The sequence below is a fragment of the Pinus tabuliformis genome, chromosome 7 (genome assembly GCF_031772625.1).
Source record: "Pinus tabuliformis cultivar Carrire ecotype Pingquan chromosome 7, CPIR1, whole genome shotgun sequence".
NCBI lineage: Eukaryota > Viridiplantae > Streptophyta > Pinopsida > Pinales > Pinaceae > Pinus > Pinus tabuliformis.
This window is the reverse complement of record NC_142293.1, coordinates 1,842,573,763-1,842,645,851: the sequence shown is the minus strand read 5'-3', so window position 1 is coordinate 1,842,645,851 and position 72,089 is coordinate 1,842,573,763. Positions and strand designations below refer to the sequence as shown.

General features: G+C 37.7%; 1 long non-coding RNA gene and 2 pseudogenes across 1 annotated transcript; all 3 read right to left on the bottom strand.

Annotated features, from left to right (window-relative positions):
* Positions 1 to 22,083: 22,083 nt before the first annotated feature.
* LOC149255792 (uncharacterized) lies at positions 22,084 to 22,687 on the bottom strand. Its single transcript, XR_016266415.1, has 2 exons — positions 22,641 to 22,687; positions 22,084 to 22,300 (listed from the first exon to the last, which is right to left on the bottom strand). It is a non-coding gene; the product is annotated as an uncharacterized LOC149255792 (long non-coding RNA).
* A 7,842-nt stretch (positions 22,688 to 30,529) lies between these two features.
* Positions 30,530 to 36,883, bottom strand: LOC149255791 (galactomannan galactosyltransferase 1-like; annotated as a pseudogene).
* Positions 36,884 to 37,050: 167 nt separating this feature from the next.
* On the bottom strand, positions 37,051 to 38,083 carry LOC149255790 (galactomannan galactosyltransferase 1 pseudogene; annotated as a pseudogene).
* Positions 38,084 to 72,089: the final 34,006 nt, after the last annotated feature.

The window sequence follows — 72,089 nt, the reverse complement described above, 5'->3', positions numbered from 1 at the left end:
TTACTTCACCAAGTTGGGTATTAGTTCAGGATATCATCAAATCAGAATGAAGACTAAAGGCATTCCAAAAACAATATTTAGAACTCATGAGGGTCATTATGAATTTTTGGTCATGCCTTTTGGCCTTACTAATGCACCTTCTACATTTCAAGGTTTGATGAATTCCATTTTCAAACCCTTCCTTAGAAAATTTGTGTTAGTATTTGTTGATGATATACTAATCTACAGTAAGTCTTCGAAGGATCATGTCCAACATGTTGACATGGTGCTCAAACTATTGGAGGAGAAACAATTATATGCAAAAATCTCTAAATGTTTCTTTGGAGTACAAGAGGTGGAATATTTGGGTCATATTGTATCTCATGAAGGTGTTAAGGTAGACCCTAGCAAAATTAAAACCATTAAGGAATGGAAAATCCCCACATCCATAAAGCATCTACGAGGGTTTCTCATGTTGATAAGGTATTAGTGCAATTTTGTTAAGAATTATGGGAGAGTAGTAGCACCTCTAACAACATTATTGAAGAAAGATGCATTCTCATGGACTCCAAAAGCAACAAAGGCCTTTGAACATCTCAAAGAGGTAATGTGCCAAGCACGAGTCTTAGCTACACCAGACTTCACAGAAGCCTTTACTGTGGAATGTGATGCCTTAGGAAATGGAATTGGTGCTCTTTTAATGCAAGAAGAAAGACCCATTGCTTTCGAAAGTCATCCAATCAAAGGAAAGTATTTACACAAAGCTATTTATGAGAAAGAAATGCTAGCAATACTACATGCACTTAAGAAATGGCGACCCTACCTAATGGGAAGATACTTCAAGGTAAAAACAGATCATGATAGTCTTAAATACTTTTTAGAACAAATATTATCTTCAGAAGAGTAGCAAAAATGGGTCATAAAGATGTTGGGTTATGACTTTGAAATCATCTACAAAAAAGGGAAGAAAAATGTTGTGGTAGATGCACTCTCAAAAAAGGATGAGGATGTGGAAGCATTTATTTGCGCCATTTCAATTATCCAACCAGATTGGATAAACACAGCAAGGGATGAATGGAAGAATGATGAGGAAGTGTGGGCACTCATTCAAAAGATATAATAAGATCCCAATACATATGATACATTTAGCTGGAAAAATGATTCGTTATGGTACAAGGATCGGTTATACCTATGTAAGAATTCCCAACTCAAACAAAATATTCTTAGGGAATTGCACACCTCTCCCTTAGGAGGGCACTTAGGATTTCTAAAAACCTACTACAGGGTTAAGAAGGATTTTTTTTGGGATGGCCTTAAATAAGATATTCAAAAGTTTGTGGTAGAATGTTTGGTTTTCCAACAAAATAAAGTTGAAACAATTAAGACCCCAGGACTATTACAACCTTTATTGATTCCAAGCCAACGTTGGGAGGAGGTTTCAATGGATTTTATCATAGGTTTACCCAAGTCCGAAGGAAAGAGTGTTATCATGGTGGTAGTTGACAGACTTACCAAGTATGCACATTTTTGTGCATTATCTCATCCATTTAAAGCAAGTGCAGTTTATACTGCATTTATGGAAACAATTCAAAAGCTACATGGAAACCGAAAGATTATTCTAAGCGACAGAGATCCCATTTTCACTGGAAATTTTTTGACAGAATTATTTTCTTGTCTTGGTACTCAATTAGCTCATAACTCATCTTATCATCCTCAATCTGATGGGTAAACTGAGATAGTAAACAAATGTTTGGAAGGATATCTTCGTTGCTTTGTATATGATAAATAGACACAATGGGTCAAATGGTTTCATCTGGCTCAATGGTAGTATAACATTTACTTCCATGCTGAAACAAAAATGACCCCATTTATGGCACTTTATGGATATCATCCACCATCCATCACATCATATTTAAGAGAAAATTCTAAGGTTCAAGCAGTGGAAGATCACATCGAGCATCAACAACAAGTTCTCCAACTCTTAAAGGATAACCTCACCTTGGCGCAGAATAAAATGAAACAACAGGGAGATCAACATCATAGCGAAAGAAGTTTTGATGTAGGTGATTGGGTATTCCTACGACTACTACCATATAAACAAATGTCCCTCAAGCAAGCTAAGAAGGATAATAAATGATCACCAAAGTATTATGGTCTGTACAAGGTGTTGCAAAAGATAGGTACTATGGCATACAAATTGGAGCTTCCTACAACTTCCTAAGTGCACCCAGTTTTCCATGTTTCATAGTTAAAGAAGGTTATAGGTGACAAGATTCCAGTTTAAACAATATTCCCAGAACTTGATGAGGAAGGAAAAATCATATTGGAACCTGAAGAATTCAAAGGAACAAGAACTCGACAGCTATGAAATCGATCAATTTCAAAGTATCTCATCAAGTGGAAGAACTTACCCGTTGAACATTCCACATGGGAGGATGAGAATTTTATACACAAGCATCCAGAACTACTCAAGCGTTGAGGACAACACTTTTTTGAAGGAGAGGGGCATGTCCAGTCGCTATAATACTAGTCATTCCCCCATTACTATTGTCATTGTATCCATTATTGTTATTATTGTGCCCCATAGAATCACACTACTGTTATTTTTGTGCCTTTATATTATTATTGTTAGGTCAGCTTGGTTATATTGTGACCCCTTAGACTCCTATATAGAAATGAGGATTTGTCATTGTATCCCTTATTGTTATTATTGTGCTCCATAGAATCACATTATTGTTATTTTTGTGCCTTTATATTATTATTGTTAGGTCAGCTTGGTTATATTGTGACCCCTTCGACTCCTATATATTGAAATGAGGTTTTGTCGTTTGTATCATCCAAGAATTTTTCATTTGCGTAATGTATAGGAGGTTGCCCCCTCAAAGAGGCTAAATTCTAAGGCGTTGATCTATCTTTTCTATCTTTTTGTGAGCTGGTTTCATAACATTGTTCAATGATACGAGAATATGATAATTTAATACTAAGATATTAGCAATAGAATACTTTACTACGACATACAGACATATGCACAATGAACATTTTATTTATAACTAAGATAAAGTGAAAAGATAATATGGACATATGCATTATTTATAATGAAAATATTACCAATAATATTATCAATAAAAGATTTTGCTGCAAAGTGCATAAATTCACAGTTAAAATATTTTTCCACACAATGGACTTCTTGTCCATTTCCACACAAAACATAAACAAAAAAATGTTTGGAAATATGAAGATAAGCATTATTAACCCAAAAACATCTACCATAATGACTAAAATAAATCTACCACGACAATTAAATAAAAAATATAGAAAATTCATTCCCTAAAGTAAGATAGATATTATTAAAGAGAAATGTTAAAAAAAAATATTTTTCAAAGGTATCTTATTATTAAATTTAGTTATTTCAATGCATAGCTTCCAATGCAACTCACAAATATAACCCATTAATCAAGATATATTTCGTAATACATCACAAGCATTTTGACTGCACTGCACTTACAACAATGTAAATAAAATTTGTAAAGCCAATTTAAATGTAATTTAAGTGAAGTTTTCAAGAGCTATGTTAAATTAAATAAGTGTGTTTGGTGAAAGCTATGGATAGGAAGAATGTGTAGAGGAAGCATGTGCAAAAGAAGTTGTTTGAAGCAAGCGTGTGCAAAGAAAGTTGTGTAGAGGAAGTGTGTGCAGAAGACACTATACCGAGATGAATTTCGTTGTGCGAGGTGTGGATGTGCAGAGGTAGGAATGACGAAAGATTGAAAATATGATTGCGAGAATGAAGCATTTTCAATAGATGACAAAATGTGGACCCCACACTGCCTTAGTTTAATTAATTGGTGGTAGAAGTAGGGACTACAACAAGTAGCTTCATGCAAAGAGAATTAATCAAATAACATCAAATCTGGATTATGTTTTAATACTATAATATTAACAATAAAATCCTTTTGTCTTCGAATCTAATATTGTATCTTCAATGGTGTATAACAATACTACAAAAATACATAAGCTCTATAATACTGAAAACTTTTAAATCGATTCACCTTTGTGAGTTTCTTGTTTTCATTTAACATTTTTATAGTTAGTTCAAATTTGTTTTGTAAAGTATGTACATATGATGGCTCATGGTGTGGAGAAGTGTAGTGCTGATGGGGACAGGACGGGTTGCCCGAACTATCTCTTAATACCCCAGGATACTCCAAACAACAAACACAACTCTATTTTCCTTAATCGTGGGATCCATAAATTTTATTTAAAATATGCAGTCAAAATTATAATATGGAGATTTCCTTCACAAATTCCAAGAGAGGAATTTCTCACACCTTGTAATCCTTTCCTACCCCTCATTCAACCCATGTTCTCTTCCATCCACGAAAAGATACAATTGATAGGCAAAAATAAGATGTCAAAAGCCCATATGAAACCCTAAAAATAATTGATGTGCATTCAAAAACTTTTAGGCACTACAAAATATATTTGTAGCGCTTCCAAACAATTTTTTTTTCAACTTCTAGGGAGGTAAAATGATGCAAATTATTCTAGAATCAATTCTCTGCGGCCTTCGGTGGATCCTTGACATAGTAATGACTTCACTAACCTTTCTTCACGAGGATTGCAAAACTAACTCGAATTGGAAAATCAAAGTAATGGTTTGGACTCTATTAAAACAAAACAAAGTTCTTTATTTTGGCTCATGGGTTTCATATCATAGATCCCACACACTTACTACCCAGAGTGTACAGGAACCTCTGTATCAACTCTCCCATAAGATTTGAACCAAAACATAAAAGAATTGTGAAAAAAACCACATAACGGTTGCCTCTACCATATTCATATTTCTAATGTGAATTGAGTCAACAAGGGCAAACTTCAATAATTTGAATCTTACTTAGCAATATAGACCCATACCAACGTTGATTCCAAAAGCCCAAGTGTTGGTACAATCTCAAGCTTAAAGCATTAAGAATTTAAAGAATCCACAAATTGTAGAAATCGACACACACAGAAATAACTACAACACAATGTCTCATTTTTTATAGGAATGTAACATTTCTGAATTGGTCACAACACACTCAAAATCTTAAATAAATGCATACACAGTTCATAAGAAGACAACAATGACAACAACACTTCCTCACCTGACCTTTGACCCATACTGACATGTATATATCTATATCTATATCTATATATATATATATATATATATATATATATATATATATATATATATATATATATATATATATATTCACCCCCAAAATACATTTAAATCAAGGCATTGATTTGGCATATAGACTTGTAGACCTTCCATATTTAGATTTGGCTTTACAAATGTACATCGACAATCCTCATTAACAATATGCATAGAAAGAGACAAATAAGCATGAAGGAATATAGAAAAAATTTCTCATTAATCACATATCAAATTTAGACATAAACTAAGCTGGCCAGAATATACATTGTGGGCATATGTAGCCCAGACCCTCAACCTCTCCCTCTTCTCCTAGCACTGAATCTTCTCGTCTCTATTGTGGCACTTTTGCTTCTACTATACACACCCTAATCTTCTCAACCACTCATTTCTTTATAAGGAAAGCTAACATGGGTAACCAAGAGTCATAAGTGATGGCCCATTTCCCCTTATCACAAATAAGGGAAAGTGAAGCTACATTTACATTAGGAAATATGTCCTCTAAATTAAGAAAATCATTTCCTAATTTAAATATTTACAAATTCTTAAAATTTCTCCCCACATCACCATGTGATGATCCCATCACATTGGAAGGCTCCAACCTAGTCTTCATCAAACTTTGTGCTCCACATATGCACTTGCATCAGACTCCCAAGGTACAAAAAATATATGACCTCCTGATCATATGCATCTATCCTTCTCATGAGCTGCAACATGCCTCTTCAGTAACAAGTCTCCATGTTACTACATGATACCTCACCAAACTTTCTCCTCATTTTGGGCTTTTGGCATCTTCATGGTTCTCTTTTCCATAACCCTATGACCACTCCTTGCTCCAGGCTGCTGCAAATCTCCTCACCTTAATAAAATGTCATATGCACAGTGAAACAAATATCTTACGAGATCCTTAACACAAATTATACCTTCTTCTACTACATTCATTGTGAACTCTGAACTTTACTTGCTACCGAACTATTCAAATTTTCCAATACATTTAGATTTTGAGAAGCATATGTTGTCTCTTCATCCAACCAACTATACCTTCCTTCTTTGATTTTTTCAAGTTCATCTTCTAATTCAGTCCTTGGCTGAAATTTACTATCTTCATGCTACTCATCAAATCTTCATTTTCTTCATCACGTGTGTTCATAACCCTTAGGTTGTTATTCCATCGCTATAAATCCACTCCCTTGAGCTTTTGTGCAACTGAGAATTTAAATCTGTCTTAGCTTTATCTATAAAAATTCCATTTCACTCTCTTCGAGAAACTTCATCTGTAACCATGGTCTTCCTCATCTTTCTATAACAGTCCTCTCATCATCTCTAATTGTAATTTAATTTCAATTACTTCTCTATCAAGTTTTTCCTAACTTGGTCTGTTATGGCTTCTTTATGAACTTTTACTGTGACTCTGAGTAGTCACAAATTTCTTTCTTTTATGAGCTTCTCCATACTCACTATGAGTTGCATACAACCACTGCAATAAGCTAACTTCACCAACCTATTTTTAAATACCATACCAAGCTCTTTGAAGCCTAGTCTTCTCCCAATATTTTAGCTAAATCCTTCCTCTAGAATCTTCATCTCAGCATTCTCTACTCTTCTAGCTTTTGCATGAAATTTAATCAAATTATTCCTTTGAGAACTCTAATGTTCTTCTTTCACTTTCAACTCAAGGTTCCTTGCCATCATACTCAACTGCAAACATCCATCACTACTACTTGTAATAAAAAATTAATCCACAATTGGCTAAAAATAAATACCTTTACCTCTTGGTTCAATCTTCACACAATTATTGCTACATAATTCTTCTTAGTGTTGTCATCTCTTTATTTTTGTGGGCCTTCTTTTTCAACACCATTCTTCCTGCTCATAAGTCCCGTCATCTTCACCTTCTTGTAGCTACTGTTTCGCATGAGTTAGTTATGTCCTCAACCGAACCATCTCCTTCTCAAACTGTTCATCACTCACTTCTTTAGCACTTTTCTTCTTCTCCTTGTCACTTTCCTCTGAACCCATGTTATCATCTTCATCTCTTCCTCATTATGGATTCTCCTTGTCTACTAGTGAGCTACAACTAGCCCTTCTTCTCTTTGTAACAAGTTTGTTACTTGTTCTCTATACCAAGTCATCGTCGTGATATCTTCTCTTCTATAGGTTCTTTGCAAAAGAACCTCTTCTTGAGCACTCTTGCTTCGCTTTCAATTTTTTAGGTTGTTTCATCTTCAACCACTTACTCTTCTTAGTTTTGTTGTTGGGTTCTGTCCCCATTTTTCATACAAGAACCTTTATTGCTACTTCTTCTTTGACATAACTTACTTGTTATGAAAGCTTCTACCAATTTAGTCCAACAAAAATAATTCTTTTAATGACCCAGTTAGCACAAACACCAGATTCATTTTTATAAGATCTATGCCAATATCTCATCTTCCACTACTTGTTGAACCAATTCCTCTCCAACCAATGCATTTTTTCTTTTTTCAAGAGCTTGTTAACTCTTCACTCCCCTAGAATTACCTCACTGCTATAAGGTTCCTTTTCTCTTCAGCCCCTTTTCACTATCACATTGTCCTGTAATTCTGCATTACTTCTTCCAAGGTCCCTTATGCTTTTTCCACTAAAGCCTCTTCGAGCTAACTTCTTTCTCCTTGCACATCCTTAACTTCTTGATATCCTACATTGACTATACCTACACACATTCTGTTTTCATGAAAGAATTATAATTTTGCATATTTCTACATCCATGACTTCCTAATCCTCCTTCTAATAACCTACATATTCTTACCTGAAAATACATCAAAGTATCCTCTACTACGAACTGTCAAAATAAAGAAATTTTTCTAGGTATGATACCACTCGATGGGTATAAGTTGGGTTTCCCCAAATATTTCCCAATACCCGAGAATACTCCAACCCACAAACACAACTCTATTTTCCTTAATTTCAGGAATTCATAAATTTTATTTAAAATGTGTAGTCAAAATCAGAATATGGAGATTTCATTCAAAAATTCCAAGAGAGGAATTTCTCACATCTTCTAGTCCTTTCTTACCCCTCATTCAACTCACATCTGCTTCCATCCACCAAAAGATACAATGGGTAGGCCAAAACGGGTTGTTAAACAGTCATACACAATCCTGAAAAATGATTGTTATAGGCATTATGAAATAATTTCGTAGCATGGTCAAAAACCTATAGGCGTTATGAAATATTTTCATAGTGCTTCGTGAAAAGCATCTTTTCAAATTCCAGGGAGGTGAAATGACTCATTTTTTTCTAGAATCGATTCTTGAGAGCCTTGGGTGAAAACTTGACATAGTAATGACTTCACTCACCTTTCTTCATGGGGATTGCAAAACTTACTCGAATTGGACAATCATAGTAATGGTTTGGACTCCATTAAACCAAAAGAAAGTTCTTTGTTTTGGCAGGTGGGATTTGCATCATAGAACCCACTACTTACTACCCAGAGCATACAAGCACCTCTGTAATAACTCTCCCATGGGATTTGAACCAGCACATAAAAGAACTGTGAAAAAAACTACGCAACGGTTGCAATTACCATATTCATATTTCTAATGTGAATTGACTCGACAAGAGAAGGCTTCTATAATTCAAATCTTCCTTAGTAATATGGACCCTTAGCACTGTTGATTTCGAAAGCCCAAGTGTTGGTAAAACCTCAAGATTAAAGCATTAAGCATTTAGATAATCCACAAATTGCAGAAATCGACACACACACAAATAACTATAATGCAATGTTTCATTTCTAACACACATGTAACATTTATGAATTGGTCACAAGACACTTACAATCTTAACTAAATGCATACACAGCTCATAAGCATACAATGATGACAACAACAATTCCTTACATGACCTCTAAATCATATATATATATATATATATATATATATATATATATATATATATATATATATATATATATATATATATATATATATATATATATATATATAGATATAGATATAGATATATATATAGATATAGATATATCTATATATCTATATCTATCTATCTATATCTATATATATATATATATATATATATATATATATATATATATATATATATATATATATATATTCCACCCCAAAATACATTTAAACCAAGGCATCAATTTGGCATACAGGCTTGTATCCCTACCACATTCAGATTTGACTTTACAAATGTAGAGAGACAATCATCAATAACAGTATGCGGACAAAGAGACAAAAAAGCACAAAGGAATATAACCAAACTTGCTAATTAATCAAATATCAAATTCCGACATACACTAAGCTCACTAGAATATACATTGTGGACATGTGCAGCCCTGGGCCTCAGGCTGGGCCTCTTCTCCTAGCACTGGAGCTTCTCCTCTCTATTGTTGCACTTTTTTCTCTACTCTACACACCCTAATCTTCTCAACCACTCATTTATTTATAAGGAAATCTAACATGGGTAACCAAGAGTAACAAGTGATGGTGAGTACCCCTTTGCATAAATAAGCGAATCTGAAGCTACATTTACATTAGGAAATATTTCCTCTAAATAACAAAACTCATTTCCTAATGTAAAAATTTACAAACGTTTAAAATTTCTCCTCACATCACCATGTGACCATCCCATCACATTGGCAAGCTATCACCTAGTCTTCATCGAACTTTGTGCTCCATCTACGCACTTGCATCAAGTGCTCTGCACTTCCACACAATGAGTTTCTTCCACAGTGTATTACGAATTGTTGTTACATTAATTTTATCTATTTTAATGAGTCGTTAAACTTTAGTAATAAATAGTTTCATTTCATGTTATTTTACTTAAAACACATAATATGAACAAGAGGAAAAATGGTTACTAGCTATACAGAAGCAGAAGAAGATGTGTGAACATGGCTTTTTTTTGTGCGTGTGTGAGGGCGACGATAATGACATATTGCAAGTGCGGAAATCATTCTCGAATAAGGATGAAATGTGGACTTAATAACGAATAAACAACAAAATGACTAGCTATGATGAAGTGAAAGAAGATATGTGAAGATGGGTTTCATTGTGTGTGTGGAGAGGCATCAATAACGAAATATTGTAAATGCAAAAAACATTCTTGAACAAGGATGAAATGCAGACCCCACACTCATGATAAAATGGTTATGAAACACTTCATCAATTAATTAGCTATAGAGGTAGGAACTATGTTGCATCACAACTATTCCCTTGTTGAACATGCAATTCTAGTCATTGTTGTGAACTCAAAGGTAAAAACACGTTCCTTTCACTAATTTTGATAGATTATGTGTGTAAATATCGGATTAGGGAATCCAAATTCCTTCTTTTCATCATTGTAGTTTCAATATGTTAAAAAACAAATAATAGTTCATAACATCATTTTTATTCGGTTTGGTAATAAATTATATCAATCCAAAAAAACTATAAATGTTATATATCTCCTCAATATATATTATTTTAAATGTATTTTTATTTTATATTTATCAAGTATTAAAAATGCTAAAATTCTTCAAAGTGTAAACTTTTTTTCAAGTTTTAAGCTTAAAAAAATATGTGTACATTAAGGTTCTAATCTATCTTAACACTTGATAAATTCAAAGATAAATCCAAAATTTTTATATTTATTTTCTTTCTCACATGTTTATATTACACTATAACATCTCTTCTATACTAATAAATGGAGTGTCTCTTGGATCAATTTATATTTTATATAGTGAAAAATTCAAGGATGTGATAATTTATATAAAGTTTATAAAGGGATGAGAATATTGCACTCATTTCCATTTTAAGGTAGGCCAATCATTCAATATTTTTCATAGAAAGTATATCAACTCTAGGAATAATTACTTATTAAAGAAGTTAGGATTTTTTTTTTTAATTAAGTTACTTACATTGAAAAAATCTCTAGGATTGTCTTTCTTGTGCTCGGTAAATATTATCACTATTAATTTTCTTGATGTTCTTATCATTTTTGTTACATGGTTACCCATGGGATGACTAATATTTGCATGCAGGACTTCAGTTAGAACTCAAGTGAGTTGAGTTTAGTGGACTAGAGGTGCAGTTGATGGAGTTGTGTTCAGTTTAGCTTTGTTAAAGTGGTTGTATTTAGTCTAACTGATCAATAGACTAGAGATGAGTTGAGTGAATTAGTTATTAATTAATTCACAAGTTATTAACTCATAATGCAACTATAGAATACATCAGTTAACTCAGTTGCATGTCAGTGCATGTTCAGTTCAGCAGGGACAGGTGTTAGAGGATCAGATTGCTATCAGTTGTGACTATAGCTGTGCATGATGATTTGCACAATCAGAGGGATTGAGTATGCCAATGAATTGGCCAATATCAAGAATTGTAGCCTGTGCTCACGTCCAACAGAGTGTGAGTGATTATTTGCAGGTCAAATACGAGTTTGGTAAGCCATTCTCATCAGTTCTTGAGCAGGTATTGAGCTGGAGAGGCAGGCAAGCAGTGGAATAGATTTGGAGATCAAATCTGAGCTGTATTGCGTGTAACAGGTGGAGCTGGTACTGGATTGCTTGTTATAAGCATTGTACTTTGTAAAGTTACATGATTCAATCAATATAATATACAGATAGTGTGGGGATTTTTTAGCGAGATGCTTTCCCCGGGATACATACTGTGTTAATGAGTTTGATTGATGCTGCTATGTGCACCTGTGAATGTTTCTGCTTCTGTAAATTGATGATCAACGTAGAGGAGATTATGTATTATACATGTTCCGCTTATAATTGTATGATCAGGATAATCTCTGTGAATATGTGTTAAATTATTCAAAATTTCTACATGGTATCGGAGCTGCTTGATTTGTAGAAGAGATTTCTACAGGATATCAAAGCGAGTATTGATCATCGGATCTATTATTCAGAAAGTGTTTACATTTTATTTCTTCAGGCAGAGTCTGTAATCGGGCCAGGTAGCCTCTAGGTTCATCCTTCTTTAGGAAGGTGAGGTATCCGGTGAATGCCCAGACAGTCAATCTCTGTACAATAAATACTTTGTTCTCACGAATTCTCGATCGGAAGCAGTTGAGTTTTGAGCTGGTGGAATTCGAATTTAATTCCAAAGCAAGAGATAGAACTCATAAACATTCAGTGTGAGAATGGAAGCAGTATGCCCCAGTATCTCACGAAGTTCACCTAATGCCAGGATGAGCTGGGAAGTGTGGGGGTGACTGTCGGATGAGGATGGTGAGTCTAGCACTCCTTGAACTTCCTAAGAGTTGGCATAGCTACCAGGACTCGGTGAATGGAAGGGAGAAACTACGAGGATGGGAGAGACTTTGGTCGGATCTTGTGTAGGAGGAGATTAGACGGAGCACCAGAGACAGTTCTTCATCCATGCATGATGAGGAGAATTGTGCCTTAGCGAGTAAGGCGAAGAAGGGGAAGGGGAAGGTTTCTCTTTCTGAATCCAGTACTTCGAGTGATGGGAAGAAGGTTGACAAGTCGAAGGTGAGATGCTTTCGTTGTCATGAGATTGGTTCACGGGTCAGGAACCTGTATGCTCTTGAGGTTCAAGATGCGTGCAAAGCCTTGAGCAGCAAGGAAACTGATGGAGACTTAGTGGTTGAGAGGGAGCGTATATTACCTCTCAACATGCAGAGCCAGAAGAAGTCTAAGACGATTGTGGAGGAGCCACGATTGGTGCAGCAACTTCAGGAGGTTGTGGAGGAGCCAGAACAGGGGAAGCTGAGAGGAGATCGAGTAGAGACATCTACTCATCCAGAGACCTCCAGTAGGGGGAAACTTCGAGCCAGGTGAGCTAAGGGATCGCATGCAGCCATACCTCCAGGTAGGAGGTGGGGTGATGTGGATTGATTGCCCCAGGAGGAGGGGCAGGATCCTTGAGGTACCCAACCTCTTGGATGAGACCTTGCTACGGGAGCCCCGATGTGTAGTAGCAGGAACTGATTGATTGGGTAGAGATAGATGCGGATGGAGCGGCAGAGAGAGCGACAGTGCAGGGAATCCCAGGACAGCGCATAGCTAGGAGGCTGCAACAATGCGAGAGGCACAAGTGTTTTGCACAGTGCTAGGTGGCACAGAGAGGTGTGCAATGGTGCGAGATGCATGGAGATGTTGCAGTAGCGCAGATGTCAGAGAGGGAGCACTTGTCAGCAGTAGGTAGAGCTTCAGCATTAGAGGATGTTTCTAGCCCAACAGGGAGGTCAGTTGGAAGGTGCAGTGTGGATGCAATGCTGGGAGATAGAACTAGCAGCAGCACAGATGCAGTCAGAGATCAAAGTGACAGAGGCTATAGCAGTTAGATACTGAAGAGCATAGAGATGCAGAGTTTTCAATCGACAGAGGCAATAGCAGTCAGAGACATTGATGACAGAGCAAGTGGACCGGCCAGATGTGTTGCATGGAGAACATTCCAGAGTTACAAGATTGAGTTTGAGAGGAAGCCTTTCTTGTTGAGAGGGAGTGTTGAAAAGTGTGCAACAAGAAATGCTTGTTGAGAATGCAACAAGATGATGGAGCTTAGTGAAAAGAGTCGCCTTCACTAAGTGGGCCCGCAGGCAAATTATGGCGCAAGTTCTATTTTTTATCACAGTGTGGATAATCATAGTGTGGATGATGACAGTGTGGGTGATCACAGTATGAGTGATCACAGTGTGGGTGACCACAGTGTGAGTGATCACAGTGTGAGTGATCAAAGTCTATTTTTAGACTCGCTGTCAAAAATAGAAAAGTCAAATATTATTGTCTCATAATAATATTTGGACTATAAACTTGATCTTATTCTCTTGGATCACTTCAGTTTGAGCTACAGAGGTGGTACATGCAGATCCCAGAAGGAAATACGTGGTTACCTATGGGATGACTAATATTTGCATGTAGGACTTCAGTTAGAACTCAAGTGAGTTGAGTTTAGTGGACTAGAGGTGCAGTTGATGGAGTTGTGTTCAGTTTAGCTTTGTTAAACTGGTTGTATTTAGTCTAACTGATCAATAGACTAGAGATGAGTTGAGTGAATTAGTTATTAATTAATTCACAAGTTATTAACTCATAATGCAACTATAGAATACATCAGTTAACTCAGTTGCATGTCAGTGCATGTTCAGTTCAACATGGACAGGTGTTAGAGGATCATATTGCTATCAGTTGTGACTATAGCTTTGCATGATGATTTTCACAATCAGAGGGATTGAGTATGCCAATGAATTGGCCAATATCAAGAATTGTAGCCTGTGCTCACGTCCAACAGAGTGTGAGTGATTATTTACAGGTCAAATACGAGTTTGGTAAGCCATTCTCATCAGTTCTTGAGCAGGTATTGAGCTGGAGAGGCAGGCAAGCAGTGGAATAGATTTGGAGATCAAATCTGAGCTGTATTGTGTGTAACAGGTGGAGTTGGTACTAGATTGCTTGTTATAAGCATTGTACTTTGTAATGTTACATGATTCAATCAATATAATATACAGATAGTGTGGGGTTTTTTTAGCGAGATGCTTTCCCTGGGATACATACTGTGTTAATGAGTTTCATTGATGCTTCTATGTGCACCTGTGAATGTTTCTGCTTCTGTAAATTGATGATCAACGTAGAGGAGATTATGTATTATACATGTTCCGCTTATAATTGTATGATCAGGATAATCTCTGTGAATATGTGTTAAATTATTCAAAATTTCTACATATTATACACCCATAAACATTTCCATGAATAATATTAGGAAATAATTAAATTTCAAAATATACCCCAATGCAACTCCCAATTGAAGTGCTAATGAAAATATTTTTTATTCAAGTAAAATCAATAATGTTTGTCGAATAAAATCAATGCAATGCAAGACTACAACAAAAATATCAAATCTAGATTAATGTTCATAAAATAAAAAAATTCACTAGTTGAAAAAAATCATGTAAAACTAGCTAAATGAAAGCTTATAATTTAAGAAAATGCATGTAATTACAAATAATATAATATATTCTGACAAGAAATAAAAAACAATTACTTAAAAGATATATATTAATATCTTCTTTAACCCAAATATACATAGTTTTCTCATGAATTAACACAAAAAATGACATTATACAAAACAAAAGAAACACATGCACTTTAAAAGTTGCAATACATATCCTTCAATACTCAACGTCAACCTAAAAAGTGCAATATTATACTAAAAATATTAAATTTCTAAATACATATCCTTCAATACTCAACATCAACCTAAAAAGTGCAATATTATATTAAAAATATTAAATTTCTAACTATGTGTTTGACTATTTAAATTGTCTCTAACCATTATACTATATAATATTTCTAATTTAAAGTCAATAATTAAAAAAATATAAATTAAAAAAAACATATATAACCACAATTTATAAAACTCATAATTTCAAAAAAAATATTGCAATAGAAAACTATATACTATATTATAATAAGAAATAAAAAAAGTTTGTTAACTATATATGTTTATGTGCAATATTATAAATAACAAAGGCAACGCATTTACTCTTCAAACTGCAATATATATTTCTCATTGTCTTATAAAAAAAAGTCACCAATACCCTCTCCTCTAAGTATTTTATATCTTATTATAAAAATCATCAACCTGCTAAGTTTAGCTTAAATAATCATTGTTTATTCAAATAAATGTAATGCAATGTTGAATAATTAATATAAATTCATTATTTCTTTCCCCTAAAATTATAAAAGATCTGCAAATAAAGAGGTGTTGTACATTTTAATATGGAGGAGATTTTGTTACCTATTTACACAACATGATGTTATATTAAAAATATTTACATTAAAATATTTAAAAATACTAATATGTTTTAAAATTAAAAAATATAAATAAAATAATTCAATCATACACTCATATATATATAATGTAATTGAAATGTTTTTTTGGTATAGAAAATCACTTTTCACGATCATTAAAAAAATATATAATTACTTTCATTTTATTAACAAATAACATTTTAAAAATTATTAATAATAAAATTATTTCAATGTTATTCCTAAGCAAGTTATTAAGTAAAATAAGTTAATATTAATTTTATAACAAAATAATTAAAAATAATTAAATAAAAAATATTATAAACAACTAAAAATAATTATTAACAATTATTTTTACACTCATAATTCCTTAACCAATTAAAAGTAAAAATTATATTATTCTTTTAATAGTTTCTTTCTACATCGAGTGTGAGCGAGACGTACAACTCCTTTATCTACTGACGGACTAAGTTCATTTAGAACGCTCCATTTTTGGATAGAGTTCCATTTTATAATTTTATTATTATTATTAAATTTATTATATACATTAATAACAACATATTATATAAACATATCCCATGCAATATTTTTTTTTATGTGGAGGCTTACAAAATTAGTTATAGAAGATGAATAATGGAATTTTGTATCTGATGATTCAAAATCTGCCAAAACTAATGTTGTAAAAGTTATATTGGAACATTATTAACATAGCTAAAGGCCTTCTCAATCTTTTGCAAAAACTCTCAAGAAAAACCCTTATGTCTTATAGGTAATTCAAAGATGAAATCTTTGTTAGCTTTGACTGTAGTTGAGTGAAATATATTTTAATCCCTTGAATGAACCCATAGACTCATGTATTACCTATACCTATAGTATCATAGCTTGAGGTCACAAGATTAAAACTCAATAGATTTAAGATCTTATTATAATCCAAATAAATATTCTCCTAATAATATTGGTTCCAAGATAAATATTCTATAAATCACTCATATTTGTTAATGCCCATGAAAGCATATGGTTATATGGATGGCAACTCAATGTGCAGTCTTCTTATATATTTGTATCTTACTCTGAAAATTATTTAGTGAGCAATAAGAACTTGGAATGGATTCATGTTGCTATAAGGGGGTGTTTTCATTATGTTATTGGTAAAAAAAAGTAGTAATGAGGTGTGAAAGAGCTATCTTACATGCTTAGGAATTTGAAGACCTCGGTGAGTATTGGCGAAGTGACCCAAGGTTTATAAATATGCGCCCAACAAAACCCCCACAAATACTACCATTTTCAAAGCATCCCTTACCAAACCTATGTTCATGGATTTATGGATTTGCATAAGCTTTGAAGGCTATGCAAAGGCATGGGAATTGGGAATACTTTTGGCTTAAAAAGTAACCCAAACCAACCAAGTGCAATTTTGATAGGAAGTTAAACACTATAACCATAAATACAAACTCTAGAAGAAATAACACTTCATTTCATTAATATCAAATGCTAAAATATGCTTACAAACATAATGAAAATAAGGTAGGTTATCTATGAAAAGAGATGTAGCGTATAAATGTCTATGAAATGTTTTACAATGAAGAATGAGGTTGAGACCTATTTATTATTGAGAACTAATGGAAAACACTAAACATCAAAAAAACTAAACCTAGCACATGAAGGCCAAAAACTATGGCGGGTAAATTTGGTGCATCAACTTCCGAAGTGTTCCTTAGAAAGATCTATGTGATGAATACAACTTCCAACTTGCCAAAAAACTTCCATTTCCCATGTTGGTGTTGCTTTTACCAAAAAAATGTAGTATCAAAATGGTTCGACGTGAAAAATGTCCAAAAATAATAACTTGTGCTACAATTAAGGAAAGTGAAAAACTGAAAGAGAAAGTGGCCGGGAAAATACTAAATTGAGGAAAGTGAAAAACTTAAAGAGAAAGTGGTGGGGTCCAAGTGCAATAGGCTAGTGGCCATGAACACCCCACCACTTGGAATAGGCTAGTGGCCACTAACATGCACATGGATCAAATTTCCACATAACATAATGTTAAATTGAAATATTTATATTAAAATATTTAAAATATACATATTTTTAGGTGAAAAATCATGGTGTTTGAATTTTGAAAACATTAGTCAATTGTACTAAGTATTAATTATAATGGTTTCCAAATTTCTTTTGCAAATAAATCAGTGCTTAATTGTAATTGTTTCAAAAAATGATTGAAACATGCATTAATTGTAACTATTTTTACTTAAATAGTCCAAAAAAATGGCTTAGGGAAATATTCTTTTTCATGGGAATAGGTGATACAATGCCAAGTAAGAATGTGATTTTTTTTTTTTTTTTTTTGAATGTATAAATAGATTTAGTACATTGAGAGAACACTAGAATTCTACACATTAAACAATTTAAACTCAAGACTTAAAATCTCAACTAAAATTTAATTAAAAATTAACCAGAAAAAAAATAGACTATGGTACAAAAAATTAATGAAAAAATTATCCGCCAAGTGACTTCTCAATTTATATCCTTGAAACTGGAACTTTTATGACATTAAAGGTCGAATAAGATATCAAATTATAAATTAATTTTTAAAAATTATAATAAAAAATAATCTCCTTCTTGTATTTGTAATCTTATATATATATATATATATATAAGAGTAAGATATAGTTGATATCTTTTATATATATATAAGAGTAAGATATAGTTGATAGTGAATCATAAGGGCACATGCAAACTCATTAATGGATTCAGCCAGGGCAAACAACCTGAACCTAAAATAAATAATTGCACCCTTAAATCACATTAAAAGCGAATTATGTAGACACTGTCACCCAACCTAAGATAATAATAGTCAGATTAAGAAGAGAGCCAACCCCATCAAACTGAGTTTTCATAAAAAAAAAAAAGTCTTCAACCATCAAAGGCAAGAAAGAGAAAAACACGCATATTGTACAGGAAACCGACGATCTGCTGGGGATGGAATCAATACCATTTTCAGGCCTCCAACTGTTGCCTGCAATGAACTGGTAAAAGCGTCCACTGCCTAAGACTTCCATGGACCCAATAATATTTCGTGGCTGTCAACTATTCCCCGCAGCAAACTTGTAAAAGTGTCCATTCTGGCGACTTCTCGATCATAACAACCTCTAAGCACCTCTGATACCCAAGCATTGATGGTGCCATCGGCGCGTATGATACGCTTGCCATAATAACTGGTTACTCCTCCATACAAACCCAAACTCATCCATCCAATATTCCATTTTATGTTCCTACAGACAACGACTCATCGCACTTCCCCATTCAACAACGTCTAACAACCTCTGATATCCAAGCATTGATGGTGCGATCGCCGCGTATGATACGCTTGCTATAACATGGGATTACTCCTGCAAACAAACCCAAACTATATATATTAATTTTTATATACATTAAAAATGAATTTAATAAGAGTACAATATAGTTGAGAATGAATGATCCATGCATTGATGGTGCAACCTGCGAGTATGATACGCTTCCCATAATATTTGATTACTCCTCCAAACAAACCCAAACTCGTCCATCCAATATTCCATTTTATGTCCCTACAGACAACGACTCATCACAGTCCCACGTTCCAAAACTGAAACGATAATGACTTCACCGCCTGCTCAACAAAGAAAATCCGACGTTGAACAGTGCAGGTTTACAATAGGTTTAGGGTTAGGGTTAATCGCTGACGATCTGTGTAAAAATAGGGTGGTCTGTTAAACACACATGGAAACAATAGAATAGGAAAGATAAATCAGTGAGTTCAATTTTTATTAACAATAGATGTACATTTATAGTACAATAGGTGACTCTTGGGATTCAGATCCCAAGGTCTCTTGGACTGCTTTGTCCATTCAACTTCCACGCTAACCTTTTAGGATTAGGTGTCCAACATTCCCCCCCTTAATCCGAAGGGTTATGTATGAGTCCAAGAAAAGAGCTGTAATACAAAATGTGCAAAGAATGCATGGCAGCACTAGGCTGATTGTGCTCTATGAAATGTTGGTATAAAGGGCGGTGGTTTAATGATGACCACCAACACTGGAACGCTTAGTGCAGTTCCCGGAACTCTTCCAAAACTGGCAAGAAACTGAAGTTTTCTGCTAGAGGAAGTGATCCTATTGTTTTAAAGAGGGAAACCTTCAACCATAAAAGGGAGGTCTCACCCCGCATAAAAGGTAAAACTTCAACCTGAAAAGGGAAGTCTCAACCTGTGATGGTTTAAGGATAACCAACAACTCTGGAATGCTTAATGCAATTCCTGGAACTCTTCCAAAACTGGCAAGAAGCTGGTGCCTTCTGCTAGAGGAAGTGTTCTCAATCTGTGATCACGGGCATCTTTGTCTCTGGCTGCAACTCTGAAACTGGTGTGGCAGGTTGTGGCTCAAGCTCGCTTGATGTGACTTTGAAGCTTGTAGATGACCATCATTTCCCCCCCTGTCAGATACAAGGTGAGAAGATGGAGAAAACTCAACTGCAAGACTGTTCAGTACTCTGGAACAAGTTCTGACATGTGTTTGGAATATCTTCTTGGCTGTTGATGCCCATTGCCAAGAAGCGATCCATCCAAGATGAATCTTTGTTCTTGCAGGACGTTTGTTTTTGAAGCACCTGTGTGAAGAATGGCTGGTTTTATGACAGTGCTCACATGGATGAAGATCAAAACAGTGATCTTTCAGATGGCCAACTCGATCACAGTGTTGGCATTTCTCAATCTGTTGTTGTTGTTGTTGTGGAAGAGGAGCAGATTCTGGAATAGCTGAAGCTGAACTGGCATGAGAAGCAGGTGAACTGTCATGAATGAATCCAGCACTCTGAAATTGAATGGGCTTGGCATAGTCTGGAATATGAAATGACAAGTCCTTGTCATATCCAAGACCAGTTCTGTGCTTGTTGTGGACAAGCTGTTCCCAAGGTCTGATGATGGGCTTGGGAAGTGCAGACTGAGTTTCTGCATCTGCATATGCTGCTTTATTTGAAGGAACTGTAACATTATTAACATGCTGCTGATGGGTGGTTGTCTCAATGTTCTGAACAAAAACAGGTTCAGAATGGTGTCTATGTAGCTCTTCTTGTTGTAGCTGTGATTCAAGCTGCAAAAAATCGATCTTTTCCTGTGCATTTTGTAGACATGTCTGAATTTCTGAGAGATATTCTTTGCTGATTTGTAATGTGTCATCAACAGTAGATAATATCAGAGTTTTAAGGAACTGTAATACTTCACTGGTTCTGGCCATTTTTTCTTCAATGTCTGATCAAAACTATTACTTAATGCAGAAAAGTAATATCTACTCACAGTACACAGCAATATCCTTTATAAATGTCAGCAAATGATTAGTGTGCAATATAAAAGATTACAATCAGTTCACCAAAATCTTTATGCAGCAGTGGAATCAGGAATCAATGCACTATAATGAGTTTTAAATACATTGCCACAATTGGGGCAGCAACAATTGCAAACTTGTTTGGATCCTTCAAATACTCCTTCACTCTTCAAATTATATCAACACTTCAGTATCAGCTAATGAGAAGAATATACAGCCACACAACTAGCAAAATTTTTTGGCCAAATAAAAGCTTCGTAGAAGAAGACTAACATCAAGAAAAAACATTTTGTTCATAGGATGCTTCTGGTGTAACTTTCAACTAGCTTTCAGGTTGACTTTGTGACTCTTTCTCAAGCTCCTTTTGAGACTCCTCTTCTTGAAGCTCCTTTTGAGATTGCTCTTCTTCAAGCTCTAATGTTATATGAAATTTTAATTCCTTTCCTGGTTCGAATGTCGCATCTAATTCTTCTGCAGATTCCTTCGTGGTTAAATCGCTTTTCACTTTCAAATTTTCCTTCTTAACATAGTCAGCTACAGTTGAACTAATTATTTCTTGAATTACAAATTTCCTAACTCTGGATTTCCCAAGAGTCTTTAATAGAACGAATGGTGGAACCTCCTTTTTGTCTTCGAAAACCAGGAACAGGTCCTGCCTCACTAGCTAATGTCTTAAGAATATGATCAAATGTCTTCTGTGTATCTTTACCTGTCACATCTACTCTTACCTACACCCAAAAATCATAAAACATGGATCTTTCCATCTTCACGAGATTCAACCGTAATCTGCCTATCATTAATTATCACACCACTCTCCTTTGACTCTTCCAAACCTGTATCTGATGCAGTCACAGGACTTGCAGTGCATAAATTACCTTTCGCATAGGACCAAAGAGAAATCCTTCCTTGAAATTGTTTCCATGCATTATAAACATGTAAGGAGATATTTTTCTTGTAGGTACAATGAACACTGACAGGGTAATTAACTGCTACTCTACAAGCGGCTACCTGTGAAATACGTAGAGGCTGCAAGAAAACAAAAAGAGTTCAATGATTTTCTTCATAAGAACCGTATGTGCATATCAATGGAATTAGTTACTGCTGTTTTGGGGGACCATGGGCAGCGGCCTCTTCAAGATTATGCGGTGGTAACAGCTGTAACAGAACTAGGAGCAGGAAAACCACGGTTTATTTCAATAGCTGATATAATTTCATTCTGTCGAAAATGGTGGTTGCCAACAAATAGTGTCTGGTTATACTCGACAAGGAAATCTGTGACATCTTCTTTTTTTTTCGCTGCATATGATGCGCTTTGCGAAGAAGGAACTGCTACTCTACAAGCGGCTACCTGTGAAATACGTAGAGGCTTCGGAGAACAGGGCCCGTAAGCAGCCTTATATATAAATGTCTGCAAATAATACGACTTTTTCTCTTTGATTTCTTCAGCTGTGGACGAGCTATCATGTTGTCTCGGGCATGACAACAGATCCTGTCATGCACAAGGATGAAACCCGCTCGTGAATGAAGGCGCCAATGGTGGCTGTGTATTCGAAGCGACAGAAATGGTTGAAGCTGTGGACTACGCAGGTATCCTCAATGTTTTTCATGCTCTGCTTGTCGCAGTGAGGAGACAAGAAGAGGTCACTGCCGCCGCCCCTTTTGAGTCCGGCCTATAAGACCACTGTACTCAAACCTCCACATTCTTTTTCGCGCCGCTTTCAATCTTCTCCACCCACGCTGCGTAAGGCGCACCACTGTATTTTCTACCGCGATGCTCAAAGGGACTTTGGTATGGCTGAATCCTGTAAGAAGGAATTTATCCTTCTGCTTTCGATTCCAAAAGAAAGAATACACAGCAGCCGCGTTGAATGCGTGTAGGTGTCTGCGGTTAACGGTATGGGATGTGAGTAGGCAAATGATTCTGTTCATAGCATTCCTGCAGTCGAGTTACCCATGAATCCAACAACGCTGGTCGCACAGGTGGAACTGACTTTCATGGGTGACTTCACCTTAAAACCGAGAGCAGATGAAGCACATAGTCAAGTAAACGGTTCAAGTTCACTCTCTTGGAGAAATGGAGAAAGGCTTGAATGCTCAAATGCAAGCCTAATGAGCCAAATATTCAGCAATTGTAGAATAGATTGGGTTGTGTAGCAGGCAATAGATACTGAAGACGAGTTAGAAAAAGATGAACGGGAAATGCAAAACCTTCCAGGAATTGCAATCAATTCAAGTGCAGAATCATGGAGAGCGGTAAGTTTTGAAAACTATGTAGTAATGCCAAATCAGAAGAATTATGCTAAATGAGCGGAAGCGGAATTGCAAAATCCGATTGGTGCATTCAGGCAAACGTTACATGCATCTCTGGGCAGCGACAGAGGCAGAGAACGTTTCAGGGAGATGCGTATGGCATAAATGAATTGCAAAATCCGATTCTGTTTGGTGCATTCAGGCAAACGTTACACTGGGCAGCGACAGAGGTGGTGCAGTGCACCATCATTTCAGTTTTAATGCTCTGGTTCTGAATGATACCAGCTGCGTCCTCCACAATTCTTTGTCAGGCAGCGTTCAATAAATCATCAATGCTTGCACTGATACACTTTGCTGGAGTTGTATGGCCGTCCAAAATCGCTACACACTGATTCAAATGAGAAATTATTCAGAATGCAGGTAATGTCAGACGGAGGTCTGATAAATGGGATATGACAGACCCCACACACTAACACAAGCGTCCACGGTTCAAAAGTATGTCAGGTTTTAAGCAATAGCAGTTTCAAGGGAATATGGCAGACAGAATTCGAATTTAACTGATGGACATCATTCCGAGAATATGAAACGTTTATGATCAGAGAAGCGCAAGAATCATAAATAGAATATGTCAGGGCAGCACAGGTGTGGATAATCAATGGAGGCCAGCATTATTCAAGGCAGCTCAGTCCAGTTGCTAAACCGTGAGAAAACTACATCACACATCATGGCTCTGATACCATGTTAAACACACATGGAAACAATAGAATAGGAAAGATAAATCAGTGAGTTCAATTTTTATTAACAATAGATGTACATTTATAGTACAATAGGTGACTCTTGGGATTCAGATCCCAAGGTCTCTTGGACTGCTTTGTCCATTCAACTTCCACGCTAACCCTTTAGGATTAGGTGTCCAACATGGTCCTTTACATTTATTTAGAAACCTGTCCTCAAAGGTCTCCCTCATCCCAATGCCATGGTAGATTCCCTATATTAGCAAGTCTTTTACGTAAATAGACGCCTACATAGGTATCATATATAATCAAATCAGTGGTTAGCTCATATTCGCCAAAATAAACCAAAAAACATAAAGATTGAAATCGATTTTGAACCCGCCAATTGATATATATACATAACATAAAAAGAGCTGAGCTGGGTACATTGAGGAGTTCAATTCTAAGTGTATTTTACAACAAAAATAGTCTATTGGAGCTAGCATTCAGTGGAGGGTAAAAGTTTTTATTGCTTAATTAAGAACTAATTAACGTCAACTTAAGTGTGAAGTGGAAAAGGCCTAAAGAAGCTTGAGAAGAAGTAGAGTGTACATTTTGTAATGTTGGGCAGTGGAATGGGAAAAACATTGGAATGTAATTCAATCAAATACATAATATAAAGTTATGGGAATATGCTAGCATCCCTTTTTTGGCATTGTCTTTTCACTCAGGGGATTGTTGGAAAGTTGGGTCAGGTCATCAAGAAAGTGAGGGGATTGTTGGAAAGTTGGGCCATAATCAATTTGAACAAGAAAAAGTTTGAATTGTAAAAGACCAAAAACATGGAACTAATAGTGAGCTTAGGCTATTTTTAATCTTGTGGATGTTAAAATATCATTTCATTTCATTTCATATAAAAGCTGACAACTATATATATAAAAGTGTTATGTCTCATAGTTTGGTTTGACCTATAAGATAAAAACTATTCAAAATGAGCCATTTTTGCATAAAGTTCCATGTATAAATTTTAGCTCAAATTTAATTCTTTTAGAGGTCAGAATTTTAAGGTCTTCTCCTAGAAATAAGGAGTTTTGAAGTTTAAGGTGCTAAGACTCTAAGGGCATAGTTTCAATAGGTTATAAAAGTTGAGAGGGTATATAATAGAAAATTTTGAAAAACACTAAAATCTATAGGATATAGGATTTATGCTTTATATGGATTTTTGTTTAAGTCAAAGCAATTTTAAATTTATATTTATGAAATTTATATATTTTTTTAAGTTTTTATGATTTATAAAAATTAGATATGTCTCCAAGTAAACAAAGAACACATTGATTACTTCTTTTAATAAGAGGTCTTACCATCAACATTTAAGCTTATATTTAACAATAAGTTCAATGAATCTCTTAGGCCTATTAAATCTCTTAAATACATGATAATCACAAACTCTCTTTCTAACTTTGAGTTGTAAAAATGTCTCTCTAAAGCAATGGACAATGTTTAGGGATTCCTTGTCTTTATGCTTCTTCAATAAATTTTTATTTCACTAAGTTTACTATTTCCAAATGCTTTGACCTTATTTTTGAAGGTTTAGTTTTTAATATAATGTGTTCATTTAAATATATTTATGTTGCATTTTTCACATTTTCATGGGTCAATTTTGAGATTTAATGGACATTAATTATGCTTTAACTTAACTTAAATTAAATATATTAAAGAATAGATATTTGATCTGTTAAATACATACAAAATCATAAACTTAATTTTTAAAATTGTCTTTCCTTTATGATTAAAGGCTTCAAGCATTAACTTTGCAATTAAGTATTATATGAGAAACTTCATAATATAGCTAAGGGCCTTACCAATCATTTGCAAAAACTCTAAAGAAAAATCATTGTTTCTAATAAATTATTCAAAGATGAAATTTTTGTCACTTTTGATTTTCATTAAAATAAATATATCTCTATCCATTGGATGAACCCATAAAATCATATATTATCTATTGTATCATCACTTTAATTCAAGAGCTCCAAACTCAATAGATTTAACATCTTATCCTATGTCGGAGAAATATAACTCCTCGTTACAAGATAAATTTCCTAAAAAAAGTGATATATGCGAATGTCCATGTAATCATATGGTTAGATGGATAGAAAACTCAAAGAGTGGTCTTCTTAGATATTTGTATCTTATTCTCAAAATTCTTTAGGAGTCTTTTTACATTGTTAAGAATATGCCTACCTTCATGAGTATGTAACTTTCATATTTCATAATAGAGGGCCAAATGAGAATTTTCAAGAAAGCATTAAAGTTTTTTAGTGCATATGCAATTCTAAGCATATTTTTTTTCATGTTATGTTTTATTGGACAAAAACAATGCAACTAATCCACTTGTACATAAACAAATTTTTTTCCTCTTCATACACTAATTTGAAGAGAAACTTTAGTAGAGATTGAGGAAATGTGGGAGTTTGACTTGATGTTTAATTGGTTCCAAGTAAGTTTCTATAATTTATTGTTTTTATAATTCACAAATTTTTAAAATTATAGAATATAAATAAAAAGAATTTAAGTTTCCTCTATTTAAATATAGTGTAGTTAAATAACATTGAGCCTTAGGTGGAGGAATTCCAAACCCACCATAGCCACATGAAGATAGATCAAACCCAAACCCAAAACTAAAAATGTCAAATTTGAAATGGATGCAAAGTTGAGATCATTAAGAACCCTTGTACAAGATTTAAGAAATACCAAAGATCCGCCATAACTTTCACTAACTATGTCACTAGATACCATTGTTGGTTCTATTGAAAACACCCAAAGCTAATTAAAAAAAAAAAATTACTTAGAGACCTAAACATTTGTAAACAATATTTCATGACAGTGTTTACTCACCCTAGAATCATAACACAACCTCTAGTCACAAAGAAATGCATTTGCATGGACTGACACACCTATCAACCTTTTGTTGACAACTCGAGGCATAGGAGTTTCATGGTTCCTTGTAATAATAGGGAGGTCCCTTTGTATTTCATTAATAAATTATTAGTTGAGTTTACCTTAGGTCATCATATTAACTACTTTGACATTGGTGAATCCTAAGAGTGGGTCATGGATCCACACAAGATCAATGAAATTCTAGTTGCTACCCAATGTTAGGTCCTCATCCTCTTAGGTGGAGGCCTAACCCCCTACTCAACATCCTCCCATATAATAAAACATTAGCTAGACTTAGTTGTCAATTTCCACCTTGACCTATAACCTAGTGAAACATAGCACATTTAGAACATTATATTGCCATGAGGGATATTTAGGTATTGTTAGGGGAGGGATTAGGACTTTAGGCCCTACAATAAATTATGTCTAATAGATACCGTATTGACCCACTATGAATTCCCATCTTACTTCATGTGACCCTCATAGATTCTTGAGTTGCAGATAGACTTGCTATGGGTAGATAAAGGCTACTAGACATGACAATTTCATTGATGAGGTTAGTATCTTGATCTTTATATTATTCATTGAGAGAGAGAGAGAGGGGGCGGGGGGGAGAGCATGGCATTTTTATCCATGTCTAGTTATATCATGTGTGTGGTTTCTCAACACTTGCATATGCACTAATGTCAATTTCCACCATTATTGTTGAAGTAACAAAAACCTAATTGTTTGATGTACCACACATGCAGGTATGGTGTATGAAACAAGCTTCCGTATACAAAAATATATGCATGAAATTTATGGATATGTAGGAACTTTAGTGTTTTTTGGGTACACATTCAAGGCTATGGTAATTTGCTAAAATATTACATGCATATGAATGATTTAAGAAATAATAAGAAAGGCCCCAAAACAAGTAAGTAGTGGATAAGAGTGCATAACACTTTCCTAGTATTAGAGGATGATATTAACTTATTAAGGGTGATGGAATCATATTTATCTTTAAAATTTCCAAAAGGTTCTAAATGTTTCATGAAATAAATAGTAATGCAGGTCATGGTATTCTAATTGAAATGTATTAAATTACCATTCATGTTAGATTAAATTGTTGAGAATTGATTAGCATATGTCCCTTAGCAATTTATACTACTTGGATAGTGTAAATTGAGACTATGAAATTTATATTTAAATACACTTATATTGTATTTGTGCTATACGCTAGGTTATGCCACCTTGTCTTACACTCACAAAGCATAAATTTCGGTTTTGAGTTTTCATACCCATACTTTGCCATCATGCGATCGACGCGTATGATACGCTTGCCATAATAATTGATTACTCCTCCAAACAAATACAAACACATCCATCCAATATTCTATTTTATGTTCCTACAGATAATGACTCATCACACTTCCCCATTCAAAAACTGAAACGATAATGACTTCACCCGCTGCTCAATAAATAAAATCCGTCGTCAAACAGTACAGGCTTACGATAGGTTTAGGGTTAGGGTTACTACATGACGATCTGTGTAAAAACAGGGCGGGCCTTTACATTTATTTCAAAACCTGTCCTCACAGCTCTCCAGCATCTCAATGCCATCCATGGCAGATTCCCCATATTAGCAAGTCTTTTACTTAAATAGACGTCTACATAGGTATCATATATAATCAAATCAGTGGTTAGGTTATATTTGTCAAAATAAACCAAAAGACAAAAAGATGAAAAAGATTTTGAAGCTGCCAACTCATATATAGTTAAACTAGCATTTGCACCAGAAGCTGCAAAGGAAAGGCTGTAAGTATTTCCAATGACATTTGCATATTTGTTAGGATTTTACACAAGTTTGTGCCAAAGCAGTTTCCAAGGCTTATGACAACCGTTTTGTATCTTACTAATACACTTGGATTTCAATTCATAAAAATCTAACTTCTTGATTTGAGATAATCATCAGAACTTAGTTGGTTTGCATGAAATCTAGTCTTCTACCAAATACAGATATTGGTAGATAAGAGGGCATATGACCTATCCTTGTTAATGGGAGGATACTCAAATATACAGCCATGTCCGTTGTGACCCTTATGGATCTTTCTTTTGTTTTCCTCTGTGTATATTGTCTTCAGCAAATACAGATATTGGTAGATAAGAGGGCATATGACCTATCCTTGTTAATGGTAAGATACTCAAATATACAGCCATGTCCGTTGTGACCCTTATGAATCTTTCTTTTGTTTTATTCTGTGTATATAGTCTTCAGAAAACACAGATATTGGTAGATAAGAGGGCATATGACCTATCCTTGTTAATGGGAGGATACTCAAATATTCAGCGATGTCCATTGTGACCCTTATGGATCTTTCTTTTGATTTCTTCTGTGTATATAATCGACACTCTCATGGAGCATGAGCATTTTGAATTGTATTGAGTAAACATTTTAAGGTGCACTTATTTCAAGACCTGGGAGATGATGGGGAGTTTTGAACTCAATACGGTCATCATTAGGCCCTCTCTACATGTTCTCCTCTATGACAACTTTTTCAATCAATTGAAACCAAGCAAAATAGATTGCAAGCCAGAAGCATCTTTAATCCTATCTTGTAGTCTGAAATACGTTATAGAATGTGTTCCCCTTTGCCATTCATTTATCTCAATATTTAAATTACACATCATGATTTATCAAATTGAAAATCATGCTGAACAATGCAAGCTATAAAATTCATCCCATTCATATGTAGTACATAACAAAACAAAATCACCTCTGGAAGCAAGATAATTACAACTTGATGCCACATCATATTCTTCAAGACCTATTTTTCGTGTACAGGAAGTGGATCATTAATCCAAATAATTAAACCCTGCCTGAGGCACCTTACTAAACATATATCATATCTATAGTGGGCACACTGCGCCAACGTCCAACTTCTGACTATGGGACATCTTATTGTATCACATTCAAACATTACTTCTTTGTCTGGATTACAATAATATATACCCATGATATGTATCTCTATACTGCAGAATCCAGATAAAGGTGTCGATCAAGATATACCGTGGTGTTTGGAGCTTTGTGAGACTCTAGAAAACTTGGGCCCTTGCTCTGTTTTGGTTGTTATCTCAGAAGTCATGTTTCCCACATATCGACAAATAGAAATTAGACAAAAGTTGATAACAAGCATTGAGGACCAGAGCATGCTCTTCATCTGAATTTATGGATAACTAGTACCTGTATTCTTTCAGATGTTGCCTTAGACCAATTTTTCGCTGGGTGCCCTCCTCTGCATCCTGGCGAGTTACTTGTGATTCAACTATCGCAGTGTCCAGTGAAGGCTACCTGATTAACCAAAGGTAAGACGAATATCAAAGTCATCCATATGAGAAGCAAATTTTAGGAAACAAAAAGGCCCTTCCGTAATCATTGAAGGACTACAAAATATCTACCATCAATGAAAGACAGGGCAAGTTTTTGCAATTCAACCAAATACCCACAAATCTCAGTTTCAGGACCGTTATTCTCAAACGGAAGGTCCGTTTAGGGACCATGTAAAGAGAAGGTAGTTTAAAAGTTTACGAGAAAGCTATATTGGTATCTTTAATCTCCCTTGATGATCTTCGGGTCTTTTATGAATGAGTCTGATCTGTGAGATCCTCTGCCAGAAAGTGTGCTTGAGCCTTTACTGGAACTAATGCCATGATCTGATGTTTCTCTGCTAGTAGAGATGCCATTGTATAACCTTCTGAGTTTGTTGGTCTCTTTTAACCCTTTGGATGGAGGTTTCATGGAATTATTTTTGGGTGGCTGATTCTTTAAAGACTTGATCTTTCTGGGGTTGCATTTGGTTCGAGTTCCACCACTTTCCTCTTGATTTGATCTCTCACATAAATATGACTTTGAGCTTCTGTAGACAGCAACAAAATCTTCAAAACTCCATAACTATTAATAATAGTTTAGAGAGGCCTTTGTAGCCTTCTCATTGCTTCGTTTAAGCCATTTGATAGTAGCTTCATTTGTGATTCTGCAAATCACCTAAATTTAATGAGTCGCTCAATGTTTATTAATTTTCCTAGAAAGGCATTTGGAACCTAAACAAAGTAATATATGTGATTTTGGAAGCTTTATGGTTGGCAAACCAAATTGGCCAATTGGACTTCCTACTTCTACTAATTTTTTCAGCTAGAATACATGCCCGATAATCCACGCTTTGTTTATCCCTCAGCATCTGCAACTACTGTTGGTTATAGAACGATGGTCTGAGTATTATGAAATATATGAGAAAATAAATTGCACTGAATAATGAATTTGGTTTTACAGGGCAATTAAATACTCATTCTATCCATAATAAAATGGGCCTCAGTTAAAATCTTAGCAAATGACTCATACAGAGGACTCTGAGTCCTCATCACAGCCCACCTCTCCATGAAATCCATGGACTATTCACAGTTTCGCATAAGAAAAACCCCTGCATTGTTTCCCAACTAACTCCTTTTCTTATAAACATTTTGCTCCCATCCATGGACTATTAAATTGTAGTCCTTGTACTTGTCCAATGGGAGCTCAAATTCCATGTCCGTGATCACAGCATCTGAGTCCATCCGCCATATCCACTCAGCTTCAGGGTGAGCCACCATGGCTGCCCTAATCAAAGGAATTTTGGCCCAGAACGTGAACATTTTTTGATTAAGGAGGATTTGATTTTACAGGGCGATTAAATAATCATTCTATCCATGATAAATTGGGCCTCTCTCTAGTATCTTTATGGAGTTATTTATGCTAAATAGTAGCTAAAATCTAATCTAGAATGAATAGATGCCATCGTTTACTACTACAGAGAGAAATTTTATGAATCAAAATGAATTGGACTATAAATCTATTAATCGAATTGAATTGGACTAACAGCTACAGATTGATGCTGAGGCCTCCGAAATCCGTAAATCCTGACCACCTGATCATCAGCAAAATCCAGAGATCTCTCCATACCATTCCAACAATCTTATGCCTTGTATATGGGGTTATGGTTCCCACTACAGGGTTGACACCTAGTGAAGTGAGTCACAAATGGCCTCCTCTCTAAAAGCCCAGCCCAAATTTCCTTCAAATAATTCTCTTGCTTCTTTGCATACAGTCTGGCACTTTTCTCAGCATATCTGCGCCTCAGCTCTGTATGTTTGGCATCCATGGCATCATATATCTTACATTCTCAAAATTCCCAACAATGTCCAACCAATAAAACTGAAAAAAATAGTCATTCTCAATATAAATCATGCTAGTCTATTTCTTCTTCTCTTTGATCATAAGATAAATGCTGGTCATCTCTTCTTCTCTTTGATCATAAGATAAATACGTGCAAACTAGTTATCAGATTTATTTAGAGCTCTTTCAGGTAGCACATTAGTTAAAATCTTAGCAAAGGACTCATACAGAGGACTCTGAGGTCCCATCACAGCCCACCTCTCAATGAAATCCATGGACCATTCACAGTTTCACATAATAAAAACCCCTGCATTGATATCCAACCAACTCCTTTTCTTATAAACATTTTGCTCCCATCCATGGACTATTAAATTGTAGTCCTTGTACTTGTCCAATGGGTGCTCAAATTCCATGTCTGTGATCACAGCATGCTAAAAAGTAGCTAAAATCTAATCTAAAATGAATAGATGCCATAGTTTACTACTACAGAGAGGAATTTTATGAATCGAAATGAATTGGACTATAAATCTATTAATCGAATTGAATCGGACTAACAGCTACAAATTGATGTTGAGGCCTCCGAAATCCATAAATCCTGAGCACCTTGTCAACTGCAAAATCTAGAGACCTCTGCATACCATTCCAACAATCTTCTGCCTTGTATATGGGGTTATAGTTCCCACTATAGGGCTGACACCTAGTGAAGTGAGCCACAAATGGCCTCCTCTCTAAAATCCCAGCCCAAATTTCCTTCAAATAACGCACTCGCTTCTCTGCATACAGTCTGGCACTTTTCTCAGCATATCTACGCCTCAGCTCTAGATGTTTGGCATCCATGGCATCATATATCTTACATTCTCGAAATTCCCAACAATGTCCAACCAATAAAACTGAAAAAAATAGTGATTCTCAATATAAATCATGCTGGTCCATTTCTTCTTCTCTTTGATCATAGGATAAATGCTGGTCCATTTTTCTTCTCTTTGATCATAAGATAAATAAGTGCAGACCTGTCATCAGATTTAGTTAGAGCTCTGTCAGGCAGCACATCAGTTAAAATCTTAGCAAAGGACTCATACAGAGGACTCTGAGGCCCCATCACAGCCCACCTCTCCATGAAATCCATGGACCATTCACAGTTTCGCATAAGAAAAACCCCTGAATTGATATCCAACCAGCTCCTTTTCTTATAAACATTTTGCTCCCATCCATGGACTATTAAATTGTAGTCCTTGTACTTGTCCAGTGGGTGCTCAAATTCCATGTCTGTGATCACAGTATCGGAGTCCATCCACCATATCCACTCAGCTTCAGGGTGAGCCACCATGGCTGCCCTAATCAAAGGAATTTTGGCCCAGAACGTGAACATTTTCTCTTTAACGAGGATTTGGTTTTACAGGGCGATTAAATACTCATTCTATCCATAATAAAATGGGCCTCTCTCTAGTATCTTTATGGAGTTATTTATGCTAAAAAGTAGCTAAAATCTAATCTAAAATGCACCCTGGAGAGTTACTTGTGATTTAACTGTCGCAGTGTCTAGTGAAGGCTACCTGATTAACCAAAGGTAAAACGATTATCAAAGTCATCCATATGAGAAGCAAATTTTAGGAAACAAAAAGGCCCTTCCGTAATCATTGAAGGACTACAAAATATCTACCATCAATGAAAAACAGGGCAAGTTTTTGCAATTCAACCAAATGCCCACAAATCTCAGTTTCAGGACCGTTATTCTCAAACGGAAGGTCCTTTTAGGGACCATGTAAAGAGAAGGCAGTGTAAAAGTTTACGAGAAAGCTATATTGGTATCTTTCATCTCCCTTGATGATCTTCGGGTCTTCTCTGAATGAGTCTGATCTGTGAGATCCTCTGCCAGAAAGTGTGCTTGAGCCTTTACTGGAACTAATGCCATGATCTGATGTTTCTCTGCTAGTAGAGATGCCATTGTATAACCTTCTAAGTTTGCTGGTCTCTTTTAACCCTTTGGATGGAGGTTTCATGGAATTATTTTTGGGTTGTTGCTTCTCTAAAGACTTGATCTTTCTGGGGTTGCATTTGGTTCGAGTTCCACCACTTTCCTCTTGATTTGATCTCTCACATAAATATGACTTTGAGCTTCTGTAGACAGCAACAAAATCTTCAAAACTCCATAACTATTAATAATAGTTTAGAGAGGCCTTTGTAGCCTTCTCATTGCTTCGTTTAAGCCATTTGATAGTAGCTTCATTTGTGCTTCTGCAAATCACCTAAATTTAATGACTCGCTCAATGTTTATTAATTTTCCTGGAAAGGTATTTGGAACCTAAACAAAGTAATACATGTGATTTTGGAAGCTTTATGGTTGGCAAACCAAATTGGCCAATTGGACTTCCTACTTCTATTAATTTTTTCAGCTAGAATACATGCCCGATAATCCACGCTTTGTTTATCCCTCAGCATCTGCAACTACTATTGGTTACAGAACAACGGTCTGAGTATTATGAAATATATGAGAAAATAAATTGCACTGAATAATGAATTTGGTTTTACAGGGCGATTAAATACTCATTCTATCCATAACAAAATGGGCCTCATTTAAAATCTTAGCAAATGACTCATACAGAGGACTCTGAGTCCACATCACAGCCCACCTCTCCATGAAATCCATGGACCATTCACAGTTTCGCACAAGAAAAACCCCTGCATTGATTCCCAACTAACTCCTTTTCTTATAAACATTTTGCTCCCATCCATGGACTATTAAATTGTAATCCTTGTACTTGTCCAATGGGTGCTCAAATTCCATGTCCATGATCACAGCATCTGAGTCCATCCGCCATATCCACTCAGCTTCAGGGTGAGCCACCATGGCTTCCCTAATCAAAGGAATTTTGGCCCAGAACGTGAACATTTTTTTATTAAGGAGGATTTGGTTTTACAGGGTGATTAAATACTCATTCTATCCATGATAAACTGGGCCTCTCTCTAGTATCTTTATGGAGTTATTTATGCTAAATAGTAGCTAAAATCTAATCTAAAATGAATAGATGCCATCATTTACTACTACAGAGAGAAATTTTATGAATCGAAATGGATTGGACTATAAATCTATTAATCGAATTGAATTGGACTAACAGCTACAAATTGATGCTGAGGCCTCCGAAATACATAAATCCTGACCACCTGATCATCTGCAAAATCCAGAGATCTCTCCACACCATTCCAACAATCTTATGCCTTATATATGGGGTTATGGTTCCCATTGCAAGGTTGACACCCAGTGAAGTGAGTCACAAATGGCCTCCTCTCTAAAAGCCCAGCCCAAATTTCCTTCAAATAATGCTCTCGCTTCTCTGCATACAGTCTGGCACTTTTCTCAGCATATTTGCGCCTCAGCTCTGTATGTTTGGCATCCATGGCATGATATATCTTACATTCTAAAAAATCCCAACAATGTCCAACCAATAAAACTGAAAAAAATAGTCATTCTCAATATAAATCATGCTGGTCCATTTCTTCTTCTCTTTGATCATAAGATAAATGCTGGTCATTTCTTCTTCTCTTTGATCATAAGATAAATAAGTGCAGACTAGTCATCAGATTTAGTTAAAGCTCCGTCAGGCAGCACATCAATTAAAATCTTAGCAAAGGACTCATACAAAGGACTCTGAGGTCCCATCACAGCCCACCTCTCCATGAAATCCATGGACCATTCACAGTTTGGCATAATAAAAACCCCTGCATTGATATCCAACCAGCTCCTTTTCTTATAAACATTTTGCTCCCATCCTTGGACTATTAAATTGTAGTCCTTGTACTTGTCCAATGGGTGCTCAAATTCCATGTCTGTGATCACAACATGCTAAAAAGTAGCTAATGGGTGCTCAAATAACGCACTCGCTTCTCTGCATACAGTCTGGCACTTTTCTCAGCATATCTATGCCTCAGCTCTAGATGTTTGGCATCCATGGCATCATATATCTTACATTCTCGAAATTCCCAACAATGTCCAACCAATAAAAGAGAAAAAAATAGTCATTCTCAATATAAATCATGCTGGTCCATTTCTTCTTCTCTTTGATCATAAGATAAATGCTGGTCCATTTCTTCTTCTCTTTGATCATAAGATAAATAAGTGCAGACCTGTCATCAGATTTAGTTAGAGCTTTGTCAGGCAGCAGATCAGTTAAAATCTTAGCAAAGGACTCATACAGAGGACTCTGAGGCCCCATCACAGCCCACCTCTCCATGAAATCCATGGACCATTCACAGTTTCGCATAAGAAAAACCCCTGCATTGATATCCAACCAGCTCATTTTCTTGTAAACATTTTGCTCCCATCCATGGACTATTAAATTGTAGTCCTTGTACTTGTCCAATGGGTGCTCAAATTTCATGTCTGTGATCACAGCATCGGAGTCCATCCACCATATCCACTCAGCTTCAGGGTGAGCCACCATGGCTGCCCTAATCAAGGGAATTTTGGCCCAGAACGTGAACATTTTCTGATTAATGAGGATTTGGTTTTGCAGGGCGATTAAATACTCATTCTATCCATAATAAAATGGGTCTCTCTCTAGTATCTTTATGGAGTTATTTATGCTAAAAAGTAGCTAAAATCTATTCTAAAATGAATAGATGCCATAGTTTACTACTAGAGAGAGGAATTTTATGAATCGAAATGAATTGGACTATAAATCTATTAATCGAATTGAATCGGACTGCAAACCCTTACCATTCCAACAATATTCTGCCTTGCATATGGGGTTATGGTTCCCACTGTAGGGCTGACACCCAGTGAAGTGAGTTAGAAATGGCCTCCTCTCTAAAAGCCCAGCCCAAATTTCCTTCAAATAATTCTCTCGCTTCTCTGCATACATATTACAGTCTGGCACTTTTCTCAGCATATCTACGCCTCAGCTCTGGATGTTTGGCATGCATGGCATCATATATCTTACTTACATTCTCAAAATTCCCAACAATGTCCAACCAATAATACTGAAAAAAATAGCCAGTCTCAATATAAATCATGCTGGTCCATTTCTTTTTCTCTTTGATCATAAGATAAATAAGTGCAGACTAGCCATCAGATTCAGTGAGAGCTCTCTCAGGCAGCACATTAGTTAAAATCTTAGCAAAGGACTCATACAGAGGACTCTGATCACAGCCCACCTCTCCATGAAATCCATGGACCATTCACAGTTTCGCTTAAGAAAAACCCCTGCATTGATTCCCAACTAGCTCCTCTTCTTATAAACATTTTTCTCCCATCCATGGACTATTAAATTGTAGTCCTTGTACTTGTCCAATGGGTGCACAAATTCCATGTCTCTGCTCACAACATTTGAGTCCATCCACCATATCCACTCAGCTTCAGGGTGAGCCACCATGGCTGCCCTAATCAAAGGAATTTTGGCCCAGAAAGTGAACATTTTCTGATTAAGGAGATTGTGTTGTAAAACATGTCCAAGCCATGGATTCTGTAGTAATCCTGCTTTTTCTTGAATCACCTCAGAAGCAGATGATCCCCAATTGGGTTCTTGCAGGGATAAGGCTGTGAGCCTGTCAATACCAAGATACGAGGCCTGTATAGTTCTTTATATGAGGACGGGTCTGCAACCATTTTTGTCTCTTGAGGTCCCAGTTTTTTACTGTGCTCCCCACAGTGTAACTAAAGTCAAAATCAGCATAGAAATTATCAGAACTTTCCTCCCACTCATCCATTGACGAATACAAGGATTCCTATTCATTCTCATTTATTTCATGTTCATTGCTCTGAAACACCGCGCAAAAACTACTCCGGTGGCTCACCAAAATAAGAGAACCTAGGTCGCACTGTTGAAGGGAGGAGCGAAACAGAGGGAACTTGACCGATACAAGGATTCCTGTTCATTCTCATTTATTTCATGTTCATTGCTCTGAAACACCGTGCAAAAACTACTCCGGTGGCTCAGCAATTTGCCTTTGTTTGAGGTTGTGCACAAAGTGTTTGACGAAATACCTATACTATAATTTGGGCTAAGGCACTGCAATGCATCAAATATCGCTTTTCCCGTTTGAAATCACCACTGTACACAACAGAATTTTGTGTTGCATCTGCCGCGCATACATTTCTATAATACCCAATCCCAGATGGGTAAACAATTACCTATTTTCACAAAAGAAAAAACAGGCTATCTTTCATTATAATAAGAAAAAATAGTTACAATATTCACCCTTCTGAAATCCAAAATGACACAGTACTACAACTGCTGCTCTATGGATAGAGCTCTAATCTGCTTAAGGCTGGGCTTACATGATAAATTTGGGTTTACATTAGCAAAATCTCAATTTTGATAAAAGAAAGACAGAATTACAAAACCTCTCAACTCAATAAAAAACCCGATGAACATCTTTCCTTGTTTATTTCAGCGATGATGATACTCTGTCTCTGCTTTAGAAGGGCAGACAGACAATGCAGTGTATACCATTATATTTGAAACATCCAGAGCTACAAATGGATCCATTAACAAAATAATTGTAGCTTATTTCGCCAGCATGATAGATCTGCCACGTTTCGATAGTAGATCAGCCACCATATTCTGCTCTCTGTAAATGTGGGAGAATGTGATGTGCTTGAAGGACTTCGCCAGATCTCTAATATAGCACATCCAATGGGTAAACAATCACTTACTCTTTCCCAATGGAAGTATATCGTTTTAGAAATGAGTTAGACTTATCAGAAATTTCCTCCCACTCATCCATTGACGAATACAAGGATTCCTGTTCATTCTCATTTATTTCATGTTCATTGCTCTGAAACACCGCGCAAAAACTACTCCGGTGGCTCAGCAAAATAAGAGAACCTAGGTCGCACTGTTGAAGGGAGGAGCAAAACAGAGGGAACTTGACCGATACAAGGATTCCTGTTCATTCTCATTTATTTCATGTTCATTGCTCTGAAACACCGCGCAAAAACTACTCCGATGGCTCAGCAAAATAAGAGAACCTAGGTCGCACTGTTGAAGGGAGGAGCGAAACAGAGGGCAACTACGGTTCAACCCCCAGCCCCTCCGCTCCGCTAACCCTTGGAATAGGCAGCGACATATATTAAGTTTCGAGGGTTCGCTGCAACTGTTATTTTTTAGTTATAACTCTATTTTTGATCGACGGTTTCAAATAGTTTAATCGTCTAACATCAGATCGGATGGATGATAGCAAGACAGGTAAGACAAGAGGGCAATTGATTTCAGAGGGAACGCCTTACGACGTAATAAGAGGGCAATTGATTTCAGAGGGAACGCCTTACGGCGTAATTATGGTATGTTCTATGTTTAGAGTAGTTGATTTCAAATATTTTTATTAGCAACTGTTTAGCAATCACATAAACATAAAGTAAAGTGTAGATAGAACATTAAAAGATCGAAAGAAAACAAGTAAAGACAAGAGACACAAGATGTGGTTGCTAACTAGGGACAAACCCCAATGCGGGGATACAATTCAGAATTCCATTATAAATTTCACTAACCATGTGAGTAGATACCATTGTTACTTCTATTAAAAACACCCAAAGCTTATTATCAAAAAAATTATTATAGGTATATAATTTATTTACTATTACAAGACACATTAAAAAGAACCCAAGTTTACTTAGAGACCTCAACATTTTAAAACAATATTTGATGACATTGTTTAGTGACCCTAGAATCATAACACAACCTCTAGTCACAAAGAAATTCATTTGTCTAGACTCACACACCTACCAACCTTTTGTTGACAACTAGAGGGATAGGAGGTTCATGGATTTTGACTAATTTCCTTGTAATAATATGGAGGTCCCATTATATTTCATTAATAAATTATTAGTTGAGTTTATCTTAGGTCACCATGTTAACTACTTTGACATTGGTGAATCCTAAGAGTGGGTCATGGATCCACACAAGATATTGAAATGCTAGTTGCTAGCTAGTGCCAGGTCCTCATCCTCTTATGTGGAGGTCTAACCCCCTACTCAACATCCTCCCATATAATAAAAAAATAGCTAGACTTAGTGCAACATAGCACATTTAGAACATTATATTGCTGCCAAGAATATTTAGGTGTTGTTGGGGAGGGATTAGGCCTTTAGACCCTATTGTGGATTCTAGAGACAACCTCAAATTGCTAAGGGACCAATGCCTAGAGCATCTATAACTCATGTGTCTCCTGTAGTTCTTCAAAGAATAGAGACATCACTTATAACTTCTCTTACACAGAGTTTAGTTGGTTCAATCATCAAAGAAAGACATAATCCATGATCTATTTATACATTCATATATATGTGTATGATACTCAAAAGCATAAATGATAAATCAAGAAGGCCAAACAACTCAAGGAATTACAAATCAATGACTTTAGCAAGAGCATGACAATGGAAATGAAAGGAGAAAGTAACTCATCATATAGAGCTCGAGATATTGAGAATTATACACTTTTATGAGTTCAGAATGACATGATGAATATGCAGAAGGAATGGGTGCAAAGATTCATGGAGCACAATTAAAGAGTTAGTTTCCAAGGACTCATAGAGGAATTTGTGCTAGTATCTTAATTCAAATGAATCTGTAAGAAAAAAGGAAACATATCTTGCAGATACATAACATGGAATCTCACAAGAACATGAACACTATGAAATTATAAAACAGAGAAGACATGCTCTAATCCTAGAATGAAGGAGTCGCCATGATTTTCATTCATAAACTAAGTGATATATACTTCAAAGAAGCAAAAAATGTTCCCAAAATAACATAGAGTTTTCTTTCCAAAATTCTGAACGTCTTTTCCTTTGTCGAGACCATATATATACAAAGACCTTAAAACATAGGGTGTTAAAGAACTATTCTTTCTTGATCTTTGCCATAATTGAAAAAATCACGTATCAAAATTATGGCATGCGCAAGAGCACAACCCTTCTAATCATCATAAAATGTCTTGCCAAAAACATAGTAAAACATAGAGTAAAAATAATTGGAAAGTGAAATAAAATGCCATAGGTGGCACAATAAGCGTCATCTTTCAAGAATGAAAAGATGATGTTGAGGCCTAGTGAGAAGCAGTTGAAACCCGAGGATGAACCATCTGAGGTAGTGGAGGGTTGGAAAATTGTTGGCATCATTGCCACATGGCTGGAGGAGGTGGAGGGATAGAGTTGAACTCCCTATAATGAAACTTGAGATTGATCACCCCTGCATAATCCAGTTTGTGTTGGAAGGCACCTTTAACCATATTGAGAAGGTGAAATTATTTCTCGAGGAAATTCTCTATCGTTGTTCCTTTAAGGACTGGCATTTTCTTAGGAGTTTCTCTAGTCTTGCTTTTAATCTCGGTCATTTTCTGGGTATATAGCTCCTTTGTGAACAACTCTCAATTTGCCTCCCACACGTTAGGTAACCCGGTGTAGAGCTATAAAAAGGGTCTCTTTAACCTCTAATTACCTCACATTAATATGCCAATCCGGGAGCGTTTTGTTATTTAAAAGAGTGTCTCAGTCTGAGGCTATCATTTGCAAGAGTAATGCTAGTAGTACAATGTTTAGAAATACAAGAGTAAACGGATGCTTGTCTACAACTAAACTACTTCAAAAGAGTAAATCACACACTCAGAAAACTAGGAAACTTATCAGTCAAGGGTTCGGTAGCGATAACCCATCCCTTTGGAAACTGATGGAAAAGGAAATTAGAGAAAAGACCGTGGATCTGGGAGCCAAACAGTAAATGCCAAGGCTCACTACAGCCTTAGATCATCTCCCACACCAAAATAACAAACGCCAGCAAATGGAACGGCAGATAAGAAAATGGAACAACAAATAAGAAATCGAACAACAAGTCTGTAATGGAACAACAATTCTTAAATGGAACAACATCTATGAAATAGAACAACAACTAAGTCTCGTGAGCAGTAACAAACTTAATCTACCAAATCAAATGCATTAATCGTAATCAAACAACAATCTTTCACTCTTAAGGAAGATCGAACAACACACACCAATGGAACAATACTGATTACTGATAAGTTATGGAACAACGCTTAAAAACCATATACGCACACAGCACGCTTAAAGAGTAATCTGATCCAAATATCAATCTCAGTTAGAAGGAATACGACTACATTTCAAAATATAACAACATCGCTCATCAATTCAACAATCGTAAAGAACATAATTCCCAAGATAAATTCTGTAACGTGAATGAACAGGTGCACAACACAAAAGCTTTGTAATGGGATAATAATAGTATTCTGTTAAGACTAGTAATATTCAATGAACTCTGAAAGGAACAGTAATATGATGCAGAGTTAATACGATAGTTCTGTCTATGGAAACCCTAATGAATTAAACATAACAGAGCATGTGATGTAAACTTATAAAGCATATTAGATTACCAAATAACGGTGATAAGCAAACCACGCAGAAGCCAAATCGTAATAATATAGGAGCAAGTGTCCTCCAGGGACGAGCCCTTAGCCTCCAGGGGTACACCGCTTTAGGTTAATCCAGACTCGGAGATGAAGTAATCACCAAGTTTGTATTAATGCATGAAGTAAGATTACAATAAACCAGTTCTTATCGAGACTCGATGATCAAAGTTTTGATCTTTATAGAAATTACATAAAAACATAATCATGTCTAACTCCCTCCCGAGCTAACAATGCTATCCCTTTTATAAGGGTGATGGCGGAGATGTCTAAGTATAAAAATAGATAAAACAGCGATCCCTCAGGATCAAGGATATTGAGGGATTCGCCGAACCGTTAATCCTTAATCATCTCTTTTCTCTCCTGCGCCGAGCTAGTGTTTCCACCTCCTTTTCAGGGCCAATTTTCTTTGATCTACTTAGCCTTGTTTGCATTCGGTCTCCCGTCAAAGGGACAACGGTTATCTCGTCCTTGTCCTTTCCTTTGGAACGACAACTCCTCGTTTGCACTCCTTCCTGCATGAGGAAATGACAATTGTCAGCGTTTTAGTCTTGCATATTAATCTCACATGTTTTGTTATAATTCTTTATCGTTTTCCAAGTTCATGATGAAAAAAGGTTTGCAAGTTCTACTGAAAAGATACTGAAATGATCATCAAAAACATACCTCTTTTAGTACTCCACACACCCCCCTGCTTACCCTGTTTCATGCCCTCATGAAAACTTTGTAGTTGACATGCAAGGTAGTGAGATAATAGGCGGGAGATGGAATCTCATGCGGAGGCCTGCAACCATGATGAGTAACGAGGTAGTCAAAGAAATGGCCTATCGGACCCTCGGGCATCTCATACAGGGCTTGGTATCCGGGTGCAGGGTGCCAAATAATTGGACTCCGGAACCTATATCCTAACGAGGATGGCCCTGCTCTCAAAATGATTTCGCCATAAAGGTGCAAACGATTGGCAGCTAATTTAAAATTTTCATACTTAAACGGTTCCGTGAGCTGGATATTCGGATTAGAGATTTGATACCAAAATTTAGTTGCATCAATGGCAAGGTCTTTGATAGAAAGAAAGTATTCTAATCCCTGTCAAATGAGTGCCTCATGCATGGGTCCTAATGTTTCAATGACACTTGGAGTCTTCATGAGGTTGCTATGTGCTTTCCACAACTGGACTGGGTTCCTAAGCTCAGCCCTTACCCACAAATCTAAGCCGTTTTCTTGCCTCTGGAAAGTATTATAGGCCTTAAGCCATTTAATATAATTAACCCCAAATGAGATGAATGCCTGCAATTGGATGTCTCCAACAAGGGGGCCAGGGTTCAGCTCAGTCTCCTAGTCTAATACAAGGTTATGTAAATAGAACTCACACAGTAGTCTCTGGATTTTTACCCCGTAGTGCTTACAGCAGTCTATAAAATCATTGACAGTGTTAATTTGTATGGGGGCACCTGCTTTAACAGCTTTTATTTTTAATTGCAAATATCGTTCCAATAAGAACAGGGCATAATTTTTGGCAGGGGCCCTACATGCTAAGACATCATTGTATAAAGAACACAAGGTATCCATCTGCTTGATAACAATATCTAGCCTACGAGTTACCTTTGCAACATTCTCTTGTTCCCTCCGCCAACCTTCAAAAGCCTGGCTTTCGGATTGATTGATGTTCCTAAGTTGCTGTTGTAGCTCTTCATACTTTTCGAGAGGGACCGTTTGCTCTCTAAGATTTTCTGCTTCTTGCTGGGCTTGCTTCAACCCTTTTCGCAGGGTTACTGTTTTTGGATCTCTTCTCCATGCAACAGTGGAGGTCAGGAGTTTTACCTGAACTTTCCTATTGCGTTTCTTTGAGTTCAGAACCCTTGTCACTCCTGAAAGTGGTGCCTCCGTCTGAATTTCCTTATCACAGGTCATCATATCATCCATTTCTATTTTAACGTGAATATCAGTATGTTGCTGTTCCTTTTCAAATGGAACAACAGTCTGTTCCTCAACATCATTTGGAACAACAGTTGGGTTTTCGACAGGGTTTTGAACATCAGGACGAATTCTGCTCCTCCGCCCTTTTGCCTTGCAAGGTTTTGCTGAAGTGGTCACCTTTTTCCCTCCTGAAGTCATTTTTACCCTTTGTCTTGCTTTTAGGATCCTAATCTGCTAGTGGAGTTGGACTATTATGTTCAATAATCTTTGTTGTTCCTTTCGCAATTCTTTAATTTCCAAAATTTCGTTAGAAGGAACAGCAGGCTGTTCACTGTGGCCTGGACTGTGACTAGTCCCTGGATCTTCCTTCTGGGGTGCTTCTTCATTGCTCTATTCTGGCTGTTCTGGGGTAGGAACCCTAACTGGTTCTGTCAATTCTTGGGTAACTTCTTTTTCTGCCCCTGCTTCCTCCAGAATTTCTTCTGGTGTCTTCTCGTTAGGAACGGATTGTTCCTGTTTAGTATCTCCTATTGTTTCTTTATCATGAACAAGCCGATTTTCTTCTTCTGCCTCCTTTGCATGTGGTTTTTCAGGTGCATTTTCCTCCTGGGGTTTGTCATGGAGGTCTGATGGACTAGAAGGTTGGCCATATTCGCCCATATTGGCGAAGACTGCGGCCAATTCGTCTTCTCCCACTGGGTCCTGCAATGAGCTACCTTCCTGCTATTCCATTTCCTCCTCCTTCTCAGATCGCTCGGCTTCTGTTTTAGAATGCTCAGCTTCTGTTTCATACTGCTCGACTTCTTCCTCATTTTCTTCTTCCGATTGCTCGGCCTCCTCTTCAGATTTCTCGGCCTCTTCTTTCTCTTCTCCTTCAGATTGCTCGGCCTCTTCTTCTGGCCGTGAGGGTTGCTCATCTTCAATTTCTACTGGCTGGCTGGTGTTTTCCTAGAGCTTTTCCAGCCTCCCTCGTATTCGTGCTAACCGAACCGATTTCCTGCATTTTTCTGGCTGTTCAGGTGTACCGGTGGCATGCTTACGCTTTGCCGATTCCTTGCGTTTTTCTGGACGCCCGGATGTACTAGTGACATGTTTCTGTTTTGCTAATTCTCTGCGCTTTTCTGGACGCTCAGGTGTACTAGTGGCATGCTTACGTTTTGGGGATGATGCTGTCAGCCCCCCATTTATTATTACAATTAGCTCTTCCCAGCTGCTTTGCTGCTGGGTGAGGCTATGACTGACAATTAATCGAATTAACCCATGATGACTAACGAATGAATCTACATGCTGTGCCTCTTTTAAGCTCCGTGCAATGTCATGAGGTAATGAATTCAAAAGTGCAGGTAAATTTACAGAGCATTTATGCTTTAGGACAGTTAAGAGTTTAAGATGTCGTGGTCTTACCACGTCTTTTCTGCCTTCAAAGGTGATGTAGCTTTGAACGGTTCTTGCCAATTCTTCCCAGGGCTCTCCTAACGTTGCTGGCAGAACTCCCTTTCCTTTAATTGCCAGGCTCTAGCCTTCATCCTGGAGATTTCTATAATCTTTTGTAATCTCTCCTTTTTTAACGTCCATACAGGTCCGGTGGCTGGTAGTCCCGAGACTTCTGCGATTATGTCATCGGTGACTGCTATATGTCTCCCCCTCACTGTGGAGTAATTCTCTTACAAATTCTACAGGAATTTAATTGCCACTGTCTTGTTAGACTCCTGCAAGTAGTTGAGATAAGTCAGCCACCCTGCTCTTGCTAAGATTTCCAGGGCAGCAGCGAAGACTGTCAACACCTTCGGTTCCGTCCGGATCACTCTTCCTCCGATGGTTTCACTGTGAATTCTCAATGGAACGGCAGCTCTTCGTGCTATTGAAACGCAGAGAGGGTAATAGATGCAAGACTTGTTTGAAAAAAACAGAGTATACAACATAAATGGCTTATGAACATCAATTCGTGCAGGAAAAATAAAAATAGTATGCCGTCGAGCCATGCCATACCCTAATACACAATTTTCCCGAATAGTAAGCTGACACGTTGTTATAGACATTTTTGTGCCTTGCATCACTGAGCATGAAATGTCAATAATCAAGGGATCCAAAGTCCCTAAACATGTTGTTCCTACCCCTATAGGAACAAGGCCAAGTAACCACAGTAATTGACAAAAGTTCTCCACCTGAAAACACTCAAAAACAAGGCAATTCTGGATCATGTCAACTGCTCCACTGAGCATCTGCGCTGAATGTCAACTGCTCCACTGTCTACCTGCGTTGAATGTCAACTGCAAAGAAGGCTACCTGCACTGGGCGAGTTTGGACATGTGGCAGAGTCATTCCTCAAGGTGTCAATGCCCAGGAAGCTTCCAAAATGACACTTGGATCAGGGAATTTGACTGGTGATGAGTAAGAGGTTCCAAATCTCCAAGTGGAAGCAAGAACCTCCAAGTGGACTCAAGAACTGAAGTGGGAGAGGACACAAGTCAGCTTCATACCAGCCTCAAGCTGACTCATCCTTTCTCCAAAACTCCTATATATAGATCTCTCTCATGAAGTCTAAGGAGGCTGGAATTTAGTATTTGCAAAGAATTGCTGTTGGTTTGTGGCTAGAAATATTGGGTGTGTTATGCTTTGAAAGGATATGAAGAGGGAATTCCATTCTGCTGGGAAGGAGATGCTGGGTTGGAGCCCTATGGGTTGTATCTCTTCCTGAACCCTGTTACTTTCAATAAAGCTATCTTGATTCTTTCCTATATGCTGGTGTATTTTGTATGATTTCATTGGTATATTTGATTTACTTCTAATCCTGAATCATTTATGAATATGTATATTTGCCTTTGTATTGTGTTCTTCTCTTGTTGCAAGTAGCTGTTCTCTTGTCACAGGTAGATATTCTCTTGTGATCTCATGGGATTCAAGTAGCTGTTCTCTTGATCAAGCGAGGAGGCAAGTAGCTGTGGACACACAAAGAGAAAAGGATCTAGTTCGAGGGACAACCGGAAGATAACGGTAAGTCTTCCGATCTCCTCTCTTTCATATTTCATAAAGGAAGAAATCATGATAGCTATATTCGTTTGTTGCTAAGGCGCTGTCACACCTTAGGTGGATAGGATCGTCCTAAATAGGCATTTTTCCCCACAACAAATTGGCGACTCCGCTGGGGAAGAACTTGTTTATTCATTTCATTTGTGTTTCCGTCATTTGTTTACTTCATAGACTTGACAGCAACTCTTGAACTGCATCTTTCCCGGATGCAAAGTAAAAGTTGCTGCTTTGATCCAGTATGTTGGACTTGTCTATGATTTAAACTAGATCCACAAATGATTTGATTGATCCTTGTGATAGTCTTTAGTACCCTATCAAAGCATCCCTCTGTTTATACCTTGCTTGTGTTTCTGATTTGGCCTGAAACAATTGATTTTTGAGCATTTTGTGACCCAGAAACCAAGGGAAACGAGAGTTTCTCTCTTCAGCGCAGGCACTGTGAAGGCAGTCTACATTTCAACGCAGGTCCCGAAGGGGCTACCTGCGCTGAATGTCAAACTGACAGTGTTGGACCTGCACTGAACCAGTGTGGCCTTGTGCAGTTGGGGTTCTTTGTCCTTTTTTGCCCTGTTTTGATCTTTGTTTTTTGCAGCCTTTAACCAAGTATAGGTGCTGGTCTGATAACCCTTTTCTTTGCCTGAATTCCGCCCCAATTTTTGTACAAAAAGATTGTGAATGTTTTTATGTGTTTGTGGCGTCATTTACAGTCTTCCTTTGCATGAGTAAAGTAGTCTTTCTGTAGCCTTTGATTTAGATCTGATTGAAAGTGATATTAGAAGAGAGCTCATTGGCTGTTTGTTTAAATTGATTATAGTTTTACTTTTGCTTATTGGTTTGAATTTGTTCTTTTCAAAGTATCAAAACGAGTCTTTATTTCGAAAATCGCAAAGTGATTGTAATCTCTTCTACCCTTGTTGATTTCGAAGAAAGTGAACTTGTTTATTTTGATCATTCTAAAAGCAAATTCAAAGTTGTACAAAAAGCTTTCTTTGTAGGCATTTATACTAAGAAAGTGAAAACAAACACCTGCATTGTGCATTTTGCATTTGATAAGTTTGCATGTTGGATTTAGGGAAAGTGCATTAGAGTGTGCTGATTGCTCTTTGAGAAAAGATAGTCGCTCTCTTTTCCCTTAGTAGCTAGGATTTTCAAAGTTGAAAGATTGTAAAGCTTGCTTATCATCTTAGACTGCATTTAGGAAGTTGTATCATACATCTCGTGGTGAACCTTGAAAGGCAAACTTTAAAAAGATCAACCTAAAATAAACTGAATGAACCTAACAACGATTTGTAACATAACGCACAACATAGAGGTCTAAGCTAGAGACGTGTTCCGGCGTCGTTAAACATAGTGACTGTCGATCTCGAAGAAGGTGGGTGATTCCTCCTGAGAGTCGGTGGCGCTAATACGGATTGTGCTCCCACGTACCGTCGCGTATATATTGGGAGACCCCTATAGGCATATATCTTTTATCCTTAGGAAGCCGTGTCGGTCGCCCTACTAATCGCAATGCAGTGAACACAGCATTCACGAAGATCGACCACCCGTACCGTAAAACGTATTCTGTGGTTTTGCGAAAGGTTTGGCACACCCTCTGCCTAGATCTCCAGAGCAGTTTCTTTTGGCCTTTTTCAGACTCTATAACAGAAAAAGTCCATCCGAGCATTTGTCACTTCGGGTTCGTTAAAACATCGAAGGAGACTAGAGTCATCTTTAGCTTTTTCTCGACTCTTTAAAACTGAAAAAGCAAGTTGTGTCTAAAAGCGTCGTTAACAATTTATTTTAAACGGAACAATCACCCTTTAATCCTGCGTTGATCTTTAGGTTGAAAAGATGGAGCACACCAACCAAGGAGTTCCCTTGGGTGGAAATCCTAGTCCCTTCTCCTCTTGGGGAGATGTTGGTGCGCCCCACATGGCCACATTGTCGCTTCCAGGATTGACAATTGGCCTACCAGTTTGGCTCTTTTCGACCAATGTCGTTCAAAATGCCACCACTCCTGAACAGTCGAGTCAACAGTTAGATCAGACAAGAGTTGTTTCCCAGCCTTCCACTTCATCTTCCTCCCCTCCTTCCTCTTCGCTTGACGGAACTGGTCGATCAAAAAATCGGGTTCCTAAGGAGAAGAAGGAGAAGAAGAAGAAAGAAAAGAAGAAGAAGGAGCCTAAGGCGACTGGGGGCAAGCAAATGTCATCTAACAAAAATCCACACACCGCACTTGTAAGGCCTAAATCGCCATGCATCATATGCAGGGGAGACCACTTCCATAGAGATTGTCCCTGTATCCCACGGATACTAAGAGACTGGTCCCCCTGTTTGCACAATTCGGGAGCATCGACCTCTGATAGCCATGTCGACTGCTCACCGTCAACTAGTGGGAGTGAAGCTCCAGGACAGAATGGGAAAGTTGAATTTCCTTGCAGACTGTGTGAAGGCGATCACGCCATCCACCATTGTCCCTTCTTAGACGAGGCAAAAATAGTTCTGGAAGATCGTCCGATTTTACGAGCGAATCTTCCTCCTGGATATCAAAGACTCCTGCCAAGTCCCTCACTAGTTGAGAATCCAGCTAAACCATTTAGATGGTCAGCCGAAGCACCTGTCATTGAAGAAGAACCGTCTGGATCCATGCCTAACGAAAGTCAAAAGGTTGATACGACAGTTGACCCGGTTTTGCCTTCAGAGGCTCCATCTTCGAATGACACCATCACAGAGGAGAATACAGACGACACCGTCCAAGTTCTTTTCATCATCACTGACTCTGATGATCAAGGGGGCAATGCCACCATTCCTTTGTCGCAGGAAGGAAGTTCATCAAAGCGCTATCCGGCCGTATATTCGGTCCCACCACCAAGCAACCTAGTTGTGTCCTTTGATTGGAATCAGCTAGGCAGACCCCGGTTGCCAGCCAGTGTACCATTCAGAATTATTTGTCAAATATACAGGATGGTAATGGCTGGCACTATCATTGATGAGGGGGCATCTGTGAGTATCCTTTCCTCTATTGCTTGGAAAGCGCTTGGTTCGCCGGCGCTTTTACCTGAGATGAGAAATCTATCAGGTTTTGATAAAGGAACCAGTCGACCTTTAGGGATCCTCCCCAATGTGCCTATAACATTGAAAGGGAAGACCGTTCAAATGAACGTGATGGTCGTTCAAGGACCCTTGGATTATAACCTACTCCTTGGACGGGACTATATATATTGCATGGGAGCTGTAGTCTCCTCACTCTTTAGAGTAATGTGTTTTCCGCATGAAGGAAGAATGGTCAAGCTCGTGGACCAACTTTCGTTTCCCGGATCACACATCGCAAATAGTCATGTGCCATCCCTAAATGGTCTATTCATGCAAGAAGTATCTCAACCCACGGTCCGTCCTCCTGATGAGCGCGAGTGATCCGGGAGGATATGACTGGAACCCAGGGGGCATGCATCCTGGCCTGCTTCGGCAGGGAAACTTTGGGTATAGGGTAGGTTTCCGCGGGAGAATATGACTAGTCCGTACCCCGTCTGTGGATGGAAGAGGGGTTGTTCTAGAATAAGATTCTTTTGTCAAAGTTACGTGTTTGACAAAGGTCATTCACCCTTGTCTATTTCGGTAGACATTGCCGAGGAAATGTTTTGTTGAAAGAATAACAGAACAATCTTTGGGTAGCTTGAAAGAGGTAGGCCTCTCCCGGTAAAAAGGATGTTTTATCTGCAAATTGAGGGGTAACCTTGAAATCATACTTTATACTTGGGGGCATGCAAACCTTTTTGAGTGCAAGCAAAGAGCGGTTATTTATCTGTTTTTTGGGTTAACCGTTTCCTAACTTACATAAAGAAAGGAGAGTGAGCATAGCTTCGGTAAGGCGCAAGCTCTATAAAAAATGGGATCTTTCATGAGACACTCTTATCTTATGACTGGGTAATCGAGCAGTTTTAGCATAAAGTTCATGCTCGTTAAAAAATAAACGCAAGATCCGAGCAGGTTTAACGCGGTCTTCATGCTCGTTAAAAAATAAATAAAAGCAGTGAGCAATGTTTCCTCCAGAGTTTAAGCTCATTCTTATCTAAAAAATGAACCTATCCCGGTAAATAACCGTTGTGATCGTAAATTTATCAGCCATAAAAGCCTTGGTCGTGTTTGCACCTGCCACCTTGTTGTTGGGAAAAGTATCCAATATGGAATGACCCTATCCCACTCTAAGGGTGATAGTACCTCAGCAACAACCGAATGCAAAGCTATTCAAGATTACTTCTTTATGAGATGTAAGAGAGGGGAGAAAGAGATCCACTAACCGTTGTCTTCCGCTAATGATTGATCCAATCTTCTCTCTTTGCTGCTTGCTCCCAACTCCTTGCTCTTTCACTGGCCCAGCTACACAAAGATCCTGCAAAAGGGCAAGAGAAGGAAACTACAAGAAGCATACATTCATAATTGATTCAAGGATTAGAATAAATCAAATACACAAGCATAACAATTCACCATTGAGACACATGCATATAGAAGAACCTCAAATGCTTTATTAATGGAAGAAGTAAAGTTCTGAGAGTGTTACAACCATAAGAGGCCCAATCCAGCAACACCTCCCAGCATAAAGAAATCTCCTCTTCACCTCCTTCAAGCAAATCACCCAATAGTTCTATACTCAAACCAACAGCACTTCCTTACATTCACAAGATTTCAGCCTCCATAGACCTCATGAGAGAGCTCTATATATAGGAGTTTTGGAGAAAGGATGAGTCAGCTTGAGCTTGGCATGGAGCTGACTAGTGTTCTCTCCCACTTCAGTTATTCTTCAGTTCTTGAGTCCACTTGGAGGTTCTTGCTTCCACTTGGAGATCTAGATCCTCTTACTCATCACAAGGCGAATTCCCTGATCCAAGTGTCATTTTAGAAGCTTCCTGGGCATTGACACATTTAGGAATGATTGTGCCACTTGGCCAAACTCGCCCAGCGCAGGTAGCCTTCATTAGAGTTGACATTCAACGCAGGTACAGAGTGGAGCAGTTGACATTCAGCGCAGATGCTCAGTGGAGCAGTTGACATGATCCAGAATTTGCTTGTTTTTGAGTGTTTTCAGGTGGATAACTGATATTTAGTGTTGTGGTTTGCTGACCTTGTTCCTCTAGGGGTAGGAACAACATGTTTAGGGACTTTGGATCCCTTAGATTATCAACATTTCATGCTTCATGCTGTAAGGCACAAAAATGTCTATAACACACCTCCACTGTCATTTGGCCGATCGTTCACCTCCATATGATTGTTTACCCATTTTGAGGAACAACTGCGAAGAGTGATTTCACCTAGCCATCCTTGTGACACTGCCGTGATTGGAAAATTCCAACTTGTACCTGGAATCAGTTGCTATCCCTGTTTATCACTCGTTCCTCAAAGGACGAGTCTTCTTTAAGCTCTTTTCAACTGACTCGTAAAATATGAAAAGACTGCCGAGTTTTGGCCTTCCAGCTCGTTAAAAGGACAGGAAGAGCTATCCCTCCTCTAGATTTTAATCTTTTTGGACCTGAGGGATTATTGCACAAAAAGATCGAGCGCTTGTTTTGTTCGGCTCGTTAAAGATATCAAAAACTCATCCCTTTTGTATTGTTTTATACTTTTTCGGACTTAAGGGATTAGATGACGAAAAAGGAATTTTGGAGTTAACTTTATGTACCTTTTCAGACTCTCTAAAAATGAAAAGGACCGAGTTATCCTTGTCGTTAGACTCGTTAAAATGATTAAATAGCGACAAACTTGTCTTTAGACGAGAACGAGTTTCCCTATCGCTAGGCTCGTTAAAACATAGCGATGGGCTTGCCCGAAGGGCAGGTTATAGAACAAGCATATGTTATCCTCCTCAAGCTTGACAAAAATAAAGAGGTACTGGTCAGCAATGACTGGGGAAAAATTGGGAAAAATCAAGAAAACTTTGATGGTAGCAGGTCGCTCTTGAACATGACACTTTTCCTCCGTATCACATTCGGGTTGGGTTGTTTCATTCACCGGTCACATCACCATGGTCTTGCCATACCATCCATATTTGGGGTAATGCTACCAATCCATCGCATCAGTGTCGCCATATGTTCAAGAGAAGTCGTTCAGAAAGAGTCAACCGGGTCCCATCCACTGCCATACATTATCCTTCATCCATTCATGACCGCCACCCTGAATCATATGTCACAGATTGTTTTCACCTCCATTAAAATCATTAGCTCTGTTCCGTGTCACTGATGTGGGATTCATTAAGGCCCTCCTTTGACAGATCGCTCCTTGTCGACATCAGCTCATTATCCAAGGAGTTGATCTAGGAACAACCCCTTTAGTACTTTGAAGCTTGCATGCCTCAATGGCAAGTTTCTCACTTCCGGCGACAGGTATACATCAATGACCTTCGACCAGAAGATTTTCCGTGGTGTTCGACGCCAAGTCCTTTATTCACACCACGTGAATTGTACTGTAGTACCTTGAGGGTCACTATCATTATCGGTGATTCCTCTCGCGCTTGTTAACGGTTTACATCATTGACCGGTAATCAAGCAATGTCTTTCCATGTTCGACTTCAGCGCAATTCTCACATGGATCGACTTGTACTTAGAGTGAAGATCGAACGAGTTTGAAGACCCCGGATCTAGTTTCATCCATCCGGGCTACGATATATATTCAGGAAATATAAAGACATTTGACATGTACATCATTGCAGCAGATGATCATCCTACTCAAAGGATGATAATTTCACAAAAATTATCAGTCTACAATCAGACGATCGTCTGTTCCATGTACAAAAATGAATTTATAAAGCTGAGCATGGAAATGCCCGCCTCAGCTAGATCATGAAAGCAGAATGAATCATAATGTATTGTATTGTATTTTAATTACAGGTCTCCTCCCAACAGATGGATGAACTTCGGACCCTCCTGGATAAAGCATTTCACCCGATAAACGGCCTCATACTTTAGGGGGCAACTGTTATAGACATTTTTGTGCCTTGCATCACTGAGCATGAAATGTCAATAATCAAGGGATCCAAAGTCCCTAAACATGTTGTTCCTACCCCTAGAGGAACAAGGCCAAGTAACCACAGCAATTCACAAAAGTTCTCCACCTGAAAACACTCAAAAACAAGGCAATTCTGGATCATGTCAACTGCTCCACTGAGCATCTGCACTGAATGTCAACTGCTCCACTGTCTACCTACGTTGAATGTCAACTGCAAAGAAGGCTACCTGCGCTGGGCGAGTTTGGACATGTGGCAGAGTCATTCCTCAAGGTGTCAATGCCCAGGAAGCTTCCAAAATGGCACTTGGATCAAGGAATTCGACTGGCGATGAGTAAGAGGTTCCAAATCTCCAAGTGGAAGCAAGAACCTCCAAGTTGACTCAAGAACTGAAGTGGGAGAGGACACAACTCAGCTTCATACCAGCCTCAAGCTGACTCATCCTTTCTCCAAAACTCCTATATATAGATCTCTCTCATGAGGTCTAAGGAGGCTGGAATTTAGTATTTGCAAAGAATTGTTGTTGGTTTGTGGCTAGAAATATTGGGTGTGTTATGCTTTGAAAGGAGTTGAAGAGGGAATTCCATTCTGCTGGGAAGGAGATGCTGGGTTGGAGCCCTATGGGTTGTATCTCTTCCTGAACCCTGTTACTTTCAATAAAGTTATCTTGATTCTTTCCTATATGCTGGTGTATTTTGTATGATTTCATTGGTATATTTGATTTACTTCTAATCCTGAATCATTTATGAATATGTATATTTGCCTTTGTATTGTGTTCTTATCTTGTTGCAAGTAGCTGTTCTCTTTTCACAGGTAGCTGTTCTCTTGTGATCTCGTGGGATTCAAGTAGTTGTTCTCTTGATCAAGCGAGGAGGCAAGTAGCTGTGGACACACAAAGAGAAGAGGATCTAGTTCGAGGGACAACCGGAAGATAACGGTAAGTCTGCCAATCTCCTCTCTTTCATATTTCATAAAGGAAGAAATCATGATAGCTATATTCGTTTGTTGCTAAGGCGCTGTCACACCTTAGGTGGATAGGATCGTCCTAAATAGGCATTTTTCCCCAGCGGAGTCGCCAATTTGTTGTGGGGAAAAATGCCTATTTAGGACGATCCTATCCACCTAAGGTGTGACAGTGCCTTAGCAACAAACGAATATAGCTATCATGATTTCTTCCTTTATGAAATATGAAAGAGAGGAGATTGGCAGACTTACCATTATCTTCCGGTTGTCCCTCGAACTAGATCCTCTTCTCTTTGTGTGTCCACAGCTACTTGCCTCCTCGTTTGATCAAGAGAACAGCTACTTGAATCCCACGAGATCACAAGAGAACAGCTACCTGTGACAAGAGAACAGCTACTTGCAACAAGAGAAGAACACAATACAAAGGCAAATATACATATTCATAAATGATTCAGGATTAGAAGTAAATCAAATATACCAATGAAATCATACAAAATACACCAGCATATAGGAAAGAATCAAGATAGCTTTATTGAAAGTAACAGGGTTCAGGAAGAGATACAACCCATAGGGCTCCAACCCAGCATCTCCTTCCCAGCAGAATGGAATTCCCTCTTCAGCTCCTTTCAAAGCATAACACACCCAATATTTCTAGCCACAAACCAACAGCAATTCTTTGCAAATACTAAATTCCAGCCTCCTTAGACCTCATGAGAGAGATCTATATATAGGAGTTTTGGAGAAAGGATGAGTCAGCTTGAGGCTGGTATGAAGCTGACTTGTGTCCTCTCCCACTTCAGTTCTTGAGTCCACTTGGAGGTTCTTGCTTCCACTTGGAGATTTGGAACCTCTTACTCATCACCAGTCGAATTCCCTGATCCAAGTGTCATTTTGGAAGCTTCCTGGGCATTGACACCTTGAGGAATGACTCTGCCACATGTCCAAACTCGCCCAGCACAGGTAGCCTTCTTTGCAGTTGACATTCAATGCAGGTAGACAGTGGAGCAGTTGACATTCAGCGCAGATGCTCAGTGGAGCAGTTGACATGATCCAGAATTGCCTTGTTTTTGAGTGTTTTCAGGTGGAGAACTTTTGTGAATTGCTGTGGTTACTTGGCCTTGTTCCTCTAGGGGTAGGAACAACATGTTTAGGGACTTCGGATCCCTTGATTATTGACATTTCATGCTCAGTGATGCAAGGCACAAAAATGTCTATAACACACGTAATCCAGGTAATAATGAGGTTAACCTCCCCCCCCGCAATGTGATAGGCTATCCCAGCCATCAAATAAAGGAGCAGTGCCCATTCTGAAACAGAGTCATAAAGGAACAACGTATAAAAATATGCCATGTTTAGAAAAATAGCAAATTACCGAAATCGAGGCGTAGAGTTAGATCGTGTATTATGTAGGAGGGTGTTGTGATATGATGCGAGGCTGAGAGGAGAGAACATCTATCGTACTTTCTAAATCTCCTGCAGTCATTTTCAATTACTCTGCCATGATTGGTGATAATAGATTTGCATGCGCTATATAATTCGGGAAATGATATATGATTAATTACTAAGGTGTAAGAAACAAAAGGTTGTTAATAACTCACCTATTGGTGTAAATAATGTGACTCCGATACCATTAACAGTGCTCTGCTACCGACAGGTGTCCATAACCTTGGCAGAGTTGTTTATTTCACCCATGGAACCATGATCCTTTGTGTATACTTACGGAATGTTGTGTAATGTCAAAATGTAGGCCATTATGCTGGCTTGGTGACCAGTTAACCATAATGCCATTCACGAGGAAGGAGTGAAAAGTGGGCAGGCCGGCTCGTGATGAGACCTCCTGTTCCAAGGGTTGTTTATTTGATATGCCTTTTGGACCATATCCCTAGTGTGGTGGCCATAGTGGGAATTCCACTTCACTTTCGTCCTCATGATCATGGTAGGCTGGCTCTTGATGAGACTCCCTATCCTGCATTTGAAAACTTATAACTCATGTTTACTTTTTTTTTTTTTTATAAAGTACTTTCCCTTGTTTATACACAAGGGGTGGTTCAACACTCCTTAAGAGTAGGACTGGTGGAAGAAGTCTTTAACATCTCAATAGGAAGATATAAACCCTTTGCTCTTATTCCTAAATAATAATCAAAGAGGATGAAAAAATGGGTCGTCATGATGAAGATGAACAATCATAGCAGAATTAGTAGAACAATGACAACAACAGATGATAAATAAGTTTGTCCTTCCTTTTGTCCTCTTACCAATGTAGAGCCTTATAAAGATAACGATTTATGATTAGCTGATTTCAGTATGTTGAGGTTTTGTATCCATTGCATAAATGCATAGCTGTATTCTAAAAGACTTGAAAGAACAGGAGCAATAAGCATCCTTAATTTAGATCAGCAAAAGGGACAAGCTGTTTCATAAGGAGAGAAAAAGCATGCAAGTGGTGTTCCTTTTGGAAAAAGGGCCAACAAGAGACCTCAAATAGCAGAAAATGCAAATGTCGTTCCTTTGAAAAAGGAACAACAGAACATTCCAATGTTGTTCCTTTGAAAAAGGAACAGCAAAATAAAAAATATGTTGTTCCTTTGGAAAAGGAACAACAAACACACGGAAATGCCGTTCCTTTTGAAAAAGGAACAACAAAATAAAAAATATGTTGTTCCTTTGGAAAAGGAACAACAAACACACGGAAATGCCGTTCCTTTTGAAAAAGGAACAGCAGGAATAAAAAATGATGTTCCTTTGGAAAAAGGAACAACAAACATGCAAAGATGTGGTTCCTTTGGAAAAGGAACAACGAAAATTGAACATGTTGTTCCTTTGGAAAAGGAACAACAAAACACATAGATATGCCGTTCCTTTGAAAAAGGAACAGCATAAATCGAAATGTTGTTCCTTTAGAAAAGGAATAGTAGAATAGGCAAATGTTGTTCCTTTGGAAAAGGAACAGCAAAAAATCAAGAATGTTGTTCCTTTGGAAAAGGAACAGCAGAAACACACAAATGCCATTCCTTTGGAAAAGGAACGGCAAAAATCGAAAATGTTGTTCCTTTGGAAGAGGAACAGCAAAACACACAAAAATAAAGAAAAAGATCCTAATTACAACAAGATGATGGCTGATCCAACGGAGTTTGCTCTTTTTTTGAAAAAGGAACAGCCGGAAGAAAATGTTGTTCTTTTAAAAAAAAGGAACAGCCGGAAGAAAATGCTGTTCTTTTGAAAAAAAGGAACAGCAAAACATTAATTCAAAAATATGTAAAAAAAAATGATTCAAAAGAAAAAAGAAATTATGTACAAATTACAAAAAGAAATCAATTCCTTAATGAATTACAAGTGAGGAAGACTTCTCTTCCTCCCCCAGAATCTCCATATCAGAGTCTCGGCGTAGCTGCTGGCAAAAGGACTCCTGAGTGAGTGGCTTGTGATAGAGGCAAACTCGGTGGCCATTTGCCTTGAAGGCATATCTAGAACCATCAATATGATTAGAGTAAGGGTCCCATTGTCATGTACCTTCTCGATTTCATATGGTCCCAACCAACGAGTTTGGAGTTTCCAAGGGAAGTCTTAAAACCTAGAGTCGTACAATAGAGCCCAGTCTCCCTCGTGGTAGACTTTGTTTTTAATGAGAGGATCATGCCATTTAGCTCGCTACTGTTGGATCAGGGCAGTATTTTGAAGTGCAGAGAGCCTAATTTCATCCAACTCATTGATCTGTTGCAATCGATTAATCTGTGCCTCGCTTAGATCTAAGCCAACTTCCTGTGCTATTCGTAATGTTTGGATTTCGAATTCTATAGGGAAAATGGGTTGTTTTCCAAACACTAATTGATAAGGTGAGTAACTGGTGGTGCTTCTCCATGTTGTTCTGTAAGCCCAGAGTGCTTCAGGTAGTCTGGTAGCCCAATCTCGTCTATGTGATGCAATGGTTTTCGTTAGAATTGCTTCTATTATTTTATTGTTGCTTTCTACCTGTCCATTCGCCTGTGGGTGGTATGGAGTAGTGATTTTATGCTGGACATGATAGTTGTTGAGTGTTGCAGCTAATCTGTTCCCAGCAAACTGTGGTCCACCGTCTGTAATTATTTCTCTTGGAAGGCCATAACGTACAAATAAATGGAATAGGAACTGTATGACAGAGTCCTCTGTAGCTCTAGGCAATGCTTCTGCTTCAACCCACTTGGTGACATATTCTGTTGCCACCAAAATATATGTTTTCTGATTTGATGATGGGTTGATAGGTCCAACGAAATCAAGAGCCCATCGCTCGAATGGTTTAATGACTAACTGTGGTTTCAGAGGCATCTCATCAGATTGACCAGGACGTCCTGCTCGCTGGTAGCTGTCACAGGCTTGGACAAATTTCTTTGCATCTTTGAAAATCATGGGCCAATAATACCCTGTCTGCAGCACCTTATGTCCAGTTCTGCACTCAGCGAAATGTCTACCACATGGTCCATCATGGCAAGCTTTTAAAATGTCAAAGATTTCATCTTCTCGAACAGATCTCCTGATATGCATGTCTGCCCCTGTGTGAAACAAATAGCCCCCGATCCACGAGAATCGAGCACTCTTCTGAACAATCTGCTTCCGCTCATTAGGGGTTAGGTGTTTTGGTAATTTACCTACTGCGAGGTAATTGGCAACATTAGCATACCAGGGTGTTTGAACAGCAACAACAAACAGATGCTCATCCGGAAATTGATCTTCAACTGCTGTTGCATCAATTGGCTTTGGCATTCTTGAGAGAAAATCGGCTACAGAATTTTCTTTGCCAGGTCGATCCTTGATTGTGATATCAAATTCTTGCAATAAAATCAGTCCTCTAGTTATTTTGCCATTTGTGACAGGCTTATTTGCTAAATATTTTATGGCAGAATGATCTGTGTAAAAGATAACAGGATATCCAGTAATGTAATGTCTAAACTTATTGACAACATGTATTACAGCTAGGAGTTCTTTTTCAGTAACAGTGTAATTTAATTCAACAAGGGATAAATTTTTGCTGATGTAATAAATATCATATGGTTTTTTATCCTCAACCTGCCCAAGGACTGCTCCAATGGCTGTGTTTGAGGCATCAGATGATATCTGGAATGGCAAATCCCAATTTGGTCCTCGAAGGACTAGGGCTGTGGATACGAGCTTCTTCAGATCCTTGAAAGCACGTTCACATTTTTCTGTCCAAAGAAAATCAACGTTACCAGTTAGTGCATATAGAGGTGCAGCAATGTGCGAATAATGTTCTATAAATCGCCTATAATAACCAGAAAATCCAAGAAAACTGCGTACCTCTGTTTGAGTAGTAGGAGTGGGAATAAGAAAAACTATTTGGATTTTGGCTGGGTCTACCTGAATGCCGGCTGCTAAAACATAGTGTCCTAGGATAAGTCCTTCAGTCATCATCATATAAAATTTTTCGTGGCTTAAGCAAACCCTGGTAGCAATGCAACATTGTAGGACTTTTTCTAGGGCGTCCAATGCTGGATCAAAATCATCTCCATATGCTGTAAAGTCATCCATGTATACTTCAAGTCCATCATTTATTAAATCTGCGAAATTACTAAGAATAACCCTTTGGAATGTGGCAGGAGCATTGCATAAGCCAAAAGGTAGAACTCGATAGGCAAATGTTCCCCAAGGACAAGTAAAAGTAGTTTTGTCTTGGTCTTCAGGGGCAATCTGAATCTGATTGTATCCATTGAAGCCATCCAGGAAAGAAAATAATTTCTTTCCTGCTAAAGTGTCTAATACTTTGCCAATGAATGGGAGAGGAAAGTGGTCCTTTTGTGTTGCTTTATTTAGCTCCCTGTAGTCCACATAGATTCTCCATTTCCCATTCTTTTTTGGTACCACCACAAGCGGAGAGACCCATTTACTATCAGAGATAGGATAGATAAAATTGACATCTAAAAGTTTTTGAAGTTCAGCTTTTACCACATCTTTTAGATGAGGATTAAGTCTCCTTTGAGGTTGATGAACAGGTCTGGCATCCTTTTCTATATAAATGTGGTGTGTACATAACTGGGGGTCAATCCCTTTCATATCAGGGTAATCCCATGCAAATGCTTCTTTATATTTTTTTGGCAACTGGATGATCTTCATTTCTTGTTCAGGTGTGAGGTTGGCATTAATATTTAAGGTTTTTCTCGGTTCAATTTCCACAATTTTACTATTTTCAACAGAAGTAACAGGTATTGTTTGATCATGTGTATCTTTCAGAGGATCTTCTTCTAATTCATTATCAAATGCTTCTTCTATCATGTGACACTGTGTGTAGGATCTAGATTCAGTTTGACTAATGAAATTATTAATGGCATCATCTTCTGTTTGGTCTTTAAAATCAAGTGCCTCTTGTATAGTTAATGGAGATACAGGGTGCTTATTAGTTTTGATTATTGTGACACTTGGCTGCGCTAGAGGATATAGAACTAAATTCTTGATATTTGGTCCTTTGGTTATGGTCATATTTCCTTGCCGGCAGCCAATGTAAGCATTGGCAGTGGCAAGCCAAGGTCTACCTAAAATCAGCGAGTGTCCATCAAGTCAGGTTTTGGGATTTATTATTAGGAAATCGGTTGGATATTCCCAGGAATCAACAGAGACCATGACATCATGTAGAGTACCCTCCGGCCTAACCACAGATCGGTCAACCAACTCTAGCAAGGTAGAGGTGGGTTCTACCGATGTAATACCCAGCTTTTGGCAAGTAGTGGTTGTTAAGATATTAATTGCAGCTTCTAGATCAACGAAGGCATTAGACAGGGTCTAACCATAAATTTGGACAATTACAATTGGATTTCCTGGGTCTTCATATTTAATGGGTGTTTCTTTCCCTGATAGTAAGTCAGATAAGTGCCGACTACTTGGACTCTTGGATTATTTGTTATATTCCTCCTTGGTTTCTTTATGCACAATTCTTTGATAGTTTTTGCGTATATGGGGATGTCTTGAATGGCTTGGAGGAATGGAATTTTTATGTACAGGTTTTGTAATTCTCCCAGAATGTCAAAGTTAGGGTATTGTATAGGTCGAGGTATGACTAATCATTCTGGGAACAAAAGAGAGGATGTGGTTTCTTGATTATGAGTTTACTGTTTATTCACATCCTCTTGTTGTGACAGATGTTCTCTGGGTAACTGATCTTCAATCTGAATTGTCTTATCTCCCTCGGTTTTAATGATACCCCCAGATCTTAACTGAAGATCATTGCACTCCTTCAGGTCGGGTCCTATTTCTGGTGATTCTATAATTTGGAGAGATTGGACTGGTCTGTTATTTGGATTTGGGTTGGGTTGGGCTGGGAGTTGTAGTCTCAGATTAGACTGGGGATTTTTTTGTAAGGCTGGCAGTGTAGGTTGAGGGAGCGGAATAGTTCCTACTAGCTGATGCATCGATCTCTGCCAGTTTGTCTGCCAGGCTGAACTTTGTGAAGTAGGGGGAGTCCATTGTGGAGGATATGAGTTACCTTGCCAATATGGTGGAGTATAAGGAAAATTCGGCCAACCAGATTGGCTTGCCTGATTCAGCCACGGATTTGAAGAAGGAAACGACTGTGGTGACCACTTTGGAAACGGGGGTTGGGACTGACTTTGCCACATACTATATTGTTGAGCATTATACTATGGAGGCTGAAAAGAAGAAGTTGGGTCTGGAAACATACCAGATTGTCTCGGCTGCCACTGACGGCGCTAGTTGATAAAATACACTGATTCTAGTTCATCTTCCGCTTCCTTATATACTGCCTTCAATCCAGGAAGTGAGGGGCAGCTCTCCGTAAGGTGATCTTTTGTACAGATGGCGCATGTTTGGACTGTATCCAGTGGACACTCCTTATGACTATGCATTTTCCTGCATCGGGGGCAGAAGATCGTCAAATTCTATTCTGCCTCCATTTCCTTCTGTTTAGCCTGCATAATATCAAATTGTGTAGTTAGTGTCCCTAGAATATCAGTTTTAAAATTTTCCAATAAATTTCCAATTTCTACGCGTGTTACTCCTTCTGTTGAAATTTTATTATCTCTTACAAACTGATCATGTTCTGCCGGCTTTACTCTTGTGCTGCCTCTCGAGCTCCTGATACATAAATCAATAATGTCAGCAAAATTCTCTTGATAAATATCCCCTTTTCCCATGATGTTTAATGTTTCGATCCATTGTTCCTTCATGCCACTTATCAATGTTGTTTTCAACACATTATCAGGTAAAGGTAGTGATGCATAAGGAGATCTTTGCAAATTATACTGGAAATGTTCCACATACTCCTCTAATGTTTCATTCGGTCTAGCTGTCATCTGGAATATTTCATCCTTTAGTTCTCTAGACCTGCAATAATCCTGATATTTTTTTAGGAAAGATTCTTTCATTTGATCCCAGTTATTTATAACCCCACCACCTAATCCCATAAACCATCTTAAAGCAGCCCCTTTTAATGTAGAGGGAAATAATTTCAGTTTCTAGGGGTCGGTGGTGTAATCATATCCCCTGCACAACACATCAAATTCAAATAAAAATGCATCCGGATCTTTTGATGTAAGACCGTGAAATGTAGGGATATGCTGAAGAGGGATTGCTTTCATAGGCGCATTTGCTGCAGAATCCACTATAGGGTATTGTAATGTAGAGGTTTGAGTGTTTGGCTGATTTTGAGCCATAAGGTCGAATATATGCCAATAACCTTCTGGGATATCTAGGAGGGTATTCCTAGGTTGAGAGGGAATGGCTTTGACAGGAATAGTTTTAATAACATTTCCTCTATCTGGGATAATGAGAATGCCTGATGTCTGAGGAGATTGGGTTCCTTCAACAATGATTTTTGCAACACTCCCCTTGTCTGGGCTGTTTAATGGCTGAGTTGTTCCAATAGGAGATCTTGGTTCCTCGGTTTCCCATGTTTCTCCTTCTCCTTCACAAAGATTGCTGAAATTCCCTTCCTGCAATAGTTCTGGAGTAGAATTTCAATTTCTTGAAAGTCCTGCTCTTCAGTTTGACTATGCAACTCAACAAAGGCTACAAATGGTGATCCTGTGGCCTGAAGGGAACTAGTAGGCTGTTTAGAAATGATTTTCCTGGGTCCTACTAATGGCCGAGATTCTGCTTTCTTGTAGATTTCGTCTATGAAGGTCGTTCGGCCAAGGGTCACCGCCCCTTAGCTTTTTCTGGCTTGGGTAGAGGTTTGGTATTTTTTTCTGGTTTTTTCTGCTTAGTCATGCACTCAAATTAACTACTAAATTCTATTCACACAAAGCAACATCAAATCTGTTAGGAAAGAAGACAGAAGAGCAGGGCTTTTATATGCTCTGTACGTAGGTTCTTACCTTCCGTTTTTAAAATCCAACTCTTCCCTAGCAGGTTTGTACACTACTCTGAAAAAATTACAAATGGCTACACTCTTTCCCCGACAACGACGCCAAAATGTAGAGCTATAAAAAGGGTCTCTTTCACCTCTAATTACCTCACATTAATATGTCAATCCGAGAGCGCTTTGTTATTTCAAAGAGTGTCTCAGTCTGAGGCTATCATTTTCCAGAGTAATGCTAGTAGTACAGTGTTCAGAAATACAAGAGTAAATGGATGCTTGTCTACAACTAAACTACTTCAAAAGAGTAAATCACACACTCAGAAAACTAGGCAACTTATCAGTCAAGGGTTCGATAGCGATAACCCATCCCTTTGGAAACTGATGGAAAAGGAAATTAGAGAATAGACCGTGGATCTGGGAGCCAGACAGTAAATGCCAAGGCTCACTACAGCCTTAGATCGTCTCCCACACCAAAATAACAAATGCCAGCAAATGGAACAACAGATAAGAAAATGGAACAAAAAATAAGAAATCGAACAACAAGTCTGTAATGGAACAACAATTCTTAAATGGAACAACAACTAAGTCTCGTGAGCAGTAACAAACTTAATCTACCAAATCAAATGCATTAACCGTAATCAAACAACAATCTTTCACTCTTAAGGCAGATCGAACAACACACACCAATGGAACAGTACTGATTACTGATAAGTTATGGAACAACGCTTAAAAACCATATACGCACACTGCACGCTTAAAGAGTAATCTGATCCAAATATAAATCTTAGTTAGAAGGAATACGACTGCATTTCAAAATAGAACAACATCGCTCATCAATTCAACAATCGTAAAGAACATAATTCCCAAGATAAATTTTGTAACGTGAATGAACAGGTGCACAACACAAAAGCTCTGTAATGGGATAGTAACATTATTCTGTTAAGACTAGTAATATTTAATCAACTATGAAAGGAACAGTAATATGATGCAGAGTTAATACAATAGTTCTGTCTGTGGAAACCTTAATGAATTAAACATAACAGAGCATGTGATGTAAACTTATAAAGCATATCAGATTACCAAATAACGACAATAAGAAAACCACGCAGAAGCCAAATCGTAATAATACAGGAGCAAGTGTCCTCCAGGGTTGGGCCCTTAGCCTCCAGGGGTACACCGCTTTAGGTTAATCTAGACTCAGAGATGAAGTAATCACCAAGTTTGTATTAATGCATGAAGTAAGATTACAATAAACTAGTTCTTATCGAGACTCGATGATCAAAGTTTTGATCTTAACAGAAATTACATAAAAACATAATCATGTCTAACTCCCTCCCGAGCTAACAATGTTGTCCCTTTTATAAGGGTGACGACAGAGATGTCTAAGTATAAAAATAGATAAAACAACGATCCCTCAGGATCAAGGATCCTGAGGGATTCGCTGAACCATTAATCCTTAATCATCTCTTTTCTCTCCTACACCAAGCTGGTGTCTCCACCTCCTTTTCAGGGCCGATTTGCTTTGATCTGCTTAGCATTGTTTGCATTCAGTCTCCCGTTAAAGGGACATAGGTTATCTCGTCCTTGTCCTTTCCTTTGGAACGGCAACTCCTCGTTTGCACTCCTTCCTGCATGAGGAAATGACAATTGTCAGCGTTTTAGTCTTGCATATTAATCTCACATGTTTTGTTATAATTCTTTATCGTTTTCCAAGGTCATGATGCAAAAAGGTTTGCAAGTTCTACTGAAAAGATACTGAAATGATCATCAAAAACATACCTCTTTTAGTACTCCACACCTGGCTTCAAGGAGTTGGTTGTACTTATCATCGAAAGTTGCCACCTCCTTTTCTAGTTTTGCTAAGATTTATTCTTCTTTAGATCTAGCTTCTTCCTTTTAAATAACCTTTGAAACTTCTGCTACTGCCTCCATTCTGTGAGTTATATCAAGTGGCCTTAGCTCCCCAATTGACCTCTTAGTTAGGAGTTGAATGTACTTCTTAGCATACTGAGAGTTGGTGATGCTTGCTTTCTAGCCATTTAGGAGAGAATGGAAACATTTAGCACTCAGCTTCTTTTGATCATGTATCAAGAATATTTATTCCCAACTTTGTTTGATCTTGTCCCAAATCAAATGCCTAGTTTCAATGAGAGATAGATTTCCTTTGAGCTGGGTGTTTAGCTCCTTGTTTTCTTGGGTGGAACTATATAGACCCCTCGTGAGCTTGTCTATATTTCTAATTGAAGCTTGGAGTAGCTTCTCTTTCTGGACTACTTGAACTCTGGCGTCATCTAAATCACTCTAAGCTTTCATTATTCCCCTTCAGATAGCTTAAGATCGGTTAAGGCTTGGGTGAGGCAATCAGTGGGGTTTTGTGGATCTTCAACAATTAATATCGTGTTAGGGTTACTACCTTAAGATATGTGTAAAAATAGGGTGGTCCTTTACATTTATTTCAGAACCTATCCTCACAACTCTCCTGCATCTCAATGCCATGGCAGATTCCCCATATTAGCAAGTCTTTTACGCAAATAGATGTCTACATAGGTATCATATATAATCAAATAAGTGGTTAGCTCATATTTGCCAAAATAAACCAAAAAACAAAAAGATGAAAAATATTTTGAAGCTTCCAACTCATATATATAGTTAAATTACGGAATGTTCTATTCTTAGAGTAGTTTAATTCAAATCTTCTTATTAGCCACTGTTTAGCAATCATATAAACATAAAGTAAAGTGCAGATAGAACATTAAAATATAATAGAAAACAAGCCAAGACAAGAGACACAAGATGTGGCAGCTAGCCGTGGACAAACCCCACTGTCAGGATACAATTCAGAATTCCATCATAACTTTCACTAACCATGTGAGTAGATACCAATTAGCCATCATAACTTTCACTAACCATGTGAGTAGATACCAAAGAGTCATCATAACTTTCACTAACCATGTAAGTAGATACCATTGTCACTTCTATTGAAAACACCCAAAGCTTATTATCAAAAAAATTATTATAGGTATAGAGTTTATTTACTATTACAAGACACATTGAAAAGAACCCCAGTATTCTTAGACACCTCAACATTTTAAAACAATATTTTATGACATTGTTTAGTGACCCTAGAATCATTACACAACATCTAGTCCGAAATAAATTCATTTGCATGGACTCACACACCTACCAACCTTTTGTTGACAGTTAGAGGGATATGAGGTTCATGGATTTTGACTATTTTCCTTGTAATAATATGGAGTACCCTTTGTATTTCATTAATAAATTATTAGTTGAGTTTATCTTCGATCACCATGTTAACTACTTTGACATTGGTGAATCCTAAGAGTGGTTCATGGATCCACACAAGATATTGAAATGCTAGTTGCTACCTAGTGCTAGGTCCTCATCCTCTTACGTGGAGGTATAAACCCCTACTCAACATCCTCCCATATAATAAAAAAATAGTAGACTTAGTGCAACATAGCACATTTAGAACATTATATTTCCGCTAAGGGTATTTAGGTTTTTTTGGGGAGGGATTAGGCCTTTAGGCCCTATTGTGGATTCTAGAGACAACCTCAAATTGCTAAGGAACCAATTCCTAGAACATCTATAACTGATGTGTCTCTTGTATTTCTTCAAAGAATAGAGACATCACCTATACTTTTCTTACACAAAGAGTTTAGTTGGTTCAATCATCAAAGAAAGATATAATCCATGATCTATTTATACATTCATATATATGTGTATGATACTCAGAATCATAAATGATAAATCAAGAAGGCCAAACAACTCAAGGAATTACAAATCAATTACTTTAGCATGAGTATGACAATGGAAATGAAAGGAGAATGTAACTCATCATATAGAGCTCGAGATATTGAGAATTATACAGTTTTCTAAGTTCAGAATGACATGATGAATATGCAAAAGGAATGGATGCAAAGATTCACGGAACACAATTAAAGAGTTATTTTCCAAAGACTCATACAGGAATTTGTGCTAGTATCTTAATTCAAATGAATCTGTAAGAAAGAAGGAAACATATATTGTAGATACATAACGTGGAATCTGACAAGAACATGAACATTATGAAATTATAACAGAGAGAAGAAATGATCTAATCCTGGAGTGAAGGAGTCGCCATGATTTTCAATCATAAACTGAGTGATATATACTTCAAAGAAGCAAAAAACATTCCCAAAATAACATAGAGTTTTCTTTCCAAAATTCTAAACCTGTTTTCCTTTGTCGAGACCATAAATATAAAAAGACCTTAAAGCATAGGGCGTTAAAGAAATATTATTTCTTGATCTTTGCCATAATTGCAAAAATTCACATATCAAAATTACGGCATGCACAAGAGCGCAACGCTTCTAATCATAAAATCTCTTGCCAAAAACATAGTAAAACCTAGAGTAAAAATAATTGGAAAGTGAAATAAAATGCCATAGGTGGCACAATAAGCATTAGCTTTCAAGAATGAAAAGATGATGTTGAGGCCTAGTGAGAAGCCGATGAAAGTTGAGGATGAACCATCTGAGGTAGTGTAGGGTTGGCAAATTGTTCGCATCACTGCCACATGGCTGGAGGAGGTAGAGGGATAGAGTTGAACTTCGTATAATGAAGCTTGAGATTGATCACCCCTGCATAATCCAGTTTATGTGGAAAGGTGTCTTTAACCATCTCGAGAAGGTGAAATTATTTCTCGAGGAAATTCACTATCGTTGTTCCTTTAAGGACTGGCATTTTCTCAAGAGATGCTCTAGTCCTACTTTTAATATCGGTCATTTTCTGGGTATATAGCTCCTCTGTGAACAACTCTCCATTTGCCTCCCACAAGTTAGGTAACCCAGCTTCAAGGAGTTGGTTGTACTTATCATCAAAAGTTGCAACCTCCTTTTCTAGTTTTACTAAGATTTATTCTTCTTTAGCTCTAGCTTCTTCCTTTCAAAGAAGCTTTGAAATTTATGCCACTACCTCCATTATGTGAGCTATATCAAGTGGACTTAGCTCCCCAATTAACCTCTTAGTTAGGAGTTGAATGTAATTCTTAGCATACTGAGAGTTGGTGATACTTTCCTTCTTGCTATTTAGGAGAGAATGGGAACATCTGGCACTTAGCTTCTTTTGATCACATATCAAGGATATTTATTCCCAACTTTGGTTGATCTTGTCCCAAATCAATTGCCTAGTTTCAATGAGAGATAGATTTCCTTTGATTTGGGTCTCTAGCTCCTTGTTTTCTTGAGTGGAACTATGTAGATCCCTCGTGAGCTTGTCTATATTTGTAATCGAAGCTTGGAGTAGCTTCTCTTTCTGGGCTACTTGAACTCTGGTGTCATCTAAATCACTTCGAGCTTTCATTATTCCCCTTCAAATAGCTTAAGCTCGGTTAAGGTCTCGGTGAGGCAATCAGTGGGGTTTTGATGATCCTTAGTAATTAATACTGTGCAGATAGGAGAAGTGATTCTATTCTCCAAATATGTTACTATCATCTCTAAAGTAGTAACTGTATTTCTGCTTTTGGTCAGCTCCTGACTTAAAGCCTCCTTCTCCTTTTCTCTCTGAATCAACTCGAGGGTCTGAATGTGTTGGTCCCTAGGCATATTTAATTGTCATCTCAACTCCATATTCTCTTTCTGAGTGGCCTGTAAGATAGCTGCCACTACTGCCTTATCCTCAGGGTCCATCCCCATCTTTATGATCAATTCTTTATATACTTCTTTCTGCTGAAAAATAGCATGAGCCTTCATCTTCTCTCCCTTAACCTTTTCAAATATTTTCTCTATATAAACTTGAGCACGGTCAATAGTCATCTGGTGCTTGTTGATGTTGTTGTACAACATCTCTCCCACCTGCCTGTGTAAATTTATTGTGTCTGCTATAGGGACACTAGTCAGATCCAGAGACACATCCAAATCCTATTACTAGGAGCCAGAAGGCACGGTTTGGATGGATGGATGCTTCAATCTTATTTTCGTCTCCTCTTTCTGCACATCCATTGTAGCTAGCACTCTGGTGTGTTGAGGAGTATCCTCGATGCCATTTCTTGGTGAAAATTTTCTTTTTCTCTCCTATTTCTCACTTGGATGGCCTTACCCTATGACCAACCTGTTCCTACAGCATAAAGGTTTTCCTTGGATTTTGGGACAACTACCTCAATCAAGGATGTTTATGAAGCAACTGGTCATATTTCCAGGTTGACCTGAAAACATGGGCTATCACACACTTATGTTCCAAACTAGACACCTTGTTCTTCCTCCTCCTATTCATGTTTCTATTCCAACCCTTGACATTTTTCCCTTTTATGAACCAGTCCTTCTTCCATGTCAGATATCACTGAAGTGTCAACAGTCCTATTTTGTGATTTGTCTGTGCTGACTGGGGATTCGGTTTCCATTTATGTATTAAGAGACTAGGAAACAAAGTTAGCTTTCCACTCAACCTCAAGCTTAGGATCATGCACATAAATTGAGGCTTCAACATTTTCCCTTATTTTAGCAAGGATGCCTTGGGGATCGTAATGCCAGATTTGTCCTTTCTCAAACTCCATGGCTTCAAGCAAGGCCTCAACAATTTTGAAGGCTTGCTTCGTACTTATCACAAAAGGACCTACCAACTCTCCCATTTTAAAAATGTAACATTTCTTTGCCAGCACAAAGTGGAGTAGGTCTACATTGAGGATTTTCTTGATGAACGCGAGAGGAGATATCCTCATTAGAAGAAACAGTGGCAGATGATATGGAGGGAGTTCACATCTATAAACCTAAATTTCGGTGCAATCTTCATAGAGGTACTAGTCTCCAATGACAACTTCCTTGTTGAGTTGGAGGAGCTCCTTTTGCTTTTGGAATATTCTGGGAGGTAGGACCCCATGGATTTTTCGGTAAGTAATGGCCACAAAAGATGAGATGAAATGAGAATACCCACCCAAACCAAGTCTCTTCCTTACTGAGATATTACAGTTAAAGATTGAATTTACCTCTTTATTGGGGGTAAACACATCCAAGTGAAGACATTGAAATTCCTCGATGTGGCCATAGAGGAACAACTGAAACAACAATGAATAGTAGCAAAAGAAGGAGGGGACTCTCAAATAATTGAATTGGAAGTAG